We start from the raw sequence: 72,089 nt of genomic DNA, 5'->3' as shown, positions 1-72,089 counted from the left end.
CCAATACCGCATGCACACATATGCACACACTTGGTTTCCGGCACATGGATTTATACATTAATGCGCGAACACACTATACATGCTTATATCCATGGTTGGTTACGTAATCTCAACTCCACATTTCAATCATTGAAACATTCTTCTATAATGTTATAATAGTCGTTAGACAAAAAGAATCGACTATCGTCATCAAAGCTATTTTCAAGATTGAAACGTCATCATGACTTTCGTCACGGGTAAAGATGAAAATGGTTAAATCAAAAGCTTACCAACACTTATTTCGAGAAAAAGATAGGCGAGTAAACTCGGCTCGAAATAACAAATTTGTATGTATGAAAACTATCATACTTTTACGACTTTTGTCTCAAGAGTAGGAGATAGAGTAGATAGACTTTTGAGTGACAAATGAGTTCAAGTATCCACATACCTTTTGGTCGGATGAAGTTCCACTGGTTCCTTGAGTAGTTCTTCGTCTTGGTAAGATAATCGCCATGGAGTCTGGAGCTCAACTATATCTAACTATCCTAGACTGAGACTTTGTCATAAGTAAACTAGAAATCAGGACATATAGTTTTGATCACTAACATTGACAAACATGCTTGAGATAGCAACGCATGCGAGTTCGACCGAGCAATGCTCTAACACAAAGGATTAGGGAAATTTGGGATTCAATTGGTTGATTTGGAGTATTTCATTTTAGTTTTGTTCAACTTAAATTTACTTCATCATATTTATGCTTTACTGTCAAGGTAAATAATCATGATTTTAGTTATAAGTTTTGTTGATTAAGTGATAATATTCATCTTCTAATCTGGGTTTCTTTTGTTTTTGATTTGAAGTATATGTATTTATGCTTTTGTGGTGCTGATTGTCTGTTTGTTTTATTGTTACGATGAATTTATAGTGGACTGGATGTTTATTCCTGCCGCTTCTCCATCAAATTTTATTTTTTTAGTGGGTTTCAATCATTTTTTTACTTGGAAGGAATTATTAGTGTTTACAAAGATGGTTATATTAGTCATGAATTTTGGTACTTCGTATGCACCTAATGAGAATGATGTATATATTTTGGCACTTTCGTTAGCCTCCTGTTGCTGAAGGGTGAATTCGATTTTGGTTCTCCCCGTCCTAGCTACACCAAGTGACCTCAGCTTTTCTAGGAATAGTAAGAGAGAGAGTTGTCTTTCCATTGTACCTTGTCCTTCCTTATATAGACTTTCCCCAAAGTCCCTCCTTTTATGACATCATGACACATGTCTTAAACCTCCTTAATTACTTCTAATGCCATTCCTTAATATAATCCTTCTCTTATCCCTTAATTCCTCCTTTGTCCTTCTTGTCTCATGAGTATTTACTCTTTGGACTTGGGCCTACTCCCCAAGTCCCCATACTTCATGTTGGGATTACCACCCCCCTTAGGGGCATCCCAGGCCCGTTATGGGGTATTATTTTTCATGTATCAATACCTGTAAATAGTAGGAATACAATATACAATGAAACATGGTTCATGACTTGTTCTCAGTGGGTTTATGAGCTTTTTCAAGTAGTGTGAAGGCATTTTCAATGATGATTGAAGGAGCATCTTTCCTATAGAAAGTGTATCTTTTGCTAAGTTTGTGTATCTATCATCTTATATTTACTTTCATGATAAACTTGGGAGAACCATTGGGAGGGATTTTTGTGATAAATGTCTGTGTGATGGAGAGTGTTGTTTGAAATTTTAAGTGCTTATATCATAGGTTGTGTTAATTTCTATCAAATGTTTAACTATAAGTCATTGTCTCCTCCACTCTGTATCTTTCTCTCTCTCCCTCCTTCGCTTTTCTTTATCTTTCTCCTTGATAGCAGACTAAAGACTCAATGTTTGTTTTCCTTTATTTTTTATTAGCAATAACTTTGCAGCATCTCTAAGATGTGAATCTGTTCTTCGATTAATATATTTTGGTTTAGTTTTATAGATTTGATTGATCATTATTTGTAATTTAATTTAGCCAATGAAATTTAAATAAAATAAAACCCAACCGAGTCAGACCGATTCTGGCCGAGATTTCCAGAATAATCTCGTTGTGGAAAATTGTGAGATTCGTCTCGCTCCAAGAGCAAGGCTTAGAATCTCGCCGAGATCTCGGCTGGGACATTCGAAATCGAATTCATTGGGCGTAACTTGATTATGTTTCTCTAGGAAACCTAGGTTTATGGAAGACGACTCTTTGCAGCGACGAAGATGCACAATGTACAAGGATTAAGAATCATGTTGGAGAAAGTTCTCTATAATGATGATTGTGGCTAGGTTGTTAAAATTTGAAGCATCGTTACTTGCTTCCCCAAGTAAGTTCGTGAACTAGTTGTGGTATCACAAATTACTTTGGTCCCAGGTAATCTCAATACTGCTCATGATAGCTTTTATTTTGGTCTCAAATAAACTTATTTCCACAATTAAACTTTTCCACAGTAGAGTAATTTTTTTGATGGAAGCTGCAAGAATTGTTAATCAGGTACTTTCCAGAGAAAGATATTTATGAAGTTAATTCTACTCAATTAGGAAAATAATTAATTTACTCGTAGTGCGGACCATGCACTATAATTCGTGATTTAACCAACATAGTTTGCAAACATCAAGCAAGTTTATGAGTTCAGAAACCTCCAAATTTGACATGGTTCATGAACTGATAATAACGGTCGCGAACTGAAATATGTATTTTGGTTTATACAAAAATACTCAAAATTGACATGTTCCGGAACTTGCAAAATATGCTTCACGAAATCAATTTATGTTGGAGTTAACAGAAACACCAAAGATTTACAAGGTTCGCGAACTAAATTACAATTTGGAGTTTACAAACGTCTAAGTTTTGCATAATTCGCAGACATGCAATTTCAGTTTGTGAACTTAATATGCAACTTAGAGTTTTAGGAACTTCTTGCGAAACATAGCTTGTGAACAATTGTAAGGGTTCACAACCTCAAATGCGATAGGTCTTTTGAACTTTTCTTGCTTAATTAATCATAGTTTCAAAAACTGTCAAGAACAAGTTTGAACTTGAAACTTCACATGATAATTGGACAAAGCTATATATGTGATAAGATTCTTCTTTGTGTGTCAACAATTACTAAATCCAACGATATAGGTAGAAAATAGGAAGTCGCTTTTCACTTACCTTACCTTTGTTGATAAAGTTTGTGTTGATATCTCCGTATGATTTTCAATGTTCAATCTTCAAAGGTATTTGATGAATTTTGAGACTCAACTACCTAATACTAGCTGAAACTGACTTTAGTGTACTTAAATCAAGAGTGATGGTTATCTAACATTAACAATAATCTTAACATACCAACACATATTGGTTCAACCGAGCAGTGCTCTAACAATATATTATGTTCATCTCAAAGAAGCAATGGAGAGACAAACTCTTTATTGGCAGGAAAATATTTTTTACATCAGACAAAAATTGACAAACTCCATGACATGCCATTAACTAATAACAATTTATGAAAAACTCGAGTAATGCATATAATAGTTATAATAGACTAGTGCTACTAGTTGATGTCCTTTACAAGCCTAGTAGTTGCTCCACGGTCCTTCACAAAGACTAGTGTTACTCTGCCTCCACTATGCCACTTACTTGATTTCCTTTCAGATATTATAAAAAAGGTAAGGAAAATATTTTTCCTCAATAATTCGGGTTTACACGTTTTATGACATAATTGATTCTAACTCACAAGATATGCTATAACCTTAGATCAAGATATACTATAACCTTAGATCATAATCTTGTGGAACTAACAAGGTCTGAAAGGAAGAACTCCTTGTAGTTTCTTTCAACTTACTCCTAAAGTTCCAGTTCTAGAATGACCTTAGAATAGTACGATGATTAAGATTATATACCATATTCAAAGATCTATCAGGTAAAATTTAGTTTGACCGATGCTTCACAAATCCCAAGTAAAGTCTTAAAGTCATAACCTAATTATGTTTCTCGAGGAAATCTAGGTTTATGGGAAAATATGCACAATATGCAGGGTTAAGAATCTCTGGTGCAGAAACCCCCATATTTATATTGATGAATATGGTTAAGTTGTTAAGATTCAAGCATCATTGTCTGCATTTCTAAGTAAGTTCTTGAACTAGTTTCCATGTCACAAATTAATTTGGTCCCAAGTAATCTCAATACTGCTTATAATAGCTTTTATTTTGGCCCAAAATAAACTTTTTTCCATAATTAGAAATTTTTGGCAGTAGAGTTTTTTCCTTTGATAGAAGCTTTAGTAGTTGTTAATCAAATATTTTCCAACGAAAGATACTTATAAAGTTAGTTTCTACTCGGGAAAAGAATTAACTTACTCGCAATAGCAAGGAATCAAGAATGGAAACCGTAAACATGCAAGAAGTTTTCCTTGTAATACAAAGAATGAAGTGCACACGTGTTTATCAATAATTATCGTGCACTATAGTTTGCTATCTAACCAATACGGCTTGTGAACATCAAGCAACTTGATCCAGAAACCTCTAATTTTGATCTGGTTCACGAACTCGATGTCTTTTGGTTTATACGAAAAAACTCAAAGTTAACATGGTTCAAGAACTCACAAAAAAATATGGTTAGCGAACTCAATCTATTTTGGAGTTAATAGAAACACCAAAGAATTGCACAATTCGCGAACTAAATCACAGTTTGAAGTTTGAAAACATTTAAGTTTTGCATAATTCACAGACTTACAATTTCAGTTCATGAACTCAATATGAAACTTAGAGTTTTAGGAACTTCTTACGCAAACATAGTTTGTGAACAATTAGATTTGTTCGCAATCTCAAATGTGATAGGTTCTTTGAACTTCTCTCTCGTTTAATCAGTCATAGTTTCGAAAACTGTCAAGAACAAGTTTGAACTCGAAACGTCCCATGATAATATCACAAAGATAAATCTATGATAGGATACTTATTTGTATGTTATCAATTACTAAATCCAACGACATTGTCTCGAAAAAAATATAGGTAGAAAACAATGAGTCAAATGGGAAGTCACTCTTCACTTACCTTTTTTGATGAAATTCGTGTTGGTGTCTTTGTATGATTTTCAGTCTTCAATCTTCGAGGATATTTGATGAAGTTAACTACCTATTTTAATCCTAGTCATCTAACATTTGAACACAAGCTTGACATGCCAACATTTGTGGGTTCAACCGAGCAGTGCTCTAATCTCAGATAAGCTATAGAGGGATAAACTCTTTATTGGTAGGAAAACATATTTACATCAGACAGGAATTGACAGACTTCATGACACGTCATTAACTAATAACAAACTATGATAATCTCAAGAGACCGTAATAGTAGTTGCAACAGACTTATTTGGCACTATCACACTTGTCATTACCCCTAGTTGACGTCCCTTACAATCCTAGTAGTTGCTCGAAGGTCCGAATAAGATAAGGCAGAAGAATCACGCCAGACTAAAAACACAAACATATTCTTTTCTTAATGAGTCAGATCCCGATGAGTTGGGTAATTTGAGTCAGATTGAGGGAAAAAATTTAGGTTCGTATTCACCTTATCAATAGTTGTAAGAATTTTGGAAGTCAATAAACGAAATTCAAAGCAACGTATTACAATATGTTCAAAATTTTTACAGTTTCATGGTAAAAGGTCAGCTAATATTTTTCATGATGAACATTGGACAGATGGCCTTTTAAGTTCTAACAACATATTTTTCTTGAACTCCTAGGAGATAATTCCTTTAGCCATTAATGAGTTGAGAAGATATGTTCATCTACCATCTAATCATCTCCATCTTCAACTATTGTAAACAAATCAATGTACAACTTTCATTTCTCAAATGCTTATTTTTTTATTTTATTTTCTTTGAAGCAAATGCTTCGCTATTGGTTAGTCTTTCTGCTTCAATTTTCATTTTCTTTTTATCAAAATTAATTAGATCGAGCACCTTCACTTCTCTATGAATACCATAACAGATTACCTTCCTTTTCCAGTTTCCAATATGAAAAGGTTATAGCTAGTATACATCCTTGCATAGCAATGATTTCCAAGGACGCATCTCGATTTGATTTGGGGACTAATTATTTCCCTTCAACAACATGATAATGTATGGAAAAATAACATAATCGTAGAATTAATCAATATTGCAGGGTTAATTCAAATAACATAATCGTAGAATTAATCAACACTGCAAGGTTAATTCAAATTCCAGACAGTGAGTTTGCAGTTGCAATCTTGCAATATGAATTTGGAAATACCTGATTTCATGGGGAAAAATTCCATTATGAGTTGAAGAAAGGAATATTGTTGTACGAAGACTGCACCGATATATGGCCCTCAAGGCCACTTAGACACCGGTGACGTGACTACGGTAAATTTTTTACATTCTCTTTAGCTAGTCAAATATATTTATAATATATGAGATCCACGGTAACCAATATGGACCGAGACAACAAGGTCTAAGTATAAAAACTAAAATACAAAAAAATATAAAAGATATTAACAAAATAATATCAAACTTTAGACCGACCTCAATTATAATTTCATCACTCTTGTTAGTTCCAATAATTTTTAAAGGAATTCCAGATTTCTTTTTTACTATGATTAAAAAATAATATATTAATTTTAATACTCAACAACTAAAATGGTTTCACGATAACTACTTATATATATATATATATCAAAACCTTATCACTTATCAATAGTGTATTTTAAAACCTTATAATTGAAAATAGGTATTCAAGATCCGAGGAGGAAGAAGATAATGTGTTTCTTATTCCATATTGTAATTAACTGGGGTATTTTCATATTAAGTGGACTAAATTTCCGGTTTAATTAATCAGGATGAATTTTGGGTGGAACATAATTAATACGTACGATTCACAGACACAAACCAAACCAAACCCTAAACCCTTCATTACCTCGAAGAAGATATGTCACTCGTATCTCTCTATTATTATTTTTTACCTTGTCTTATTTACATCAAAGATCATTATTACCCACCAACGCCTAAGACTGCTAACAATAATATCAGTATACTAACAATGATGATAATAGTGATCAGGTATGCTTCTTTCTGTCTGTGTTGGGATACAAACACCAGTTATAATTAGGATTTTAGCTAGTTCAGTAACTTTATAATTCTACTTATCTTACGAGTTTTAGTTTCAGAGGATTTAATTTATATTCCAGTATTTTTTTATGAATATGATTTTATATGGTGTCCTATAAATACGCTTCTGTTAATGCATTTTTATTCGTTCAATTATTCCAATTAAGCTTTGCTTATTTGAGGTGATTGATCCTCAATCAATATTATTTACTTATAGTTTTAGGAACTGTCCAAATTGATCATATCAGCCTGTCTTAGTGTTGTTAGTATAGTTCAGGGTTTAGTAGAGTTTATTATGTTTTAGAGGTTTATTAACGGTGGAATACTAAATATATTTTTCATGTTTAGATTTTTCTTCACAAGATGAAAGTAATTTTATACCACTTCCAGATGTTATGTGAATTGTAATTAATTACTTTACATGTAGTTGGTTTTATTATGTTATGTTTGTTTTAATAGACCTGTTTACTTAAAAACATTTTTATAAGAAATATATTGAGATGTCTTCAAACAAGAGGCTCAAACTTAAAGTGAGAGGGCCGAAATTTCCTCCAATAATAAGTGAATCAAAAACCGTTGGTGCAGATGATGCAATGAGAAACAGATGCATTAATTTGCTTTATACTCCAAAAGTAGAAGACAATCTTCCCCCAGGGTTGGCTAAAGCGATGTACGCTGATGCAGTGTGGCGCAAAATGATGAAGGATTCCATATGTATGCAACCCTAAGTTTTATAATTTCTCTGTAATTTATTATGATCTTTAAAAAGCATAAGAATTCTCTGAATTCAGCATGGCAATTATTAATTTATTATGCTTTTTTAGGAGATTATAATGAATTACAATGAAATAATAAAACTCAGGGCTACACATATATGGATTCCTAAAGTTTACCGTTCTATGACACAAAGCATCAAAATTTACCGTTTTATCCATCCTTGGAGAAAGATCGTCTCCTTCTTTAGAGTATAAAACAAATTACCATGTATGTTTCTCACTGCATAAGTTGCACATGTAATTTTTGACTTGCTTACTATTTGGGGAAATTTAGGCTCTCCCACTCTACCAGTAAAAGTAGTAGCTAGTGCAATATTAACGTATAGATCCGAGAATCAAGTACAGGCGAAGAAGATATGTGTCATATAGCCTGTCAAATCTAAAAATTGACTTTACTTTACAATTGAGAAAAGATGATCTTGATCACAAAAATATTTAAGAAAACCAATTTCATAAAATTATATCCTACAAAAATACTAACATATATATCATATACATATAGATGCATTATTAAATTCATTATCCAAACTAATAAAAATATATTAATCTCCCAAATTACTTTTACCATTATTATTACAAATCAAGGAAGTGAGAGCAAGATTAATGTACCAGTAAATTAAGCTAAATCATTATCATAATCAATCCTCTACCGGAACAAAGCTAACAAAGTCTACACCTTCGTAATCGCAAGAGCCAAACAAATTCTACTATGCGGTATGGTTATTATTGGATAATAACTAGTGCATATAAATTATTTGCACACATCCGAAATCTAAATTCTTTTCCAGTAGCAAGTACCGGGTCGACTAGAGAATATCTTCTAAGAGTAGAACATGGGTTTTACACCGGTCTGTCCGGACCTCGCACAACTTGTATTACGATAAGCAAAAAATATATTCCATCCATGTAAAACACGTTAGCAACTTAGCATAGAAGCACTTAATCATGTGACGATGTAAGACGACCAATAGTAAAGTAATCTTAAGGAAATCAACACGTGATAGACTAAATAAAATGGTTTTAAAATTTCAATTGCACATCAAATGAAAATTTGGTTGATAAGCTATATAAGGAAACGACACAAACCTGTTTTCGTCTGCAGCGATAGAAATATTACTTAGATTGACAGGGAAGAACTAGCAAAGCCTCGCAATCCAAATGTCGTAATCCCACCAAAACACCAACTTATGAACGCTTAATTGGGGACCCTGAAAAATAATTTGGGGCCCCTAGCTACATGATAAAAAAAGGTCATGAAATAGTAATTGGGGGTTATCCCTTATCTCCATTTTTTAAATGGCTAAATTACCCCTAATAATTAGTGGTAATTAGTAATTAAGTTAAGTTAATTAATTGGTAATTAATTTAGTTCGATTAAAATCAGTTTTAAGGATTAAATTTTGATAATAGAAATTTTGTGTTTTTGTGTTGGAGAGAGGAAGAAAGTGAGTGGGGGAAAATTTAGGGTTATTTGAAATGGGTGATTCTAGTGGAGGAAATGATGTAGGTGAAGATTCAAACAACATACATGATTGTGTTGATGGTGAGATTGTCTCAACTAATCCTATGGGTTGGATGTTTGATGAAGAGATGTTAATAGAGGAAGCCTTGAATAATGGTGGAAATGAAGATCTCATTGGTCAAAATGAAGGAACTAATTCTCCATATGAAGAACCCGGAGCTCAAAACAATCAGGTAAACTTCCTATACTCTTCAAATCGCATGAATGGTGCTCCAAGTGGTCGATTTATGGTCAATATGCAACAGCTCAGTAAGAGGGTCGTTAGGTCGAGAGTATAATTAACTAACGACTTTGTTGAGTCGTCAGTGACTTAGCACCCAAATAAACGACTCCAATGTGCAGGTTATAAAAAATCGTCAACCAAGTTTGAAACAATTGACGACTCCAATCTTCAGTTATGAAAAATCGTTAATCTAGTTTGAAAAAGATGACGACTCCATCTTTTAGGTCATCTAGAGTCATTAACTCAATATATCTAGAACCCAACGACTAAAAAACCTTTTACTCTCTGTAACTATCACTCTAAGTGTCGTTAGTTTAGCATTACTATAAACGGACGACACTTTCATATTAACTGAGAGTCGTTGTTCCGTATGTCTGAAAAAATTGACGACTCAAACTTTTTTTCTTTTTTTTTATAATTTCTGATTTCATAGCAACATTTCATTGAATCCTAAAAGTCATACATGTTTCATAGGGTTGAATACAATACATGATAACGATGCACTTACACACTCAATCATAAAGCATGTAATTATACATGGTTCCATTGAAGATAAAGTAGCAATCGTGTAACTCAAAATTTTTCCCACGAAGCAGCTCGTAGTATCCATACGCCTTCTTCATCTGAAAACGCAAACGCAAACATACTTAGTTAGTATCGATCAAAGCTTTGGATAAGTTTTACCTCTTGTTTAAATACTTACTCTTAAAGCACTCATCATATCCGGAAAGGCTTCCCTTACGGCCGTAAATTCTCTTTTCAAAACATCACACTCGAATTTTATCTCTTTGAAGCGTTCCTTGACTTGTTTCAAAGACCTTGAGTTGCGATTTCCGTCCAACGCCACAAAAATGATGAATACGCGGTTCCACCAAGCATCCGATGTTTCATCAATGTCTTTGTCTAGACATTGAAAGTGGTTTGTGACTGTGAACCAAGCTCTCGTAATGGCACAATTATCTTCAGGAGTGTAGGGAGTCATGGTATTTCTCTTTTTTTCCTCTTGGATGATGAATAAATGAGAAGGATAAGAGAAGGTTGATAATTATGGTGTTGTCAAGGAAGAGGTGAGATATTGGTCTGTATTTATAGAATTGAACGAGCCAACAGCCTCAACCACATTTGGTAGAGTTCAATTCCCCAATAAATTCTAGTAGTATCTTGAGTCGTTAATAAGTTACATTTACAACTAAACGACTCTTAGAGTCTGTATTTTTCGTCGTCAGGTGGGACATATAGAACCGAACGACTTTAGAAGAAAACTTAGCAGAATGGTGTATATATGTTAGTCCGGAGTCGTTAGTTTATGTTGAGAGTCGTCAAGTAATCTTAAGTGTCGGCAATTATCATTTTAACAGATTGACGACACTTGTGTAATGCTCATAATGTTGTCATAAAAGTCGTTAATCTGCAAAAGATTGGTTGAAGATTCTAGATGGTGTCGTCAGTATGCAAAATATTGGTTGACGACTCTTAGGGTCGAAAACCAAATTTGTGTGGAGTCGTCAGTTTTTATTTATGTCCATGAAGACCCTTTTTTGGAATATTTATGATTGAACTAGTATTATTGAATTGAAAAAAACATACATGTACTATGAAATAAAATATAAGGAAAAGACATAAAATAGTTGAATACATTGCGCTAGAAAATGTATACGAGATTAATTATATTGGGCGAATTGTCATTCAACTTCCTCCAAGATACTGTAGCAGTCCTCGTGCAAAAACTCATGGTCGTACCTTAATTCATATTGGGTCCGACCCAAAGAACACTGGAAAAACAATTATTTTAATAAGTTAGTGTTGTTGAATAATCATAACCAAATAAATAATTTTTGATGAACAACCTCTTGATTCACAAACTTACTCTACTCATGCGGTCTTCGTTTGGCATAGCGTCCTTACGAGCTTTCAATTCGTTTCTCAACAATAAGCATTCATTGTATAAATAAACGTACCTTTCCCTTATCTGCGGGAGCGTCCTCCTATAACGATTTTCATTTAGTGCTTTAAAAACCTTAAACACACGTTTCCACCAAGCATTGGTGTTTTGATCATGCCCAAGGTAAGGCCCTCTTGTTGGGTCTTCGTTACTGGTCACCCATTGCGCTTCCTCAACGGAGTGCTCTGTGAGAGTGGTGTGTGCTCTAATAATAGCAACATCTTCTAGATTATTGAACGGAGTTGGAGCCATTTTTAGTGTTTGAAAGTGATGGGTGACTAATTTAGGATGATTGAAAGTGATGGGTGAGTAAGTTTGGAAGAGATAGGTCTCTATTTATAGCAAAAATGTACTCAACGGCTACTTTTTTTTGAATAAAAACGTTACTGCTCCTAGGAATCAAACATATCTTTGATTTTGAAATTCTGCATTAACTGCATGTAGAGTCGGCATTGTTTATATATATAACCTAACGACCCCTTAGTATGTTTAGTAACTGCTCGTCAAAGTCAAACTTATTGTTAATGTGTTAAGAGTCGTTAATATAATTTTTGAAGAGTCGTCATTTGGCCATATAAGACTGGACGACCCTCTGATGATGGTTTTGTGTTTTGTTTTTTAGTTGGTAGTACGACAAAGCTCCCAGCCAGAACCCGTATCTATATTGGGTCCGGATACCTCCCAACACTATATGACTGATTTGGTACGTTTACCTAGCCAAATCGATATATTTATATATTCAAATAATTCTATTAGTGATCTCATGGTTGTCTAATTTGATTGTTTTCTCAATGTAGACATGGGAAACCAAGGATGACATCAAGGAATGGCTTATCCCCAAGACAAAAGAGAAGATGTGTGTGGTTGTTCAAAGTAGACACGTCGATTGTAACAAGATGGAAATGGTATGCGAGAGAGCGGGTAAGAAGGGTGAAAGTCACAAAGGCAAGAATTACAAGTATGAGAAGAAAACGACTAGAGTGTACAGAACAAAATCGAAGAAGTGTGAATGCCCGTTCAGGATTGTTTTCAAAAGACGTCATGAAACCGATCTATTCCGATTGTATAGTATTCTGAACGGTTGTCACAACCATGATCCAACCACAAGTTTATATGGACACACTGCATATTCCCGGTTGAAACCACATCATATGGATAGAGTTATGCAGATGAAGGGATTTAGACCACTTAAGATCCTAAATGCAATAAGGGCGGAAGATAAGGATAACTTTTCCACCATTTCCACAATCAACGCCGCTAAAGCAACGATTAAAAGAACCGAATGGAATGGTAGGTTGATTATGCAACGATCAGAGTGGTTAGCGAAAACACTTAACTACGCCATGCAAACTAAGGTGGGTCCGGATGAGAAAGTGACTCATATTTTTCTTGCACATCCAAGGATGGTGGATTTGGCTCAGTGTTTTTACCAGGTTCTCTTCATAGATTGCACCTATAATACAAACAAGTATAACATGCCGATGTTGAACGTGGTAAGCCATACTTCGGATAAAAATTCATTCAATGTTGCATGGTGCTTTATGGAAAAAGAAGAAATAGAGGACTATGTTTGGGCGTTGGAACAAGTGAGGTTGATTTACCATGGAGAAGAGACGCTGCAGTTTATATTTACGGATAGAGATTTTGCAATTATGAGTGCCGTTCATCAAGTCTTTCCACTTGCTCAATAATTTCTTTGTACGTGGCACATCCAAACCAATCTTTATTCTAATTGGAAGAATCAAATCGAAAAGATCCATACTAAGAAGGGTAATCAACGTTCTAAGGAGGAAGATGAGTGTTTAAGTAAACTTTCCAAAAAAGAGCTAACGAAAGAGAAAAACAAAAGAAAAGGAAAAATATGATGAAGAGGGGATCTATGGAAAGTTTTTTGTGAAGATTGGGACTATTTGTCTCATTTGAAAACAGAGGTTAAGTATTATGCTAACTTGCAGAAGTTTATTGATGTTTGGAGCACGGATCATAAGAAGGTTGTTGAGTATTGCCTGAATACATGGTTGAATCCTTGGAAGGAGAAGTTTGTTTATGCATGGACAAACAAATACAAGCACTTCAAAAATGAGTCTACAAGTATTGCAGAGGCGTCTCACGGGCGTTTGAAAAAAATTTTGGATCAAAATAGGTGTGGGGTAGTTACGATACAAGAAGCTATTCACGAGCACGTAGAGGATGACCTAAGGAAAATAGTGGAGCAGATGGAGAAAAGTAAAGACCGTTTTCTGATGCAACACATAAGGGACAAAGCTATGTTACGGTTGGAAGCACACCAAGTATCATGGTGGGCAATTAACTATATGATGGATGAGCTTACAGATTTTAGAGCTAAAGCGAAGGCCGGAAAGGTGATGAAGTGTAATTGTACAACCGATGTTTGGCTCGGCCTCCCTTGTAAACATAAACTTGGTGGGTACAAAGATTACATTCCTCTTGAAGATATCGATCTATTCTGGCAGCAAGTTTTATTCATCCCAAAGCCCACGGGTTTAGCCGATGAAGAATTTGGAGACTTGGAGATTGGAAAGTACATCAACGAAAATATCGAAAAATGAGTTGTGCAGGAAGACACATTTTGGTTGCTAACTTGTGGTCGGCCGCCCGTAAGAGCTTGGGGTTTGAAGGAGAGCCAATCAAACAAAAACCACCCGGAAGACCAACAACTAAAATGTCATTTAGAGAAACTGTTAACAATGACAAGGGTTGCGATAGAGACCTATCACGTCATGAGCATGTCCGGGCGGAATATGAGGAGTACGAAAAGTCTTTCATTCCTAAGAAACGAGGTCGGTCAAAAGAGAAAGAAAATGAAGATATGGATATTGTTGAGCATGTGGTCGATACCCAGCAAATACCAACTCACCTCATCCAAGGGATCCAAAAATTGAAGAAGGTTGACGCTGACTCTGTTTCCTTTGCTATCGGGAAATATAACCGAAACAAGGACATACAACAAGTATGCGGCTGCTATCGCACGAACTTCAAAATCAGAGAGTAGTTCATTGTATCTATCTTTCTCAAGTGACCCCGCATACATCTTTCTAATCTCAATAAGTTTAAACTCTTTCCTTGGGTACTTATTTCCCATCACAAAGAGGCCATACGTCTTCTTTTCATCCCATCCAAACAACTTCTCCGTCAATTCATAAATTTTCTTCCAATCTAGGTTCTTCTTGAACTTGTCTTCCATGGATTTACCCTCAACCTGCAATCCTAGAATCTGTTTTGCGTCTTCGGGAATCAATGTCATCTCGCCAAAAGGGAATTGGAATGCATCGACTTCGCCATAAAACCTCTCAGTCAAACATGATACTGCAGCCTTGTCATATGCAATCACAGAGTTTTGAACGACAGCATACAAACCTGAGTTTTCAACAATGGCTCTCACTCTTGGACATTCACCTTCGAGGGGCCATTTTTTCATTTTTGCATAAGAAGATTGGTGTCTAAATAGACGTGTGGCATTCTTATGATCCTACGAAAGACAAACAAATAGAATTAAAACATAAGAAATTAAATATCAAAAAATCATATGAAAAGCAAAGGTGAGATTATTACAATTGTCTCATTGATGGTACGGGCCCACGAGCTATCATGTCCGAATAGAACTTTGTCGCCATCTTTAGGTTCACCTCTGGCTTTCCCACCGGGTAGACGAGTAAGCTGCAAACGCATGGGTGGAACGTGTCGCGCGCTTGGTTTAATTGGGACTTTTTCCTTCGGCTTAGGCTGTTGTTGTTGCTGTTGCTGTGGTTGCGCAGCATCCTCCTCATCCTCCTGAATCTCCTCCTCCTCATCATCATCATCATCATCATAACCTCCACTACCACCATTTCTTTCCTTACCATTTCCATCATTACTATCATCCTCATCATCCTCTTCATCACTTCTACCACCACCATTTCCATCCTCATCCTCATCATTACCTTGATCCCCCTCTTCCTCAATCTCTGCCACCTCATTACCACCATTCAATCCATCACCACCAATGCCACCATTCCCTCCATTACCACCATTACCTTGATCACCATCCTCCTCATCATCATAAGCATCATATTCACCTACTTCTAATTTTTCATGTCCCGCAACTTCTAATTCTTCATCGCTTGGGGTTGTAGATACAACAACAGATGATAAAGACGACGATACAGAGGAATCAGCACATGGTTCTCTAGGTTCGCGGATAATTAAGGCTACCCCACTCGGTATTTTTCCTCGTAATAGACCCGCATTTAGGTATTTTTGGTTGCGGGGAGGTCTGGATGGAGGAGTTACCAAGACATTATTATCCTTTTTATTCTTGTTACTGAAAGGCCAACAATCAATATATTTAAGAGTCGTCAGAAAAAAATCATAAAACAAACGACTCTTACGAAAACAAACGACTCCATGTATATCATCAACGATTCTCATTTGTCGTCTTAATGATTCAAGCATTTTTTCTTAACGATTCTTCCTATTTTTTAGGCAGAAGACCAAATATGTGTGGTGCAGAGTCGTTTACTTTTAAAATTGGTCGTCCATAAAAGTCGTTAGCTTATTCCAATTATGTGGACGACTTTTTCATTATTTGGGACAGAATGGTGGTTTGGAAAATCATAGAGTCGTTGATTAATAAAAACGGTCGTCAGAAAAAACCACACAGGGTCGTTTTCACCTAAACAATTGGCTAACGATTCCAGATTATTTTAACATGCATGTCAAAAATCGTTAAGAAAACAAAACTGGTAAACGATTCTAACCTAAAAAAAACAAATTACTACAACATGAATCGTTTTCTCCTAAACCCTAATGGTTGACGATTTCTACGAAGCACAACATGCATATGAAAAATCGTTAGACATTCAAACTTCGTGATTAACGACTCGCATTCTGAGAAATCAATTTCTCGGATTCAAACCCTAATTTTCAGCAGAACATCAAATTAAACCCAAGTTAGAGTAGGGGGTTTTAAAGGACATATCATCTAATTGGAGCCATTTTTTTGTCTGGAGGTTTTGATTTCTTGCTTGTTCTCGAACACTCCTTCGCCGCTTTAACAGTATCAACGAGATTGATAATTTCATTGGCTAGTCTCGCAGTCTGCTTAGTACGTGCCATGTTTGTAGAAGAAGTTAATCGTCGATTAAAGTTTTCGCATCGACGATGAATCGGATGGAAAATAATTTCTCCACGGTCGTTAATGGAGAAGATGAAACAGTTTTGTGAGAGGGAGGGGGAGAGGAGAAGATGAAACAGTTTTGTGATGGAATGAAATGGGGGCCTTACTTAAGTCTTAATAGGATTTTAGGATTATTTTTGTGAGAAGGGTAAAACGGTACTTTCACCATCATTTTGGAAGCCCCTTAACTTTTCTGGTGTGGGTATAAATTTGTTGAGGCACCCAATTATTTTTCAGGGCCCCCAATTAAGCCTTGCAACTTATCACTCCCCTATTACGTTTCTTAGCTCACAAATTTTCTCAAGATTTTTCTCACCGATTTTCCTCTACAAATTTTTCCCACAAACACAAATTTAGCTCTTTATTTATAGTATTTCTCTTCAAATAGGACCCTAGGATTAAATGATTTTGATCCAACGATTCGTGTTAAAAACCTAAATTCGATAACCAAATAAGTCATTATTATTTTCCATTAAACAAATATTCTAAAAACGGATATGTCATTTAATCTAAGATTCTAACTAACAAGGAAAAACTTGCGAGCAAATTAAACACCTTGAAATGATGACGACACTTCCATTTTAAATGGACGGTTAACATGGATTTATGAAATTATGAAATGGACTTGTTATGAACCTAGTCATACTTGCGACCGAGTTAAATCTACTTGAACTAGGTATATCTGGCGACCCTTTTAAGTGCTACGAACTTGTGCTAGGTAAAATTTGGTGATCCTATTATAGCACGTTTGGATACAAAAAAAATTTTGACTTCTGCTTTTTCAGAAGTAGAAGTCAGAAGCGAAATTATTTTGTTTCACACAAAGCATTTCTATTTCCAGAAGTCATCCTGAAATATTATTGCAAAACTGACTTCTGACTTTTTGACTTCTAAAAGTCGAAAAACAATTTTTGAGTGTGCATCTAAACGCGCTATTAGTAAAATGCTACGAGTATAGTTTTACGACGATTCTACGCTGATTAGGAATTTCTGGGAGAAATCCCGTAAGACACGGACTCGAAGACCCCACCACATAGAATTATAGGGGTGTTGTTTACGCCCTTGAGGCCCATCGAGACTGTGTTTTATCAGATTTTTTCTGGGATTATAGCCCAGTATATTAATCATTTTCGTATAGTTTAGCATGGATAAACTTATGCTGGACCTAACTTTCGGAGAGTGATCAGATTGCTCATTAGATAAAAGGATATTTATATTTCAGGGTGTAAGATCTAACAACATCTGAAATCTAATTTGTTGTTAAACATCAATTTTAAGAAAACAAAATATCACCATTTCAAGGGGTAATTGATTACGATCTTTGTCATCCATCTCTTTGAGAGATTGCCACGAAAACGCTAGCAGATGACTTTATCAAAAAAGCCGAAAAAATGCACCTCGAACTTATCTCATGAGTCTAATTTTTTTTTTTAAGCATCTTATGAATCTAATTTTAGCTCAGTCTTACGGTTTTTTTTTTTTTTTTTTTGAAGCATGTCTTACGGTCTGAATGTTGCTGGACCAAATTTTTATGTAGAAATTGATGTTTAATCCCAAATATGTTGGGCTTTATACGGGTTGGTCCTCCACTCTTAAGTATAGTACTAGGAGATCCAAATACACAAAATTTGGGGAGAGTTAGTCCGTTTACGAAGATTCGGTCCAAAATGTTTTTTTCCCATGACAAAAATACCCATCGTAATCAATCTGTAAGGTATGAAGTTCATGGTTCATTCAGTTTTGTTTTTCTACATTTCCATTGTCGAAACAGCTCACAGAAGAAGAAAAATCCTATAACCTAATCTTCTCGACGACAACGGTATAAAAATTCAATGTTCAAACATAAATCTGAGAACCTTTTCAATTCGATTCCACTTAAATAACCTAAATCGTCATCATCCGTACCTTTCCTTGAAGATTAATTTGAGGGGAAAAGTTTATGAGATGCAAATTAATTCGAAGATTTCGTCAATCAAAGCGACGTGAAAGATAAGTTCAGTCTATTCTTGTTATTTAATTTGATGAAAATGTTAATTTATTAATATAGAAATTGATTTAAGAAAAAAATTATGGTTTCAAAAAACAAATTACTTGGGTTTCAGTTAGAACTTCGGATCCGATATATCATTAAAGGTTAGATCTATAATCAGCTCATTCTAATTGTTGTTTTGGGATAAAATTTTGATAAATTTTGACAACAATTTAACAAAATTTATTGGAACTCATCTCCAAAAACTTGACCTAGCTGCCAGTCTTTGATTATGATCTAAATTGGACTTCAGATTCGAGATCGATGCATCTTAGTCTCTATTACCCATCAAACAAATTTGAATTTTATCTACTTTCAAATTTGATGTCATCTGAATATATATCTCTCTATGGAATGTCAGAGTGAAATGGATTTTTCAGCAAGCACCGAGTGAAATGGATTTGTGAGCAAGTACCGAGTGAAATGGATTTATGAGTGGTTTTTAATCTCCATTTTGATTGAATACTAACAGAAATTTTCTTCTTTGCAGGTGAACTTATTGGTGCAAAATATTCAAGCTGATGGGAGACATGCACTTGACAACTGGTATGTCTTTCGATGTACGGGTTATATCTTTTATTTCTAGGAAAAGCAAGTGGTTCATGCACTTGACTCTGGCTTGGTACTTTAGAGGTATCCTAGCTAGTGTATTAACTAAGCAATCGTCAGTTGATCAGCTAAACATATGTACCTTCTATTAACGTTAAAAGTAGACAGTTTAATGAAAATAATAGCTTTTTCTATTGATCTACTTATTATCCACCATGTTCCCTCATTTCTGCGAGCTATTAAGACCCACCTGGGGAGGTAAAAACTTCTTGTTTTATGTTCATTGTTTGTAAATCCTTAATTTTGACTGTGTTTACAAATGGTAATTGTGTTATGCAGAAAGAGGAACGGCAAGAAGACTCGCAGACCAGCCGCCAAAAGCATTGCCTTCAGCCAGGTTCATGGTTAAGATGTTGCAGGTATTGGGGTGATGGTGTTCATAACTATTATATTAGGTTATTTTGCAGTTGTTCCACGCTACTCTTATAGTGTAGAAGTTGATGCCTTGGTTTCTTTTCTCTCATTCTTTTGGACGACGATGTGATTGCATGTCAGTGCTTTTCACTGACCATGCCACTCATTCCCGATTGCATTTGCACACTGCCTTCATGAGAATGGTGAGAAGAAATACCATGATTAAGAAGTAATTTTAATATGCATACACCATATATTACCTTGAATCAAATGACAGGTTCGGAATACATGCAAAGACGTAGTAGAGGCATTACATCATTGAGCTTATATAAGCCATTCTTCTTGCTAGATTCGCAGAGCAGCTACTTTTTTATTTCTTTATTTGGTGTTGTTGTCGCCAAAACCAAGTGTCAAACTGTTGTTATTAACGTATTGCTCAGTCCTTTGGTGGCATGATCTGTGCCCTTGTTTACTGCACTTCTGGTATCTGGTAACTTTCATGCTAGTTCATTTGATGTATTCCCGTCTTTTCTTACGACATAAATTAGATGTGTACATATTTGTACACCTATGATATAAGTGTACATTGTTGTACACATGTGACATAAATTGCATGTGTGCATAATAGTCCACACTAGCACTCTTAATCAAATTTTACTAAACAATCTTTTTTCATTTCTTAGATGTCGAATCAGTGATGCTATGAGCCACTGATTGTTATGACAGAAACCACATGTGTACATATTAGTACGCTTACGATATAAGTGACATTGTTGTACACATGTGATAGAAATTACATGTGTACATAATAGCGCACATGTAATACAAGTGTACATTGTTGTGCACTTTTTAATATGGGTGTACATTGTTGTGCACATGTGACAAAAATCACAAGATGGTGGACATATATCGCATAAGCTTATTGATGTGTTAGTTTCTAGTTAGTATTAGGGTTTTATGGAGGTAAATAATGTGTGTACTTTAGAAGTTTGTTAAATGTGAAATATTTTGAACAAGATAGATTCATTTGTGAGGTGTTCCGGACAAGACTAGTTATTAAAGTTTTGTTGTTCTCTTCTACTAGTTACAGGAAATTACTGCTATTGATGATACAGATCTTCCTCCAAGATATGTGAATAACACAGGTCTTTCTGCAAGAATTGGAAGGCTTAATCTGGACGCGGTCGATCTTGATCAGTCATCTGAATGAGGCTTTCATCGTGCAACGGCTCTTGCTGGTAGTAAATTTTTAGAGGTTAGATTTTTTGTGTCAGCTCTGTATATGAATATTTGTGACTTTAGTTTCCACTTCTACTGAAAATATGTTGTCAGCAACCAAAGTGTTGTGAGGCAGAAAAGGAGAGTTTTACTTGATAAACTTACCCGAAATACAAGCGCACAAATTGGTGCACCTGTAATACAAGTGTTCATATTGGTACACCTGTAACAAGATGAGTGCAGGTGGATTTCACTGCCGTTTCATCCTAGAAACAAGCATTTTGTAGGAATTGGGACGGTGGATTTCACTGTCATTCTCATCCTAGGAACAAGCCTATTTTATTTTTCTTTGACCAAACTCAAAATAAGCATACCTATCAATTTTAGTAAACTCTAAATAGCATCATTTTTAGTGAACTCTAAATGAAAAATATGCCTATCTTTGTTAAACAAATGAGTGCCTAGTTCTATAAGAACAGGTTTGAGTTTCTTTGAATTTGTTTGTTCTGGACACTAATCTGACACTGGATGCAGATATGTTTCCTACAACTGATGATTTCTGCATGAATAAGGATGAGCCTGATTGGGATATACCAACGGGTGAAGTCGCTTCCGCCGGTGATGCAATTGAAGATATTCGTTAAGGCAAGGTTCGTTCTTTCTTAGCTCTGATCACTTACTCTTCTTACCCAAAATTACTAGTGAAACCGTGAAAGTGATGATACCCACATCTCTTTTTCTTTTCTTTTTTGAGCAGACAATTGCACCCATAACTCGGAACTGGATTTGATCTGGCATGATCGAGCTGTCCATGATTTAATTCAAATTTTCTTTTGGGTATATCTTGCAGATGGTCATTATTGTTGATGACGACGATAGAGAAAATAAAGAAGATCTAATAATGGCAGCAAAGTAATAATGGCAGCAAAGTTGGATTTTCTAGATTTTTGTAGATGTGTACATGTTTGTAAAATGAGAATTAAGATTTAAAAAAGAAATGGGAATTATATAGTCATATGGGTACTCTTTTTGTAGCTTTCGGAAAGAGTTTTCCGAATACATAAAATTTGCGATTTTTGGACAAACGGTTTAAAAGATAAATTGATTTTATTTTATTTTTTATATTATTTAAAACTGTTGATATCATCATGAGTCGCTTTGGACTAAACTTCAAATATTTGGACTAAATTGTAAACCGGAAAGGTTATTTATGTACTTTTCATAAAAAAAGACTAATTTGTACCTAGTTGAATGGGTCAGGATTAACTAGTATATTTGGATGGAATTCTGTACCAAAGCGTATTTTTCCCAATTTTTATCGGGAAAAGTCTTGGTTTCTTGTGGTGTTTCCAACCGGCAATACCTAATACACAAGGGAAAGTATGGTTTGGGTACACATCAAGAGAGTTGTTGTAAGTGCACCGTGACGAGTGACTGAAAACACATTCCCACACCGTCACCTCTTACGTCTTTATTCCCCGTCCAACATGACGCCATGACGGTTGTTGTTTCAGTAATCTTTTTAATTTCAATTGGGGGCTTACTGTAGGGTAGACTGCAGAGTAACAGTACTTTTCAACCACTTGGACTTGGTGCCTTACGTTCTGCCAACAAAATTTAATATGCTACCCTTACCAATCAACCGAGATTTGTTCCTGTTATAATTTGATTTCCCCTGGACGGTGCTTGGTGTACCGCACTACGCCGCGATGATTATTGACCAAGTACTCCTAACTCTCAATGTTGTTTTTGCAACTCTGTGGAGGAAGATCTGAATAATTGTTGTTGCGTTGCATTTTTTCGAAGGGTCTGGGATTATTTCACATCAAAAATGAATCCAACATGGGCACATAAGCCACAGATTAACATCCACTCCGAGTCATGGCCTAGCACCAAGGGGAAGAAGATTGGAAGCAGAGTACTGCCATTTGCAATTGTTTGGGCTCTCTGAACTGAAAGGAGCAGCAGGTTAATGGCGAAGAGGAGGAGAGGAGATCATGAAATAATAATCAAGGAAACCAACAGGCTACTATACCAATGGGGATCTCTGCATAATTGGTTTAAAATTTGTTCTTTTGGGTCAATGCTTTAAAATTTGTCACTATCAGGGATTTAATCACATAAAAAGAGATAAATTATTGGTCAAGTACGTGCAGGATGAACCCAGCATACATCAAATATCTATACTCGTACTCAGTATTTAGTATGTCAAAAATACTTCTTGTATTCTGCAATACTTGGCCTAGACGAAAAACACCACCAGATTTAGCAGTGTTCATTATAGATAGGCATCAGGTCTTAACTTGCTCAGCAAAAGCACATAAGAATATAGGAAAGACTGGCATCCAGCCTTTGACATTGCAAGCATCATCTATTAAAGTATTAAACTTACATCACAAAGAAAATTTGTTCACCATAAGCATCAGTTTATTAGCATCTCAAGCATTATATATAAAACAAGCATCAACACAAGAATTTGCTAGACTAATATTATAAAATCATATGGCAGATGAATCGAGGAAGAACTGTAAAAAGCAGACATCTAATAACAAATTTAGAATCAACAAACATCAGCCGAAAAACTAGATCTAATCAAGGAACTCCGTAGACTAGGATTAACAGAATTTTCCTTCATCTGTACCGTCAGGAATGAGAGGGATTTACTCATTTACACATATTTCCTGCCTTGAAAGAACAATCAAGCGCGCCAGTGCTAGTACACACTACTTTCAAGCATTTGGCTAGGATAAGCTAAAATCGACATACTGCCATGAAAGAGAACTAGGAATACTGCTGTTACACACTAAGTTCGGGCAAGTGGGGAAACCTACATATTCTTGTAGCTTTACAAGTATGGATATAAATATCAACACTAGTTGTGGTAACAACAGTAGAAGGTACACCAGATCGAAGAATATACGATAACAATGATTGTATATTAGAAGAAATATCAGATCAAGTTTATCACCACACACGCAATATACAGTGGCTAATTGAAGATAAGCATCAAGCTGAAATGAGTTAACCACTAAATCTCCCCTCGGATGCAAATGAGGATTGTTTCTATTCTCTGGAAATATTTACAACTTAAGCCACAAATATGAATATCTATCTATCTATCTATATATATATGTATATGTGCTAAATAAATTCATAAAAAGAGCGTCTATACAAACTCTGCTTTCAAAAAATGAAGTCATCTTTTACAGATTAGCCTTGTTAATTCAGAGCAACAAATCTTCTAAAGAGGATGAAGCAATTTCACGCAGACCTATAAGCCAAAAGAGTAGGAGAACACATCTGAGAGGTTCACTATTTTGGAATGACCCTTGGTCACTCCACAGATTTACATGATAATGATGTTTAGGATTCTTCTCATATGGAGATTGCCAAGAGCTAAAATTCTAAATGAACTACAATGAGCTTACTGATGATGCCGCATAACTGAAGGATGAAATACCTGGGAGGATTCATACTTTTGTAATGAAACTTGGTCAACGGATTCACATGACGATCTAGTTTTCCACTCCTTATTTACAGATTGTCAACGGCTAAAATTACAAAAGAGCTACTTGAAAGCTCCATCTGCACAATACACTGTGACCTACAACAGTCCTACTGCTTTTCTACAATAACTAATAAGACTCTCTGCAGCTGGTAAAACAGTCACGTGCACTTCAAAAATGAAAATCAATGAGGTTACGAGCACACTGCACAGTGACATACAAGACAATCAATCATATTAACCCAAATCGGAGCAGCACAAACAACACGATGGTAAAAACAAGCAGAACTTTAGGCTATCCAACATGGCTAACTCTTAGTGTATGAAATTACTGAACAGTGCACTGGCAGAGAACAGTGTATTTAGACTTTCGACATGTAATGCCATTTTTGCTGATGTTGCTTAGTGAATGTTTAAGGGAGACTGCTTCCCGTGTCTAATGCATCCTAAAATTTAGTTGATCCAAATCAAAGCCTCCTCGGTCAGCCTGGATTCATCCCAGCACCATATAAGTTAGCCTAATTCAACTCGTAACCCCACAATTTTTAACACTTAGATGAAAAAACATACCAATATGATACAACCATCTACAGCTAGTGCGAATCGAAGTTTCCTATCTCATCATCTCTCAAAATTCTCATCCACCTCATGACCTCATTGCTACAACTCATCACTCCACATTTTTAACTTACGTTGTTAAGCATCCTACCATATCTGTAGCGATTAGTGATACCCCCAAAACGCAAGCGACTAAACATCACATGCTTTATGTGCATCTTATCTTCCCTCTCTCCTGCTATCCTATTGACACTCCCAAAGTTCCGCTTCCACCATCCTCTGTCACTAGCATATTCAATGTGTCCACCATATGGTAAAAGGGAAGTAGAAATGTATACTCCCGTGTAACCTAAAAGTCTGAAATTAGGAGCCAGCGCTCAAGATATTGAAAAGACCATATCTACAAACGTACTTCAATCAGCGAATTCCTAATCGAGACCAAAGACCATTTCACTAAGCAAACTGCATCAAAGTGGACTACAGTATGTAGTTACACACAACTTTGGCAGAACAGTAGGCTTCCAAAAGTAATCAATATGCTAAACAGGAAAAAAGAAAACTGCAATGAAAGATTTCTGCGTCAGTAATTGTGTTTTCTCAAGAGACTGCTCAAGTAAGCCTTTGACGAAACTACTCTGGGATTCACCTTCTGATCAGATTTCAATCTCACTCAAAATCAATCACGATAGGCCAATTTATCAACATAAACCCTTCATAATTTACATATAGAATACAAACAATCACACAGAATGCCGAAATTAAACATTCAAAAACAAGTAAAAATAACATACTAAAATTTTCATTTTTCTCTAAATTTTACACTAGCATTAAACATCTTCAACATTTCATTAAAAGGAAACATAAACTTAAGTTCAAGAGATGCATGATCCAACAGTCAGAAGACCTTATTTGAGAAAACAACCATTATCAACATAAAATTTTTCATGCCCAAAACTTAGGTCAATCTCAACACCTCAGCAGGAAGAAATAAAAAAAGACAACAAGAAATGGGTAAACCCTAAGATTAATTACCCATATCATAAGATCATTCAGAATCTTCAGCCGTAAGAGGGATCTGCTGGTTTTCAAGACGTTTTAGGGCTTCTTTGTGCGCCCAGGTTTCGATTGTAAGATCAGGTTTAGCATTAAGACCAACACCAAGAATTACCACAGTGAGAAAACCAGTTATGTAATAAGGAAGTTCCCAATCTTCCCACTTTCTTGACTGACCTGATTCAAGAGGAGCTTCATTAAAGAGATAACCATTTGGTCGTTCTTGGTGACCAGGAGTTGACCATCGACTCGGTCCTTCACCACCACCTCTTGTTCTAAGTGATGCTTTGATACGATTCCTGAGCATTCCAGCTCCGGTGGCAATGGATTTTGGCAATGACATTTCTGGTGGTCGAAGTTGCAGAGAGAGGGAGAGGAAATAAGGTTAGAGTTAGACTGTATGTAAATTTACGATTTGTTTTGAGAGAAATGGGTACTTATGTCATTTAAGGTTGGTTCTGGTTTCTGCACTGCCGCTATGAAGTGAACACATTTCTATATTGATATTAATTCGAGAGCATCCACTCACACTTCTATTTTCACACTATCTCACATTTTAATGTATTTTTTCTCAAAAATCATAAACGACATCGAATTTGACTGATATTTTCGGGATAGATTACTCGTGTATAGATTTACGTTCATATTAAAAATGAGCACATTCCGAAACGTAGAACACCAACATCTGCTACTTTAAAAATTAACCGTCGAAATTAACGGATTTTCAACCGTTAAAATTAAGATCGATAAATTGCGAGATTTGATATTTCAAAAATATGTTCATTTTTTATAGGGATGTGGTGCTTTGCAAGAATATTAGGATTTTTTAGGAAAAAAACGGACAAAATGTGAGTGATAGAATAACAAATTGATAAAGTGGTTTTTTTTAAGTGTTTTTGATAAAAGAAACAGATACAGTAGAGGAGAGTATTTATACAGAAATAATACAGACAGTATAACAGAAATAAACAGATTTTGTTATGACAGACAATATACTCTCTCTGACATAGACACGTATGACTCACACAGGCTCTGTCTCACACACTTTTACAGACTCTGTCTCACAGTCACCCTCAAGCTTATATTGTTGCAAACATACAAGCTTGTTGGCCAAAGATAGAAAAATAGGAAGAGACAGACCTTTAGTGAATATGTCAGCTACCTATGCTGCAGAAACAACATAGTTAATATTGATGAAACCAGAGCTCGCCAATTCTCTTATAAAGTGGTAGTCAATCTTCACATGTTTAGTTCTTGCATGAAAGACAGGTTGCAAGCTAAACTCTTTGCTGAAGTATTGTCACATTACAACTTACAAGGCTCATGTATTGAAATACTCAGTTCATCCAGCAAGAAAGAAATCCATACAACTTTAGCAGCTGCAACAGCCATTGATTTGTATTATGCTTTAGCTGATGACTTTGGAATTGTAAATTGTTTCTTTGAAGACCAAGAAACAATAGAAGACCCTAAAAAGTTGCAGAACCCTGAAGTATACCTTTTGGTGTCAGGACATCCTGCCCAGTCAGAGTCTGAGTAAGCAATGACTGAAGAAACATCACATGCAATAAATGTAATGATGAGCCAATAGTGCTCTTTCATTATCTTAAAATCCTCTTTGCTAACAAGAGATGTTCTAAAACGGGAGCATGCACGAATTGTGACACATAATTGATTGTAAAGAAAATATTTGGCCTTGTCATAGTCAAGTATTGCAATCCACCCACCATACTTTTATAACTTCTTGCATCAGTTAGTGGAACACCTGTTGAAACGGACAGTCCCGGACCATGAAGAACTGGAATGTTTGTTGTGTTACAGTGAACCTTATCAAACTTTATCAACATATCAATTGTATACTTTTTATGTGATAAAAGTACTTTCTTTGAGTCGTTTAGAAAGGTTGCTTCAATACGCTCCCAAATCTTTCATAGGATATATTTTTTGAAGAAAGGCAATTACCTGAGAAGTCAAATCAGTTGAGGAACCAACCAATATGATGTTATCAACATATAACAGGAGAATAGTCATTGAGTTGTCATGTTGATAAACAAACATGGAATGATCATAAGAGGATCTAAAAAATCCAAATTGAAATAATGTGTCACAAAATCTCTCAAACCATCCCTTGGTGCCTGTTTGAGTACATATAAGCTTTTATTCAATTTACAAACATAGTCTGGCTTGTCTGGATCTATAAATCCTTTTGGCTGCTCCATATACACATCTTCAGTAAGGAAGCCATGCAAAACAACATTGCTTACATCTAGTTGTCAGATACACCACCTCCTATAAAGGGCAATAATGAGCACGATTCTTATTGTAGTTGCTTTAACCACATGACTAAAAGTTTCCGAATAATTAATCCCATCTTTTTGAATATACTCTTTAGCCACAAGACTGGGTTTATACCTCTCTACTGTCCCATCAGCATTTAATTTGATCTTATATATATATATATTACTACCTAAGACATTATAAGGTGGATCTGGTTTAACCAAAGTCCATGTACCATTTTCCTTAAGAGTGGTATGCTCATTTTGCATAGCCTCTACAAATTTTGGATCTTTTTAAGTTGTCTTATAAGTCATAGGTTCTGAAATAGAAGTTACTAAAGTAGTATAAGCTGAGTATAGAGGATACTTGAACTGCTATGAGCAACAAAATCCTTATCCAATTGTTTTGGTTTTGAAACTCTAACCATTGATCTTGATCATAATTGTTGAATCTGTATTATTTTCAAAAACACTTGGAGCCGGTTTAGAAGAATCATTGACACAGAACTAGTGATTTGCACAACATTGTGAACGTGAGAAGTATCAGAAATATTTGGAGAAGTAGTTAAATTTTCTTTGAAAGGAAATATATTCTCATCAAAGTTGACATGGACTGATATATAAGTCTTATTTGTTATTAAGTAAAAACACTTATACCCTTTGTGAATGGGACTGTAACCCAAAAACACACACTTTGTGGATTTTGGACTTAATTTGTCTTTCCTATAAGGTTCCAGATGAGTAAAACAACAACACCCAAACTCTTTCATGAAAGCATAATATGGTAATGAATTGAATAACATTTCATAGTGAGACTTGAAATGTATAACCTTATACGGTAATCTATTAATGATATAGGTTGCATTTAAGAATGAATAATACCTGAAGGACTTAAGAAAATTTTCTTGAAATGATAGTGTGTTTCCCATTTTTGTAAGATTAACTATGTTACATCAGGATTGACTATGTTGTTTCTGCAGAGCAGGTAGCCGACATATTCACTAAAGGTCCGTCTCTCCTATTTTTCTACCTTTGGTTAACAAGCTTGTATGTTGCAGCAATATAAGCTTGAGGGGGACTGTAAGACAAAGTCGGTAAAAGTGTGTGAGACAGAGTCTGTGTGAGTCATACGTGTCTATGTCAGAGAAAGTGTATTGTATGTCAGACCAGATGTTAGAGCACTGCTTGGTCGATCTCGCAAGTGTTGCGATCTCAAGCTTTTTTGTCAAGTTTAGGTGATCAAAATTATAAGTCTTGATTTCTAGTCTACTTATAGCTATGTCTCGGATTAGGATATGATGTGTAGTTGAGATTTAGACTTCACGACATTCATCGATTGAAGACGAAGATCTACTAAGGAGAGTTTGGAAGAACTTCATCAACAAAAGGTATGTGGAGACTAAAACTTATCTATCACTCAGAAGTCTATTCTATTCTATCTCCTATTGAGACTAAGTCGTATAACTATATAGACTTTTATATTATACATATTTGATATTTCGAGCCGAGTTTATCTCGCACATCTATTTCTCGAAATATGTATTGGAAGCTTTTTGCTTTTGCTACTTTCATAATTATTCTTGACGAGTTTAGTTGGAAACAATTTATTTGTTTGAAACTAAATAATGAGTCAAAAGATGATCATGTGAAAATTTCCTTGAAACATCTTACATGATTTGTATGAGACAGTCATTTGATGTCGACTCGGAATGTTTCGTATTGATCATTCGATCACTTAAAAATTACTTATAATCTAATAGTTTGTGTGAGATAGCTATTGTCGTCTTCTAAGGATGTTTCAATGATTGAAATGGGAGTTTAGAACAATTAAACATTGTCTGGATATAGCACAGTACGCATACCAGTATGCAAACTGTTGTCGTATGATTCAGGTCCGGAAACCAAGTTTGCATACCAGTATGCAAACGGTTTTAACTGTTAAAGTCCGGGAACCAAGTATGCATACCAGTATGCGAACGGTTCTACCTGAATTAGGTCCGGAATGACAGTACGCATACCGGTTTGCGAACTGTCGGACATGACCAAAGTCCGAAACTTAGGTTTGCGTACCCACTTGCAAACTGAGTTGGTTTAAGTTCTAAAATCGGATAAGTATGATTTCATACTCATGAACAAATACATTTATATATTAAGGAATGCAATCTTTGCAAATCGTGGCTAAATGTTCATGAATTGATTCTCTTGAATCAAATCTGATTTTGCTTCAATTGTGTCTTGTATACTTTTATAAGAATATAAACAATTGAACAACTCTATGAGTAACAAAATTAGATTCATTTGATTATCATTTGATATAGAAGTGTTAGATGAATGTGGTTAATACAAAAGTGTTCATATGGCTAACTTCGGTTAATTATTGTTGAGCCAACTCAATATACACGTTTAGGTACGGTTACCTATATCTAAATGAAGATATATTTCATTTGTGTGTAACAAGCTAAGACCATCTAATGGTGGAGAAATATTGCTTTGGTTTTAAGCAAGCTTAGCTTAAATCTTAAATCAGGTTTTCATCTAACGGTGAATATTGATTGCTTTGTTTTAAAGCTACCAAACCCTGATTTGAAGACTATATAAGGGATAACTCTAGCAACTGGGAAACCTAATCCCCGCACCTCATGTGTGATGCTAGTTGCGACTAGAGTCGATTCTCCTTTAACCCGGGTTTTTCCTAAAACCATTATAGGTTAACGACTTAAAGACTTCATTGGGATTCTGAATCCAGACCCAACTATTTTCTATGCAGTTGCATGTTGTGATCTTACTTGTTCTATCATATTGAGTACTATCTTCTTTAAGATTGGCTCGAGATTTATCTCTGATAGGTAAGATATAAAAAGTAATCACAAAGCTCTTCGTCTCATTCTTTGTGATTCCATAATAACTTGTTCTACTACCATATGGTTAAGTTATTGTGAGGTGATTGATATTTCTAGGATGTTCTTCGGGTATATAAGACCAGATTATCAATTGGTTCCTGTTCACCTTGATTTATCAAAAGACGGAACAAAAATTCGCAGGTATTTCTGTGGGAGACAAATTTATCTATCAGAATAGACTTTTCTCTGGGAAACATATTTGTTTATAAAGTCTTCGACTTTGGATCGTATCAACTTTTAGTTGTGGGTGAGATCATCTAAGGGAATCAAGTGCGTAGAGTCCTATTAGGATTCAGAGGCATAAGGAACGCGATTGTACCTTAATCGGTGTGAGACTTGGTTAGGGCTCAACTACATTCCATTCTGAAGTATGGTGTTCAAATCTGGACTAGATCCCGGGGTTTTTTTGCATTTGCGGTTTCCTTGTTAACAAAACTTCTGGTGTGTGTGTGTTATTTCTTTTCCGCATTATATTTGTTTATATAATTGAAATATCACAGGTTGTGCGTAGTTCAACCAATTGGTAAATCCAACCGTTGGTTGTTGATTGAAATTGATTGACACTTGAAAATTGGTCTTTGGTACCGTTCAAGTTATTTCTCACATCAATCAGGCTCACAGATCTCTATCTGTTTGATTGCAGATTGTATTGAGAAATTGAGATATAACTATTAGATATATTTCCTTGATTGAGTCTTACTGTCTAGTTGATTATCTTGGAATTATATTGGAGTTAGGCCATACAGATTGTTGAACGAAATATTGGGTGTGGTTGTTAGACCCCCGCTTTTTCAATTTGTATCAGAGCAGGCAAACACGTTAAAGACCTCATAAGTCTGTGTTTGTATCAATCTGACTCTATGGAAGAAGCGTTATCTCTATAAACGTACCGCCAGTCTTCGATGGCTCGAATTACTTATGGTGGAAAATTGTTATGCGTGCCTTTCTTCAAACATGTGATTTTAAATCATGGGTTTATGTTGTTAATGGCTATAATCCTCCACTGGTTACAGTAAACGGTGTAACAGTTGCAAAGGATATTGGTAAGTATGAGCCTAACGAGATTTTCGCTGCAAAGCAAAATTATGACGGCTTAAATGCATCATACATGCCATTGCCCCAGATCTTCAGCACCATGTGTCTACTTGTTCTCGGTTTAAAAATGCTTGGGATATCTTAAAAATCGTATTTGAAGGGAATACCTCTGAAAAGGAAGCTAGGCTTCAAAACCTAAATTCTGATTGGGAAAACCTTCGTATGGCTGATGAAGATTCATTTGATGGGTTTAATCACAAAGTGTCTGAAATTGTCAGATATGGTTTTATCTTTTGCATTAGGTAAGACTATTCTTGAACAGGACGTTGTGATGGAAATTCTCAGATCGTTACCAGCTAAATACGATTCTAAGAAACATGTCATCGTTGAAGGAAATAACCTTGAAACACTTTCCAGAAACTCACTCATCTAAGAGTTCTTGATCGTGATCAGAACATAGTGAGAACTTTCGCGTTCAATGTTGTGAACAACACAAGTAATTCTCCTCACTTGTCTTGGCTGATGAATGTTGTCCAAATCATATTAATCCTGACAGGTCATTGATTTTACAAAAGATCAAGGATATTGTGAGAAGAATCAAAAGATCTGAGGAACATCTCTCTCTCTCTCTGATGCTTCAGATGATCCAATATAAGAAAAATCATATCAGTTGGTCAATTCGCGTACTTCCGAAGTTTGCACAGAAATTTCTGCTCTCACAACAAAAACTTCTACTAACTCAAATTATGATTCAGAATGCGAGTCTGACACTGAGGTTTTTGAATTCTTGGACAAAAATGAAGAAATTCACCAAGAAAATCTTCAACTGAAGATGACGTTGGAGAAACTTGAATCATCATTCCAGGTGAAAAATCTTGAGATTGACTGTCTTAACGATAAATTAACCAGAACCCTGTCTCTAAAATAAAAAGAGATTAATACTCTTAAGGGTGACCTGCAAAGGTTATCTGGAAGCTCTGACAAGATTTCAGCAATGTTATTTAGTCAGAAGTCTTTTGGAAACACAAATGGTTTAGGGTTCAAAAGCAAGAATGTGAGCACAAACAACTCTTTTGTTCCGGCCGGTTCTGGAATAATGGATGCTAAAGTTGTGATAAATAGGAGTCAAATCAGCAAAACGAAAATTCGTCCTTGAATTGTTTGTTTTGTGGAAATGCGAATCATGTTCAAAATAAGTGTTGGAAATTCAAGAAGAACAACAAACGGATTGCCAAACTTCAGAATGACATGCAAAGGATGAATTTGGCTTTGGGTAACCAACAGGGAACTCCTGAAGACAAAAAGGAGTCTAAGAGAACCAGAGTCATACGAGGTAAGAAGTGTGTTTATACAACAAACCTTGATAAGTCACCATGTGACACAAGATGTGAGCATTCTGCTCACTCAATCACTGTCTAATTATAGTGATGTATGCATCCTCATTATTAACTTGAGAATATGAGGATTGCATCAAGTTTGCTCAAGTCTTGTATAATTTTTAATTACTTATCCTCGATTGTTTAAGTTTATATAAGTTAAGATTTTCAATTGAATATTTTTTTATCAAAAATAGTTAATGGATCGTGAACCGTGAAGACCTTTTCAAAGTTCTTTAGGGTTTACTTATCTGGTGATCTATTTATATTCATTTGTGATCAAAATGCTATTCACTCTTTTTCTTTGAAATATACAGTATCATGGCTCCTGTAACTAGAGGTACCACAAAATGGGATGCAGTAAAAGCAGTTAATGTGTATCTTTGTGAAGAAATCCAATCCTCAATGAAGAAAAAGAAGATGTCTACAAATGATGAAAAAGGTTCCTCCTCTAATTTTTTTTTATCTATTTGTCAAAATGATAATAAATTTAGGGCTATGGTAAAGGATTTCATCAGCAAAAGAAACGATTTAAAATCTCAAATCATGTTTTCTTTGGAAAAAGATAGCTCACTATGAACAAATGTTATCTCTGACAAAGAACACCTTGTGTGAACTGAAAAGAGAACTTAGTGAGTTAACTGATATTTCTGTAGATCTGGAGGAATTAAATGATCCCATAATCAATGGGTTCTTCGATAATGAGAAGGAATTCTCAGTAGATGCTCTGAGAAAGCTCTGCAATGTCTAGGAAACTTCTTATGAGAATTTATTCTTGTGTTTTAAGAAGGATAACTAGGATTTGGAATATCAAATATTGTGATTACACATAGCTATTTCCAACGATTTTCATCTTACAATGTTTTAGATTTATTTATTTAAATTCTAAGTTATTTGGAAGATGATTTTGTAGTATTAATCTTTATGGTTTTATATATTGTAAAAATATTATGGGATATGTGTGTTTACGTCCGTGAATTATGATTATCTCATATGTCAAAAGTTAAGTATATTATGTCTTTATGAAAATATTGATAAAAAATAAAATGAACTTTTGAGTATTCCGCAGTATTGATCTTTCCCTAATCCACTTCTATGTGAAAGTACTGTATGGCTCCGTAAGTTTTCTTATGTTGAGCATTTCCGATTAAATTAATCATTAAGATTCTCTTGTGGTTAATTTATTCGAGTTTTCTGGATACAAATTCATGTTTCATGCGATTTGTTAATGTCCAAAGAAATCCTTCTTTTCTCGTAAAAGTAATTAAGGTCGCTCATTTTGTTCTTTCGGGAATGACATTTTATGGGGGGAAGTTCTTAACTGAACTTGTGCTTAATTGTCATATATTTGTGGGGAGTGCGGCTGTGAAATATTGAAGGAGTTATCTTGTATCTTTATAAACTCTTTGATGAATACACTAAGTTTTGATTATGTGAAATCATCGAAACAAAGTTGATATGTTCTCTTTTAGTCATGAATAATCTCTTTGAGAATTTCATTATGATCCCGCTAGTTTTTGTACTTTTGCCAATTTATATTGACAAAAAGGGGGAGAATTATTTTGTAGTTCGCACTACATATGGTTTACGGATCATTATGTAAGGGGGAGTGGTTTTCATTGTGAGACGAAGTATTGACTAAGGGGGAGTGATACATATCACCATAGTATAATTGTCAAAGTTGTGATACAAGTGAACTTTGATGCTTTGTAATAATACTATGACACTATATAACAATAATTGAACGTTTGTTTTCTTATTCTTATGGCTACGGATCTTCAAGAACATTGATGCTGAGTTGAACACGTTCTGAATCACTGGAGTACTTGGAGTGACGAAGAATTCATGGAATGTTGAAGAACCAAGGAAATCAAGCATGATGGATGAGAAGCTAAAAAGTTTATTTTATTTTGTAATCCATATGTATTGATAGTTTTGTCACTAAAATTGACAAAGAGGGAGATTATTAGAGCACTGCTCGGTCGAACTCGCAAGCGTTGCTATCTCAAGCTTGTTATTCAAGTTTAGGTGATCAAAACTATCAGTCCTGATTTTTAGTCTACTTATAGCTACGTCTCGGATTAGGATAGAATGTGTAATTGAGATTTAGACTTCACGGCGTTCATCGATTGAAGATGAAAATCTACTAAGGAGAGCTTGGAGGAACTTCATCAATAAAAGGTATGTGGAGACTAAAACTTATCTATCACTCAGAAGTCTATTGTATTCTATCTTCTATTGATACTAAGTCGTATAGCTATATAGACTTTTACATTATACACATTAGATATTTCGAGCCGAGTTTATCTCACATATCTATTCGACATCAATAAGAAATATGTGTTGGAAGATTTTTGCTTTAGATACGTTCATCATTATTCTTGACGAGTTTAGTTGGAAACAATTTATTTATTGGAAACTAAATAATGAGTCAAAAGATGATCATGTGATAATTGCTTTCCTTGAAACATCTTACATGATTTGTGTGACATAGTCATTTGATGTCGATCAGAATGTTTCGTATTGATCATTCTATCACTTGAAAATTATTTATAATCTAATAGTTTGTGTGAGACAACTATTGTCGTCTTCTAAGGATGTTTCAATGATTGATATGGGAGTTTAGAACAATTAACCATTGTCTGGATATATCACAATATGCATACCAGTATGCAAACTATTGTAGTATGATTCAGGTCCGGACACCAAGTTTGCATACAAGTATATGCAAACGGTTTTAACTTTTAAAGTCCGGGAACCAAGTATGCATACCATTATGCGAACGGTTCTACTTGAATTAGGTCCGGAATGACAGTATGCATACCGGTTTGCGAACTGTCGGACATGACCAAAGTCCAGAACTTAGGTTTGCGTACCCGCTTGCAAACTGAGTTGGTTTAAGTTCTAAAATCGGTTATTTATGATTTCATACTCATGAACAAATACATTTATATATTAAGGAATGCAATCTTTGCAAACCGTGGCTGAATATTCATGAATTGATTCTCTTAAATCAAATCCGATTTTGCTTCAATTGTGTCTTGTATACTTCTATGAGAATATAAACAATTGAACAACTATATGAGTAACACAATTATATTCATTTGATTATCATTTGATATAGAAGTGTTAGATTAATGTGGTTAATACAAAAGTGTTCATATGGCTAACTTCGGTTAACTATTGTTGAGCCAACTCAATATACACGTTTAGGTACGGTTACCCATATCTAAATGAAGGTATATTTCATTTGTGTGTAACAAGCTAAGACCATCTAACGGTGGAGAGATATTTCTTTGGTTATAAGCAAATTTAGCTTGAATCTTAAATCAGGTTTTCATCTAACGATGAATATTGATTGCTTTATTTTAAAGCTGTCAAACCCCTATTTGAAGACTATATAAGGGAGAACTCTAGCAAGTGGAAAACCTAATCCCCACACCTCCTGGGTGATATTAGTTGCGACTAGAGTCGATTCTCCTTTAACCTAGGTTTTTCCTAAAACCATTATAGGTTAACGACTTAAAGACTTTATTGAGATTCTGAAGTCAGACCCAACTATTTTCTATGTTGTTGTGTGTTCTGATCTTACTTGTTTTATCGTATTGAGTACTATCTAGTCTAAGATTGGCTCGAGATTTATCTCCGATAGGTAAGATATAAAAAGTAATCACAAAGCTCTTCGTCTCATTCTTTGTGATTTCACAATAACTTGTTCTACTACCATATAGTTAAGTTATTGTGAGGTGATTGATATTTCTAGGCTGTTCTTCGGGAATATAAGACTGTATTATCAACTGGTTCATGTTCACCTTGATTTATCAAAAGACGGAACAGAAACTTCGTAGGTATTTCTGTGGGAGACAGATTTATCTATCAGAATAGACTATTATGTGGGAGACAGATTTTTTTATAAAGTCTTCGACTTTGGGTCGTAGCAACTTGAAAAGACGAGGGTACCCAAATATACCTCAATCTAAAACTTTTCCACCTATACGTCCTTTCTCCGAAAGTGATTGTATATGGACTGAGTCGAGACAATACAACTAATCGGTTCACACTTCGTTTGATCGTCTATGGATACAAGATCGAGACAGTACGACAACAAGATAACTTGTGTGATTGACTATGGATACAAGATCGAGACAATACAACAACGAAGTATGTTTAATTGATAATAGGTTCGAACTTAACCAAACACAACAGGATTGCTATCAAGTAAATAGGAATTAACGTTTGTGTATTTTACTTCTAATTATAATAAAAACAATTATAATTGCGGAAATAGAAAAGTAAAACACACAGCAAGATTTTGTTAACGAGGAAACCACAAATGCAGAAAAATCCCGGGACCTTGTACAGAATTGAATACTCTCAGGATTAAGCCTCTATACAAAATCTAAACCAACTTCGTATAGTTGGACCAAGCAACTAAACCTATAGTTCACCTAGTTCCGTCTGTATCCCTGCGCCTCCAACTTGTAATAAGTCACGCACTTGGAACAATTCTTTTGGTTCGTATTCCAAATAGTAAAGGACAACAAATCTGTTTGGTAACAACTCTTTTCAAACAAGTAATATGAGTTTGACAAAAGGCTCTTCCGTTTATCCCAATAAACTCCTTTGTCAGGTTCTTAGATCTATCTTTTCAACAACTACCAAAGTAATTGTTAAGATTATGCAATCAATAGTTTTAATCACCAGGAAACGTATTGATGCTGATCTACTCAACAAACATAAACCGATTATAGTTGGATCCTCAGCCGATCAAGTTTTGTGCACACCAAATATTATGAACCCAAATCAGAAATCTTATTCGTCTTCAAATATTTTTAGATCTTCAATAAACACCTGCACACAATCAACTTGAATCTCTTGTGATCAATCACACACAGAACGGAGTCTGTTAACAATGGATTGTCACAAGACGTCTTTAGATCTATAAACAGTCTAAAGATCCCCGTCGAAACTTCGATCTAGTTTGAGTGAATCTTATATCAGAAGAGAATATTCTCAAGCATAAAAAAACTAGGTGCAATCAAAGTTCTACAACCCTTAGTCAATCAAATCAATCGAAAACTAATAATAAACTGAAATTATCTAGTTTCCCACCAACGGTACTCGTAAAGCTTCCCAATCCCAAAGAAGTCTTTAAAACGAGCGGTCATAAGAGATTTCGCCTAATTAGGGTACTTTCTTCTCCGAATAGACGGCTCCACCAGTAACAACATAACAAGGTAGTTTTGCTGGCTCTGAGGATTAGTTTGCTTGAAATGTAAACTTCAATATTTATAGACCAAGGAAGTTTGGACACCAAGGAATTTCCAAAACTGAAAATATTCTCAAGATATGCAATATATTACCAAATTCGGTTTCCATAATTCCTGGAAATGCTTTGTCCAAATATTGATCAAAATCTTATTAGAAAATCTCCAACTAGTAAATGCACATTACTAATTTTTATTTTCTAAATATATGCATTTTATTTGCTAGAAATTAAAAGCATATAAAACTAAAAACCTTAATTAAAAGATTCTCAATTTATTTCGATCCGAGATTCTCCTTTAGCTATTAAGGAATATCTTTGAACAATAAAAGATAAGAGTTACTGCACATGTTCAAAGTATACCGACATCTTTACTTAGTAAATCCTCTTTCATATTTACTATCTTGGAACCGATTTGGCACACTTCCAAAACGAGTTTAGAATTGGTTCATCTGACTTCCAAGAACTATGTGATTGATTATCCTATCAAATCACCAAACATAGGTTTCACGGTTCTATCAAAACAAGTTTCGGTTCTACCTCCTTGTGGGAACTAGAATTAGTCACGCTAGTTACCAAAACTTGGTTGACTAGGTACTAGGATCGGTTCCCACATATGTATGGTATCTAACTTGTATTTGATGCACATGTCCATATGATCGTTCCCAATAACTAAAAACGTGTTGCACATGTTCATAGGATCGGTTCCCAATATCTAGAAACTTGTTGCACCTCTTACAAGGATCGATTCCTCTTTTGTGATCGGTTGCACCTCTTACTAGGATCGGTTCCCCAATGTCTAGAGTTGGTCATACCAAATACACTAAATCGATCATACCATCTCAGGTGATTACTTAAGATCGGTTTCACTAATAAAAGTCATACCAATACAAAAGTCAGGCATTGTGAATAGTTTTACCAAGATACATAAACAAGTTATGAGCGTTATACTAAACACACATATTGGTAATCCAAAGATATGCAATGAATAACAATACCAATAAGCCTAACGATTTCCCTTTCCATTCACAAAACAAGTTCATGAATGTACTTCCTTTAAACGAATGTAAAACATTGTTTCCTAGGATGAAATCTTCACCTCATACCTATACATAATCACAATAGCATTCAAACGATTATGTCGATGTCTTATATGCGAAGTTCAAAAGATAGACGTTATACTTCGTATTGCAATTCCTTAATACTATGTCTAACTAGAGTATAATCATTCATAGCTTCGCAGTTATGTTTTTAATATGCACGACTTGAAAGATACGTTAGGAATGAAACAGTTCAAGTCAAATATTACTAACCTCAAGAGGAAGGATGATGTCGTCGTTGTAGCTCTTTACTTCTTCATATTCTTCAAGTCTTCACGTAATACTTGTAAGTCTCATATCCTAGTAACTTTCTAGCTAACCTATACGAAGTTGACTCTAGTAAATAATCAAGCGACTCTTTAAATGAGTTTTGGTTCACTAAAATATGACCACCAAACTTGACATACCAACGCTTGGTGGGTTTAACCGAGCTATGTTGTAACACAACTCTTAGTTGTGGGTGAGATCAGATAAGAGAATCAAGTGCGTCGAGTCATGCTGGGATTCAGATGCATAAGGTAGGGTTGCCCATGGATCGGTTTTCTACCCGAACCGAACTGGTCCAAACCGACAAAAGAAACCAGAAAACCAGAGGCTGAAAAATCCAAAAACCAAGAAATCCCAAAACCGAAAAAACCTATCCTAGGTGGTTGGTTTTGGTTTGATGTCACAAAAGAACCAAAAACCCAAAGAAACCAAACAAAAAAAAACGAGAGTTAGAACCAAAAAAACCGACAAAAAACATAATAATCTATAGTGAACTTTCCATCATAGTATAATATATATACATTTCAACGAGTATATCCATAAATAAAGAAATTATAATTAAAAATATATCTAATATTAAATTATATATGTATAGTATATATGATTTTAATGGCTATACCCATAAATAAAGAGATTATACGTCAAAATATATTTAACTTTGAGATTTGCTTTATAATTTTGATTTACGAGTTAAAAATGAAAAGTCTATTAAAAAAACCAAAAAATCCAGAAAACCAAAAAAAATCGATAGAACGATTCTGGTTTCTAATATTCAGAACCGAGCATGGTTTGGTTTGGTTTTTGGTTTCTTATGAGAGATATTTGTTTGGTCCTTGGATTTGGCAGAAAACCAAACCAAACCGAACCATGGGCAGCCCTAGCGTAAGGAACGCGACTGTACCTTAATCGGTGTGAGACTTGGTTATGACTCAACTATATTCCAGTCTGAAGTTAACTTGTAGTAGGCTAGTGACTGTAGCGGCTTAATACAGTGTGGTGTTCAAATCTGGACTAGGTCCCGCGGTTTTTCTGCATTGCGGTTTCCTCGTTAATAAAACTTCTGGTGTCTGTGTTATTTATTTTCCGCATTATATTTGTTTATATAACTGAAATATCACTGGTTGTGCGTAGTTCAATCAATTGGTAAATCCAAACTTTGGTTGTTGATTGAAATTGATTGACACTTGAACATTGGTCTTTGGTGCCGTTCAAGTTATTTCTCATATCAATCAGGCTCACAGATCTCTATCTATTCGATTGCAAATTGTATTGAGAAATTGAGATATAACTCTTGGACATATTTCCTTGATTGAGTTTGACTGTCTAGTTGATTCTCTTGGAATTATATTGGAGTTAGTCCATACAGATTGCCGAACGAAATATTGGGTGTGGTTGTTAGACCCCCGCTTTTTCACCAGAATATGTCCAATTTTGTTATGTTGTATGTATTATTTCTGTATAAATACTCTCTGCTATTATATTTATTTATTTAATCAAAAACACTTAATAAAAGATCACTTTATCAAGGAATAACAAATATATTTCAATTATATAAACAAATATAATGCGGAAAAGAAATAACACAGACATCAGAAATTTTGTTAACGAGGAAACCACAAATGCAGAAAAACCCCGGGACCTAGTCCATATTTGAACATCACACTGTATCGAGCCGCTACAGATACTAGCCTACTCCAAGTTAACTTTGGTCTGGAATGTAGTTGAGCCCTAACCAATCTCACACTGATCAAGGTACAGTCGCGTTCCTTACGCCTCTAGAACCACGCCAGATTCTGCGCACTTGATTCCCTTAGCTGATCTCACTCACAACTAAGAGTTTCTACGACCCAAAGTCGAAGACTTGATAAACCAATTTGTCTCACACAGAAAAGTCTATTGAATAGATAAATCTATCTCCCACAGATATACCTATGAGTTTTGTTCTGTCTTTTGATAAATCAAGGTGAACAGGAACCAATTGATACACCGGACTTATATTCCCGAAGAACAACCTAGTAATATCAATCACCTCACAATAATCTTAATCGTATGGTACCGTAACAAGATATTGTGGAATCACAAACGATGAGACGAAGATGTTTGTGACTACTTTTTATCTTGCCTATCGGAGATTAAATCTCGAGAAAATTGATAGGTGTCCTAAACACCTTAATATTTATCTATTGTTTATGCTTTCTTTGCTACTTTTCTTGTAAATTATGTATCTTATGTTTGCTTTTGAGCATCATAGGTATTTTGGAGTCATTAAGAGCAAAAGAAGGAGAAATCATTCATTTAAAGCGAAAGTAGCAAGAAGGCCAGTTCACATGCGATATTTGGAGCGAGCTAGGTTGTGCAAGAAAAGCCATGCTCAGAAAAGTAGGCTGTCGGTTATCTGAAACCGACAGGCCAAACAATTTAAGGTGGCCCCTATCCAGTAATATGTGGTGCCAATATAAATGTTCAATACTACCTTAATCCTGAAATTGAGAGTTTCTCTCAATCATTTGCTTGAAATTCAGAGAGGAAAGGGTGCGGCTGTTGTCTGAGACAGGGGCAGTGGTGAGCATCTGATGTTAAAATTCAGAGACGAGAGTGGAGATCGATTGGGTTCAATGGAAGAATTCGTGAAGATTCAGATGGAGAAATTTAGGGTTCGAATGAGTTGAAATGAAGGGGGTTTTGAGCTGATAGTTGCAGCTGATGAAGATGATGGTTTTGTGATCGATTCATAAAGTTTCTGGATATGGCAGAGGTTCAGTTAGGGTTGGATGGTCGATTGAGAGATATTGAGGTGGTTTCTGCTGATTAATTTCATCGGAAGTGAAGAACAGTTGAGATGATACTGAGTTAGGGTTTGCTGCTAAGGAGAGGGATGTGATGAAGCAAAAAATGAATATACAAAGATGGGTTTGTGTTGGTGTTCTTGCAGATGAAGATTACAAGGGTTGCTGTTCATTTCATGGATGGAGGAGATGTTGGTGATTTTGAGGATCGATGGATGGAAGAGAAGATCTCTTTGTCAGTTTAATGAGTTTGAGAGATGTTCACAGTTCAGGAACATGAAGAATTAGGGTTTGAACTTGGAGGAAATCGATGGTGCTGTTGAACCGAGAAGTGGAATTGAAGCTGTGATGAACTGAGATGAATTCAGTGGATTAATGGGTTTGTTGGTTGTGATAAATTAATGGGTTCGGATCGATTTGATGGTATTTTGTGGCAGAGATGAGATGAATCTGTGTGGCTTCGTATCAGACGAGGTTTAAACATCAACGAGATTACATGGAAGCTGTGAAGGTCGGGTTTGAGTCGAATTTGAGAAGCTAACAGGGAACTGTGGATGATTTTATGGGAATAGGCTGGAGTTTGATGTTGATGCTGTGTGTGTTTGTCTGGCTAAGATGGAAGAGATGAGCAATTAAGTTGCAGGCTGAGGGTATGTTGGTGGTGGTTATGAACTGGAGCTGATACTCTATAGTAGTAATAATAGAGGATGGAGGAATTGATCCTGGTGGTGCTGTTGGTTGGATGAAGAGGAATGGAGAGCAACATCGAAGATGAGATGAAGAGTTGCAGGTGTGAATTGCAGTGGTAGTGATGCTGTGTCTAGAAAGCTGAATAATGGGTAAATCTGTAAAGAGAATGGTCAGGGATTGCTGCTGAAGTTGCAGTTAGCCTGCAATGGGTTCTTGGTAGTAGCTGAGATGTACTGTGATTGTTGTGCTGGCAAGAAACTACAGCTGCAGGTGTTGAGTCTGTTAATGTTGGTTTGCAGTGGAGCAAGAAGCTGCAGGGATGGGTTACAGACTGGTGGTGGCATTGAGATGCTGCTGATAAGAGAATGGAAGCTGAGAAGGGATGGCAGAGTGTTGTGTTGGCTGGTATTGCTGGATCGGATTGCAGAACAGGGAGCTGATGCTGGTTGAATTGCAGGTGGTGTATGAGGATTTTGGATTGTGGCCTGAACTATGAACTGGAATGGGATTGAGTATGAGATACAGGTGCAAGACAAGATTGAGCTGCAGTTCAAGTGGTTGCAGTTGATGATATTGAATTACAAACAGTGGCTCGTGTTGGATATGGAGACTTTAAAGTGATGTTGCTGGTGAGGTTTTGAACTGAGCAAGGATTACAGTCAAGAGCTAAATGTGTTGTGTTTTGTTGGTGGAACAGATGCAGTTACAGAGCCTGAGGTGCAGCTGTTGAGAACTTGAATGGTGCATTGGCTAGGAGATGGTACTGCAGCTGAACAACAAGAATTGGCATGAATTGTCAATACAATGAAGTATGGCCTGAGCTGTGAAATAAGAATGCAGATACGCTGCGGAAACGCGGCAAGAATGGCAAGCCGGTGAGCATAGGCCGGGATGTCGGATTTCGGAAGTTAAAGTATGAATCATAATGTTTCAGTGAACCGTGAAGGGGGTATGAGTCGGATGCAAGAATCGGCAGCGGGACATATGAGCTACGAGTCACGCTTTTTGGCACGTTTTCGCAAGAACAAGGAATCACCTTAAGTGGTTCTTTAGTAAATGTGTGGACTGCAGAGAAGCAGAATTGAGCTACTGGAAGTGTAGAATTACCTGATGATAGTTTCTGATCACTCAGGTGGCCAGAGTCAGTTTCCCGGTGACCGGATTTCAGCAATGATAACCGGAAACCGGCGATGACGTTAGCAATCCGACGAACCAGTTTTGGACCCAGAAATTCCAGAGAAGATGTTCTCACACATGGGCTTGGTGGACCAATTGGAGATGGGTTTTCGAGAAGACCTAAATTATAAAAGAGTGTCCTTTTGGAATGGGAGAAGCATATAAATAGAAAAGTTTTTCTATAAACCTAGATATCTCCAGATCTCCATTGAGGAGGCTTCTACTTTTGTTTCTAGGGTTTCACATGATAGTTCTTCTTTGCTTTCTATGAGGATTTCCATAAACACAAGTAGTTGATTTTGTCATTGGTTAAAGATGTAGTTGGATTTTGCAACCAAGTTATGATTTTTATGAATTAGTTTTCTCTCAATAGTATCGTTTGATTTCTACTGCGTATAATAATTGCATGATTGATGTATTGCAATATGATTGAATGTTTGTTTGGTTAAGTCTAGAATTGATTGAACTCACATCCATATCTATAGCTAATTTAGGGTTCATCATCGAGCGATAACCTTGAATACGAGTAGCATGATATGATTACAGTTTGTAGTGATACACTCTTGTAATCACATGTAGAAATTGACCTTTGTTTGCGCATGACAATTGCATTGATTAGCCTATTTCTTAAACTTAATGCTCCTAGGAATTGAACTTAATTAGCGCAAGGCGTTAGGTTATTCTTTAGGTAAAATTCACATTCGCAGCTCTAATGTGTTTGTTGATGAACTTAGGAAATTGACGGAGTATTCTTGAAAAATAAGGTGTTCTAGGGCTTTTGATGATAGCGAGATTAAATACGAATTTTATTCATACATTCAAAAACTTGTTTACAGTTGAAGATGAAACCTTTACCCAATATTTCACATCCTTGATTTGCGTGTTTACTTTTTATTGTTTTGCTTTAATCTTATTTTAGTTTATAAAAATCAGAAAATCCCCCCATTGTTTTATATAGGGAACCGAAACATATTGACAACCTAAGTTCTCTCTGTGGGAACGATCCTTTCTTGCCCTTGCTATATTTTATATTTTGAGTAGTGAGAAAGTAATTTATTTTTGACGCATACGACAGCGATCAAAAATCTTAAAGAATATAGTACTCAATCACGATAGAAAACAGAAAGATTAGAACACGCAACTACAGAAAAAATAGTTGGGTCTGGCTTCACAATCCCAATGAAGTCTTTTAGTCGTTAACCTACAGGGTTTTGGAGAAAACCTAAGGTTAAAGAATAATCGACTCTAGTCGCAACTAGTATCACACAGGAGGTGTGGGGATTAGGTTTCCCAGTTGCTAGAGTTCTCCCTTATATAGTCTTCAAATCAGGATTTGCAATCAATGTTACCTTGATAACAAAGCATTCAATATTCACCGTTAGATGAAAACCTGATTAGACTCAAGCTAATATCTTTCAACCGTTAGATCGAACTTAGCTTGTTACACACAAATGAAAAGTGACTTCATTTAGATATGAGTAACCGTAACTAAACGTGTACACCTAGTTGGATCAATAATAGTTAACCGAAGTTAGTCATATGAACACTTTCATATCAACCTTGTTCATCTTAACCATAACTAGTTCAAATGATTCAAATGTAACTAGTTCTAGAGTTGTTCAATTGTTTATATTCTCATAAAAGTATATAAGACACAATTGAAGCAAAATCGATTTTGATTCACTCGAATCAATTCATGAACATTACAACCACGGTTTGCAAAAGATTGCATTCCTTATTATATAAATGTATTAGTTCATGAACAAACCGATTTTAGAACATAACCTACTCAAGTATGCATATGGGTACACATACCTAAGTGTCCGGACTAAGTTTGGGTTCACCAGTATGCGAACGGGTACGCATACCTGCCAAACTCGGTTGAATTTCCCGGAACTGAACTTACGCCAGTACGCATACGGGTATGCATACTAAGTTCCTGGACTTTCACTAAACCAACCAGTACGCATGCGCGCATGCATACTATGGTTCACGAACTTGGAATAACTTGCAACAGTTAGCATACAAGCACGCATACTGTGTTATATCCAATCATGGTTAATTATTATAAACTCCCATTTCAACCATTTAAACATTCTTGGAAGACGGGAATAGCCGTCTCACACAAACTATTAGCTTCAAAGCAATTTTCAAGTGATCAAATGATCAATACGAAACATTCTGAGTCTACATCAAATGACTGTCTCACACAAATCATGTAAGATGTTACCACGCGATTTTCACATGATCATCTTTTGACTTTCTTCAAGAATATAAGATGAACTTGGTTAAAGCGAAAGCTTACCAACACATATTTCAAGAAATATGTAAGCGAATTAAACTCAGCTCGAAATATCAAATGTGTATAATCGAAGTCTATATAGCTATACGACTTTTGTCTCAAATAGGAGATAGAGTAGATAGACTTTTGAGTGATAGATGAGTTCAAGTATCCACATACCTTTTGTTGATGAAGTTCCACAAGCTCCCCTTAGTAGTTCTTCGTCTTCAATCAATGAACACCGTGAAGTCTAAAGCTCAACTACACTTTCTATCCTAATCCGAGACTTAGCTATAAGTAGACTAGAAATCAAGACTTATAGTTTTGGCAACTAAACTTGACAAAAAAGCTTGAGATAACAATGCTTGCGAGTTCGACCGAGTAGTGCTCTAACAAAGAGAGCTTGCAACTGGTGCTGGTCCCCAAATATCTGAATACACCAAATAAAGAGGTGAAGTAATATTTATCTTGGACAAGCTGAATGGAAGTCTTTGATTCTTTCCCATTTGACATGCCTCACAAAGACAAGAAGCATTCACTGAACTTAACTATATAGAAGAGGTAGAAGCAATCTTGTTCAATGTCATATCAGAGGAATGTCCTAGTCTCTTATGTCAAAGAGTATTGTCTGATGTTGTTGTTGAGGCAGCAAAATCAAATGAAGTAATACCATGCATTCGTCACAAGTTATTCTGAATTTTTCCTTCAACCAACACAATTTTAGTTTTTGCACAATTAATCTCATATCCCCATTCAAGAAACTCAGCTGAAACCTTATTATCTTTAGTGAACTTAGCAATAGACAACAAATTCTCTTTAATTGTTGGAACATACAAAACATCATCCAAATGGAACTGAGAGTTATTTGTATCAAGAATAATATTGCCAGATCTCTCAATAGGAAGCATTGTCCCATCATCAACCATAACCTTATAAGATCCATCATATATTGCAGACTCAACTAACAAATCATTTTTTTAGTCATATGACTTGTTGCAGCAGAATCCGGCAACTAACAAATGCAACATTGGGACCAGAAGTAGTTCTAACTGAATTTTCTTGTATTACAGCAAATGCTTGTTGAAGAGAATTTAAAGCACCATCAACATTATATGTAGAAGCATTACTAGACGTATTCTTATTAGGGATATACCTAAAATGGCATCTATTTGCAGTATGGCCATTCTTTTTACAGATTTGACAGCATATCTGACTAAAATCTGTGATCCGAGTCTTGTTCTTTGATTGGGAACTAGACTTAGATGAAGGATTATTAGATGAGTTCTTAGTATAAAAGGCTGAACTCTGAGTGTCAGGAACATAATTATTTTCAAGATCCCCTGCCTTGAGCTATTGTTCATGGTGCAATAGTCTAGAAAGAACCTCACTAAGAGAGTATTATGTTTCTCTATTTTGTGCAGAGATAACAAACTGCCTATATTCTTTTCCTAGACCCATGAGAGGATACATGAAAATATCAGCTTCATCCACACGTTCACCAATAGCTTGTAAAGAATCAATGATAGACTTTAACTCATCAAAATATAAAGAAATTGATTTGTTACCTCTCTTAATTGAATGAAGCTGACTTCTAAGAAGAAATTTCCTAGCTGCAAATTGTTGCAGAAATTTCTTCTCCAAGTAGGACCAAATCTTCCTTAATGTTGTAAAACTAATAATTCCACTTGAAATAACATCATCAAAAGTTGCATTGAGGCATGACATCACAAATCAGTTTTTCTTGTGCCATTAACTGAACAACGGATTCAAAACTCGCTCATAATCAAGAGTCATAAATTCTACAGGATATGCACCTGTTCCATCAACTAAATCTTACAGATCTATAGTGATTAAAGTTGATAATATATAGAAATAGTAGTGAATAAGAAGATGACATTGTGAATATAAAATCAAGAGATCTCGATCTGTAAAGAAATATATCTAAAAAATTGAGCTCAAAAAATTATCAATATGTAACCGATAACAAGAAATGACAAGAAAAATAAGATTTGAAGCACAAAATTACTGACAGATCAAGAAATCCAGGAAAAGATATTTGAAGAGATGATAAACTGAATGAATAGTAGAGATTGTAAGAAATAATATGAATTGTAGTAAAAGTATTTAGGAGTAGCAGTTCTGGCAACAGAAAAAATATTTAGGAGATTTTAGGATCGAAAGATAGAAGAATCATAATCTTCCTTGAGTATCTGATACCATGATAGGATAACATATTGATAAAGTGATCTTTTATTAAGTGTTTTTGATAAAAGAAACAGATACAATAGAGGAGAGTATTAATACAGAACTAATACAGACAATATAACAGAATTGGACATATTCTATTCTGAAAGACAATATACTCTATCTAACACAGACACGTATGACTCACGTAGACTCTGTCTCACACACTTTTACAGACTCTGTCTCCCAGTGAGATATTGTGGAAATGGAAGTGTGAGTGGATCCTTCCTCATTAATTCGTGCCGCGCAAAAAGTTCTCTTGGGTCGTCAATTATTTACGCTCGTCACTCGCACTACGTCCAATGTAAACAAATATACTCAAATCAATGTAGTCAATATCAGATTTCGGCAGACTCCGGTACAACTTTGTGTTGGGAAGATAATAGTTGAAATGTCAGTAAAATTTTGGTTCCAAATTATATATACAATTATTATATCAAGCTAGCGCTTTTTATATATGACACCTATTAAGATATAAAACTAGTACTCGTTTTTCTAAAATACTACCAAACAAACTAAGAATATCACCAGAAACTCGATATTTGTACAAAGCAGATAAAATCCACGTACAAAATCAGATTTGCAAAGCTTAAACATAACAGGGTTGTTGATTTTGATATAAATTTATAGAATCGGAAAGCGAATTGTTATCATATTATCGATTATTTAACATGAAAAAATAAGACATGAAATTGAGATGAAACCCATGAAACATGAGCAACAATTGGAAACTCCAGAAAAAAAAATATTAATTATTTTTTAGTTTTTTTTAGCCCCCCACCCTAATATTGTCCATCTCGCCAACTCGTCTCGATCCATCTCGACCGAAATTATCGGACAAATACTGTATCGGCGATATAGCATGTCTCGTCTCGGGTGAGTGTTGAAAGTTGTATTATCGGTGATATCTTGGCCATCTCGACCGAAATTGACTACACTGATTCAGATGTGTCTCCGTATTTGAATACGAAAATACCATGCAACACCATGCAATATCTCAATTTGATCTGAAAAGAATTCATATCATAACCTTTCTTCGGATGCCGGATAATATCCAACCTAAAATTTATTTCTATGAAAAGAAAGTTTACTTCATTCTTTCCTGGGAAAAAAGAACATGATAACCCTAATTTTTTTATACTAAAATAGTTCATTTCGAGGCATACAAACTGTTCAACAAAATGGAATATTTTAGTGGACTGCTAGACAAATTTGATGCTAAACTTGCCACTTGGAAATCCAAATTCCTAAATTCAACAGGTAAAGTTACTCTTATCCGGGTTCCATAGTAATTCATCAAATGGAAGTCTTCCCAAAGCTAAAAGTTAAGACTGATAGGGTGGACTTCATTTAAAAGGAAATTTTGGTGAAATAAGGACTCTCAAGCTAGTACTATGTACTGTTCTTGTACAAATTAAAGAAGAATTCAACGGAAAACAGGACGAAAATTGATCGGAATTAGTAACTTTGTCGTAGCAGCCTCTTAATACTTCATTAAAATATACTTAATTAACTTCCAAAATAGGTTTTCTTACAGCTTAAATATCTGGCCAATGGAAAAGGGAACCCTAAACTAAAAGATTAATCAGTGAAGGACATTTGTCCACTGATTACTAGGTCTTAATTAGCCAATGATTTGTCGGCAGATCACCTTATTTAGGCAGACATAAGAAAGATAAGGGCGCCCCAAGTAAACACCAGACTAACTGAGAAAGGCACATGACAATGCCCTCCCCATCAGCACATCCTTGTCCTCAAGGATGAAATTTAGGAAAATGTATCTTCCCAGGTAGCATCTTCAGGAGCTGCATTGGTCCACCGAATAAGCCATTGAGGGATAGAAATTCCATTGTGCAAAATAGTTCTTGAATCCAAGACAGCTGCTCGAATGACAAGGATTTTTCCATCAGTATCCAACACAGGCAGGGAAGGAGAGGGGAGATGGGTGACTCCAATGTGCTTCTTCAACTGAGAGACATGGAATACATGATGGATCCGTGCTTCTGCTGGCAATTTGAGTTTATAAGCAGCTGCTCCTATCTTCTGTTCAACAGGAAATGGCCCATAATATTTGACAGCAAGTTTTAGGTTTCTTCTCAAAGCCACAGTAGCTTGTCTATAAGGCTGCAACTTCAGATAAACCTTGTCACCCACCTCAAAGACTCTGTCAGTTCTTGTCTGATCATCAAAGAATTTCATTCTCTCCTGGGACTTGTGCAGTGTATTCTTTATTAGCTCAATCACATCATCTCTTTGCTTCAAATAAGCTTCAACATCAGCAACAGAGGTGGTAGCATTAGAAGGAAAAGCCAGATGTGGAGGTAGGTACCCATAGAATGCTTGAAATGGGCTCATTTTAAGTCTAGTATGAAAGTTGGTGTTGTACCACCACTCTGCAAGAGGAAGCCACACATGCCATTTTTTGGGCTGGTGGCCACACATACATCTTAAGTATCTCTCCAGACACGAGTTCACCCTCTCAGTCTGACCATCAATTTGTGGATGATAGGCTGTGCTCAAATTCAGTTGAGTACCCGATGCCTTGAACAGGTCCTGCCAGAAGTGACTAGTGAATATCTTGTCTCTGTCAGAGACAATTGAAGCAGGCAAACCATGAAGCTTAAAAACATGAGAGATAAACCCCCAAGGAACAGAGGAAGCAGTGTAAGGATGGTGCAAGCCAATGAAATGGTTGTACTTTGTAAGTCTGTCCGCTACCACTAGGATAACTGACTTCCTTTCACTCATAGGCAATCCCTCAATGAAATCCATTGAAATGTGCTGCCAAGCATGGTCTGGAATAGGTAATGGTTGAAGCAACCCAGCATGAAAGGTGTGCTCCCCTTTGTTTCTTTGGCATACATCACAAGTGGAGACAAGAAAGAGAATGTCCTTCTTCATGGCGGGCTAAAAGAAGTAGGACTTGGCCCTAACATATGTTGCTTGCATGCCAGAATGGCCACCCACAGCTGAAGAGTGGATGGAATCCAAAATTTGCCCTTGGTTTTAGCTGAACTTCGCACATAGAGCCTGCCTTTGTACCTCAAAATGCCATGCAAGTAGGTATACTTTGTAGCTGAGTGTGGAGTGATGGTAAGTTGGGCTATAATACTGAGAGCATGAGTGTCATTTTCATAGCTATCAATAAGCTCTTGAGTCCAAGAAGGTTGAGAGAGAGAAGTATCAAGACAGCCAGCAGTTGAATGAGGTCTTCTGGAGAGAGCATAAGCCACCTTATTTTCTGAACCCTTTTTGTATTGAATTTCATAATCATATCCCAGGAGTTTCATATGCCATTTCTGCTGCAGAATAGTGGAGATTTTATGTTCTAAAAAGTAATTTATACTTTGATGATTTGTCTTGATTATGAAATGAGTGCCCTGTAAATACTGCTTCCATTTATGCACTGCTTAAACAATGCTAATAATTCCTTCTCATAAGTGGACAGTGCAACAACTCTAGGCCCAAGTGGTTTGTTGTAGAAAGAAATGGCTCTGTTGTCTTGCATAAGAACAACCCCAAGACCCACATCACAAACATCAGTCTCAGGAAAAAATGGTTTGGTGAATTCAGGTAATGCCAGCACGGGGGTAGTTGTCATTGTTGTTTTAAGCTTATTGAAAGCTTCAGTAGCCGGAGACCAAGAGAAGGCATCCTTATTTAATAATTCAGTTAATGGTTTACTAATGAGACCATAATCTCTGAAAAATTTCCTATAGTAACCAGTGAGGCCCAAGAAACCTCTAAGGCCCTTTATAGTTGTAGCAAGAGGCCACTCAACCATTGCAGAAATCTTCTCAGGGTCAGCCTCAACACCATTGTGGGTTATGATGTGTCGCAAGTATTCCAGTTCAGACTGGCCAAAAGAGCATTTAGAGAAATTGAAAAAAAGCTGATGTGTTCTGAGTAGCTCAAGAACTGTTTGCAAGTGAAGTATATGAGTGTCTAAAGATGGGCTGTAAATTAGGATATCATCAAAAAATACCAGAACAAACTTCCTAAGATGTTCTTGAAAAACATTGTTCATGGGAGCTTGAAAAGTGGCAGGAGCATTGGTGAGGCCAAAAAGCATTACCTTGAACTCAAAGTGGCCATGATGTGTCCTGAAAGCAGTTTTATGGATGTCAGAGGGAAAGATTCTGATTTGATGATATCCTGACTTCAAATCAATCTTGGAGAAAAATTTTGAGCCATGTAATTCATCCAATAATTCATCTATGACAGGTATGGGGAACTTATCCTTTATAGTGATGATGTTTAATCTCCTGTAATCAACACAGAACCTCCAAGAGTTGTCCTTCTTTTTGACCAACAGGATTGGAGGTGCAAATGGACTGTTGCTTGGTTGGATGATGCCAGATTGGAGCATTTTCTGCACTAAAGTTTCAACAACTGTTTTTTAGATGAAAGGACATCTATATGGTCTGAGATTGGCCGGGGCTGCATTGGGAATGAGAGGAATTTTGTGATCCAAGTCCCTGGGAGGGGGAAGACTTTTTGGTTCATAGAACACCTCAAGGAATTGGTTTATGACATTAGTGATTTATGGAGGTGGTGGGGTGGGCTGAATAGTGTTGGCTGAGATGGAAAAAAGTTGATCCCATGAGATGTTTTTTAAAGAATCTTGTAACTGCCTCTCCACTCATCATGCTTAATGAGGATTTTTTGTGTACACCAGTCAAGGTGATTTTCTTGCCCTTATGCCTGAAGGTGATGCACAACTTAGATAAGTTGAATAATACATCTCCCAGGTTTCTTAACCAATCTGCACCAAGTACTATGTCACAACCTCCCAGTGGAAGAAGTTTGAGATTCCCAGTGAACTTATGGCCTTGCATAGTCCATTCCAGTTGAGAGCACACTCCTGAACTTACAGTTTTGTCCCCATTGGCTACAGTGACCAACAAATTGGCAGTGTGTTCAATTGGGCATTGTAATGTTTTTTCCAGGGTAGAGTCAATAAAACTGTGGGTACTGCCTATGTCTATAAGAATGGAAATTATTTTTTTCTTGAGGAATCCAGGGATTCTGATAGTGTCACCTGAGATATTGCTTGTCAAAGCATGTAGTGAAATCTCCATGTCACTCTCAATAGGAGAGACTGGCTCTGTGTCCTGCTCAGGTTTCATATTCTCCTCAGATATTTCTTCAGCTTCTTCACCAATCAGTACACATAGGTACTGTTTTTTTACAAATGTGTCCCCTCATGTAGTAGTCATCACAGTTAAAACATAACCCCTTGGCCTTCCTAGCTTGAACTTGTTCTGGAGTGAGTTTTTTGAGTGGCAATATGGGACTGGGTTTGGGATGTGAAGTTTGTGAAACTGGTTGAGAGGGGACAGTTATAGGTTTTTGAGGGGGGGTGTTGGGTTGGAATGGCCTGGTAGTAAAAAAAGAGTTAGGAAAAGGCCTATGAGTAGGTTTAGTTGTCTTTTGTTGGATTAAAAGAGTTCTCTTTTGCATTCTGGCAAGTGAAAAGGCATGAAGTAAAGTTGTTGGGTTGAACATGAGTACTGAACCTCTGAGTTCTTCTTTTAACCCTCCAATAAAGCTAGATATGAAGTATGATTCAGGGAAATCCTTGTGAACACTCAACAATAAAGCTTTCAAATATTCAAATTCTTCAAAGTACTCATCCACGGTGGTTAATTGAGCCAATTTGTTAAATAAGCAAACAATATTATCATGAGCAGGATTCTCAAATCTGAGACAAACATTCTCACAGAAGTATTTCCAAGAAATATGGTGCTGAGTAAGACAAAAATTATCATACCATTTAGTTGTTTTTCCATCTAGATGTATAGCCGCCATCCTTGTCTTGTGGGTGTCTTGGATGTTGTTCATCTGAAAATAATATTCACATTTTTGTAGCCAGTTCTTTGGGTTATCACCATCAAATCGAGAAAAGTCAAGCTTTGTCATCCGGTGTTGTTGAAAGCTATCTCGACCACCAAACTGACTGTTAAAGGGAGATCCACCAGCTTGATTTGAGAATCCACCATTAGAGCTTTGAGCTCCATTTGTAGATCTCGATTAGAAAAAAAATCTAACTGAGATTGCAACCCATTCTAGAATTCCGTCTTCAATAACTACAAATATTCTTTAGTAGAGGTGGTACTGAGTTGCAGAGCAAGATTGTTGACCTTTTGATGCAAAGAATCGAGCTCCGTTTGCTGCCGATTGTTAGTATCTTGTAACTCCTTGCAGGTTGGAACAACCATGATGAGTGGTAGGAAACAACGGCTCTGATGCCAATTATACTGTTCTTGTACAAATTAAAGAAGAATTCAACGGAAACAGGACGGAAATTGATCGGAATTAGTAACTCCGCCGTAGCAGCCTCTTAATACTTCATTAAAACATACTTAACTTCCAAAATAAGTTTTCTTACAGCTTAAATATCTGGCCAATGGAAAAGGAAATCCTAAACTAAAAGATTAATCAGTGAAGGACATCTGTCCACTGAACACTAGGCCTTAATTAGCCAATGATTTGTCGGCAAATCACCTTATTTAGGCAGACAGAAGAAAGATAAGGGCGCCCCAAGTAAACACCAGACTAACTGAGATAGGCACATGACATACTCGTATCTTAAATCTTGAGACACTATTGTTGTCTCTAAAATCCATGGTGTTCTGAACATTAGAAAGGCATTTACCTTCGATGTAGTTTTGTTACCTAAGCTGGCGTGGAGGATGTTTGAGAACCCTGAAGCTTTGTGGGTCTAAGTGCTTAAGGACTAAGTACTTTCCTAGTTACATTCCTATAAGAGGTGAGCCAAATTCTTCATGCTCCTGGGTGGGCAAAGGAATTTGTCAGGGTCTGCATTTTGTTAGGATGAATTACTATTGGAAAGTAGGTTTAAGGAAACATATTAGTATTTGCAAGGACATGTGGTGCCTGATTATGATGGTTACCTACCATCTCAGTTTGCCTGATTGATCCTTATACAAAATTGTGGAATTTTAATATTCTAAATGCCATGTTTGATAGTGAAACTGTTTCAAAAAACTGTTGTATTATAATTCCCTCGAGGGTAAGGATGAGCTCAAATGGAAAGGTAGTGGAAATAAAATGTTCGTTGTGAAGTCAAGTTATACCTTTATTTTAAACAGTGAGCAATTAGGTAGCATCACTTACAACGCTAGCTTTTCCTGGAAAAAACTTTGGAGCTTAAACTATAACCTAATGTGCTTAGGTTTCTTTGGAAATGTTTACATAATTGTCTCTCTATAAGAAACATAATTGAAAATATCTTGTCCTCTTTGTAAGTCTCTTCTAATGAAAGTATCTAGCACTTGTTTTCGGATTGCCCAATAACTTTACGAATTTGGTTTGTTCTAGATGGTAACACTTTACTGATGCGATTAATGGCCCTTTTGATCAACACTAATCGTCAAATTTCCCTAAGATTTCTCTGCTTATTCTTATGGGTCGTATATATGGAGGAAAAAAATGATGGGTTGTGTTTGACAAAGTGAAGGTAAATCTATCAGGGATGGTTAGAAGGGCTAAACATGAAATATCTGAATGAGAAAGTTTCACTAGGAAACATGATGTTAATTTGAACCAAACTTCTCTTATCAGAAAAGTACGGAGTTAGCCAGATTCTCATTATGATAAGATAAACGTTGATGCATCTTATGAAAAACTAACAATATTTATGGGTATTGGGCTAATACAAAGAAACTGTAGCATATGAAGAACAGGTGGAAGCTGCAGTAGTGCTGTTTAAAAGATGGAAGTAGTCCATGTGAGAAAAAGTGAACGAAAGGAGTAATAAGAGGTGAAAAAGGACAGAGACACTTCCCACTAGGAACCTTGGAGTAGACTAGAGAGTAACCCGGGAAGTGATTATCCGTTGGAATCACTGACTTCCCGTTTCACTCCCTTTCAAATCAAATACAATAATACAAATCACATTGATCTTAGGGTCTACATTGACAAATCAAATAATACTAGCATAACTTATCGGTTGCGTCTAAAGGTCAGGCACTAAGGTTAGTGTTTTCTTAAGCATTAAATCATTGCCTACTTATGGAAGGAAATGTGCAGTTCCACCAGAAGAACCTCTCAAATAAAAGAAGGTTTTGGTGAACAGTCTTCTTGCAACCAATTAAAAATAAATCAGAGTGCTCATTTTCCCTTCATTTTCTCTTTTCAACGTGATTCATCATATATTCACAAACAGCATACGAAGATTATGGCTATCATACTTCCTTTTTATCTATCTAAGTTCTAATTACCCCAGAAAGCATAGCAGGGTTTTCCCTAAGATGTGTCACAGGTTCGATTCAATACGTGAAAGTACTTTCTCTATAACATATGGCCTTAAACTGGAGTATACAAGGAACCATCCCAAGTCTCCGATCAACCACAAGTCTCCATCATTTCTACCTTGTATTGCACTCCGCACTCACAATGAACTGTGTGTGTAATGCCCTGTACAAAAGCAGTCATGGTTAAGAAATTATAGCATTTAGAATTGAAAAAACAAAGGCAGTTAGGACTTTCCGACTCCAGGAACATGTAACCCTTGCTGTACTAGGACAACTACCACAGTGTAAAATAAAATCTAGAAGTGGGAAAAATTGATCCAAGTCTTCCGGTAACAAGTACAAATACTGTATTTTAATATCATAATTGGTATACAATTTTGAGATGTACCAGGATGTAAGGTGTTTGAAAATATTAGCATGTGAACTGTCAATGTATCATCATACTCTATGAATACTTGAACTAGGATATAGATTTGATATACAATACGGAGGGCCTAGCATTTTCAAGTCGTAGCTTCCTGAAACGGTGTAGTATTATAGATATATAATTCACGCAAAACAGTTTGAAAGTTTTATTTTGAAACCACTGTAGCCTTAAACTTGTTATATTGTTTAAAATAAAGAAGTCTTTTGTTATAAATATCAATTATTCCAAGACATTGTTACCTTCAGTTTTAAAATCTGGTGCTGCAGAGACTGCAAGTACTCACTTTCTCCAGCTTTATCCGATAACAGAGCTTTGTGTTCCTCTTCCAAGCCATTGATGTCCATTGCCCCTAATTCTGGCTATTACCACCACCCCCAGATTAAAATTCAACCATAACAAGTAACAAGAAAGAGAGTAGGAAGCACTTCTACGTATCACAAGTACTGATATATATTTAGGTGAATAAGTCATCAAGATCCTTACAAGTTAACCATGTAGAATGGAGGACAAAAATTCTCGCAAAGACTAATTGATCCACTATCCAAGGGTCCGGACAAAAGGAATTTCACAAACATTTGACTTGTGCTGCTTATAATGAATATTGAATAGTGACTCATTTTTAATTGATGTAGCTTTACTGCGGCGTTCTAAATGCATCCTACCAGAAATGTTTAACACAAAGTAATTTTCAGTTGCAAAGAGGAATTTACACACCGGATAGCCATCAACTCTACCCTTCAATTGCTGATAAAAATCATAAGTGTGAGATTTGCGTAGAATCTAAACATGCTAAGAAATCATTCAGGAAGAATGTCCAGAGAAACACTAAACCCTTAGAATTGATTCATTCGGACGTAGTTGACATGAAGTCAGTTCAAACTAGAGGTGGTAAGAAATGGTTTGTCACTTTTATAGATGATTGTACGAGGTACTGTCAGGTTTATTTGCTTAGAGGGAAGGACGATGCCTTAGAAGCCTTTAAGATATATAAACGTGAAGTTGAAAACCAATTGAATGCTACCATTAAAACTTTTATGTCTGACCGTGGTGGTGAGTATCTAATTCCTATTGGAGATTTCTGTGAAGAACATGGCATAATACATAAGAAATATAATCAGTTTGACTGCAAACCTGTTTGCACTCCATATGATTCTTCTTGCAAACTCATGAAGAATAAGGGTGTAGGTGTTAACCAACTTGAATACTCGAGAGTCATAGGAAGTCTGATGTATTTGATGAATTGTACGAGACCAGACATTGCTTATGCTGTGAGTAGGTTAAGCAGGTATACTTGTAATCCAGGGCAGAAACATTGGGATGCACTTAATAGAGTGCTAAAGTACTTGAAGTACACAATGACCTTTTGTTTGAATTACGAAGGGTATCCGGCCGTCCTTGAGGGATTTTGCGATGCGAACTGGATAGCAGACTCATAGGAGTCTAAGTATACGAGTGGATATGTATTCATTCTAGCAGGTGCGTCTGTATCTTGGAAGAGTTCCAAACAGACATGTATAGCTCGCTCAACTATGGAGTCGGAGTTTATTGTGTTAGATAAAGCAGGAGAGGAGGCCGAATGGCTAAGAAACTTTTTAGAAGATATTCCTCTATGGCATAGGCCTGTGCCAGCTATATCTATACATTGTGACAACAAATCTGCAATAGGTAGAGCTAAGAATAGCTTCTACAATGGAAATTCTATACATATGCGTAGAAGACATGATTCTTTGAAATTACTAATCTCCACAGGCGTTATTTCCATAGATTGGACAAGGTCCAAGGAGAATATCGCGGACCCTTTGACGAAAGGTTTTCCCAAGGAGATAGTTAGTAAAGCATCAAAGGGGATGGGGCTTAGGCTCAAATAATTAAACTTCCCATGAAGGATACTCAACCTTGCTGACTGGAGATTCCAATAACAAGGTTTCGAATGAGACAGCTAATTTATGGTGGGTAAAGGCAAACACTATCAGAGAATTTCATTCTCTGTCCCTTCCCTATGGTGTTGATGTGATAGTGTGACTGCATGTGGAGGATGACTTTTAATTAAGTCTTAATGAGTTCTATAGTTTCAATTTAAGATTGAAGTGGGGTGTAGCAGTAAACACTCTTGATGGGACTCACCTATCTGAATGAGGAAGTGGGTCGCTTCCAATGAGAATGAAGCCGATTCTCTAAAGCATTTTGAGAAACAGGATATGTCCAGGGACAAAATGGACAAAACGACACGAACTTAGCAACACTTGGAGGATATCATGCATGGATGTTATTAGAATTATACCAAACGCTAGCAGTTCAAGACATAGTTCACTGTCTAGCTAGTAGTTCCGGTAACTTCTCACTAAGCAAGGTTCAAGACCTCATGGACACCTTTGCCTAAATGGTATTTTCCGTACTCTGATTTTTCGTTTTTTACCGAGATTTCATTCATGTGGGGGATTGTTGGAGAAAATGAGTTATTTAATAAATGATTTTTTGGTCTTGGTGTGGTTTGATCACATGACCTAAGGGTCTAAGGATACTCACTCATTTTTGAGTGAATAAAATGGAACCTTTAGTCCCACATTGTGGAAAACTAAAGAGGTGCTCCACTATATTACCATGTTCTCATGGATATGTTGTAAAACAATGTGGGTGGAGCGGGTGGGGAGAAAAAATACATGTTTCGACCCATGCCCATGCGCGTGTACCAAGCACCAAGTCCGTGTCTACTTGAAATTATTTTTTGCAAGTTTTTAACTTGATAAATAATTTATTTAAGAGTTTTATTTATGGAAAAAACCTAAACCTAACTTGATTTGCAAGTTAATTTTCCTATAAATACAACTCGAAAATCTCTTTTCAAAACACACAAGCAGCGACCATCTCTAGGTCTACTTTTCTTCATCTTCTTGCTTTTATTTTCGTGCGGCGTTTTACTTCCATCCCCGTTGCTGAGTTTAAGAGTGGGTAACTTATATTGTGCTAATACAAGTTATATCGGGCAGTCTTATCCTGAACACATCTTCGCACGTTGGGGTTTAGCATTACTTTAGAGTATACCCGCGAACTAATGTGTTAAGGACAGCTTGTTGAACCTGTGATTCTGCCCTCATCAATTTGTTCGTGGTAGAGTTGTTTGATACGGTTCTTTATATTTATTGTTTGATACATCTGACGTTTCTTCTATTGTTGCAAGACTCCAACAATATTAACACGTTACTATTCCTTGTAACAGTGGGAAAGAACGACGTTGAAAGACCACATAAGTTTAATGGAAAGGATTTCAAGAGATGGCAATCCAAGATGTTGTTTTATCTAAGCCATCATGAACTAGATTATGTACTTGTTACACATGATGGATTGATGAATGCTGAAGCTTTAACTGAGGAGATGATCGAGTATAACAAGCGGTGTAATTTTCTGGCGAAAAATCATATCATGAATGGTTTGGAAGATAAGATGTATGATTTTTACAATGCTAAAGAAAATTTCAGTGCTTATGATTTGTGGACTGCGTTAGAAGCAAAGTATCAAGCGGAGACTGCAGGGAGCAAGAAATTTCTGGTGGCGAAGTTTATGGACTTCAAGATGACGAATGTTGTTGATCAATTCTTCTAATTTCAACAGATTATTAATGAGATTCTTGCTGAAGGTATGGTCATTGATGAGACGTTTCAAGTATCTGCGGTAATTGAGAAGTTACCATCTTCTGGTCTGAGTACAAGAAAAAGCTAAGACATGAAACTGGCGAGATCAACATGGTTGAATTAGGAAGAGATTCAAGTGGAAGAGTTGATGCTCCAAGATAAGAACGTGTCTTCTGCAAGGGACATGAGTAATAAAGCTCATATGACTGAACATAGATCTTCCAAAGCTGGAAAAGGTGAGAGTAACAATCGTAACTCTAAGCGTGGTCCTCCCAAGAAAGGTATGTTTCGAAAACCAGAGTCTAGCATTACTAAAATTAAGGGTGCTTGTTATGCGTGTGGAGTTACTGGCCATATGGCAGTTCACTGTAGACATCGTAAGGACAAGAAGGATAATGCTAACTTGGTTGAAAAGAACAAGGATGAGTTTTCTGCTATAGTGTCTGAAGTTAATTTGGTGACCAATGTGATGGACTGGTGGGTAGACTCTGGAGCTACCAAGCATGTTTGTGGGAACAGAGACCTGTTCACCTCCTACCAGAGGGTAGGGGAAGGCGAGAAACTCTATATGGGTAACTCATCTGCATCAGAGGTTGCAGGAAAAGGAAAGGTCGGTCTGAAGCTCACATCTGGCAAGACTCTCACATTGAATGAAGTTCTTCATGTTCCAGACATCTGCAAAAATCTTTTTCTTGTTCTGTTTTAGATGATAAGGGTTTTAAAGTTTCAATTGAGTCTGGAAAACTTATAGTAACTAAGGGCAATGATTATGTGGGTAAGGGTTATAAGACTGGGGTCTTTACAAACTTAATGTAACCTGTCCTGAAGTGAAATTGAATGATTCTTCTGCTTACATGTGTGTGTCATCGAATGTTTGGCATGGTAGACTTGGTCATGTAAATTACAAATCAATGCATAAACTGGCTAGCGTAGGCTGCATACCCAAATTCACTTTAGATAAAAGTCATAAGTGTGAGATTTGCGTAGAATCTAAGCATGCTAAGAAATCATTCAGGAAGAATGTCCAGAGAAACACTAAACCCTTAGAATTGATTCATTCAGACGTAGTTGACATGAAGTCAGTTCAAACTAGAGGTGGTAAGAAATGGTTTGTCACTTTTATAGATGATTGTACGAGGTACTGTCAGGTTTATTTGCTTAGAGGGAAGGACGATGCCTTAGAAGCCTTTAAGATATATAAACGTGAAGTTGAAAACCAATTGAATGCTACCATTAAAACTTTTAGGTCTGACCGTGGTGGTGAGTATCTAATTCCTATTGGAGATTTCTGTGAAGAACATGGCATAATACATGAAACTACAGCCCCTTATTCACCTCAATCCAATGGTGTAGCTGAACGTAAGAACCGTACCCTTAAGGATATGATGAATGCCATGTGATTAGTTCAGGATTACCTTCGAATTTGTGGGGGGAGGCTATCCTCTCAGCCAATTACATCCTGAACAGAGTACCCTTTAAAGGATCAGATAAAACTCCATATGAGTTATGGAAAGGTAAACAACCATCTTATGATTACTTCAAAGTGTGGGGGTGCTTGGCAAAGGTGGCCATCCCTCCTCCTAAGACAAATAAGATAGGACCCAAAACCGTTGATTGTGTTTTTATAGGTATCCTGAGCATTCTAGTGCTCATAGGTTTATGGTTGTGAGTTCTGAAATTTCTGACATAGGGTTGAATACTATCATGGAGTCTAGGGATGCTGAGTTCTTTGAGAATGTTTTTCCTATGAAACGTGATTCTCGAAAGAGATGTTTAGATGATCCCCTAGAATTTCCATCATCCAGTCAGTCATTACCTTTAGAGGAAGATGAACCAGAAATAGAACCTAGAAGAGGTAAAAGGGTTAAAACTAAGAAAACCTATCCTGGTTGCATTACATACCTAGCCGAGTCTGATCCTCAGACTTATAAAGAAGCCATGACTTGTCCTGAAGCTCCGTGGTGGAAAGAAGCTTCAATTAGTGAAATGGATTCCATTCGAGAAAACGGTACTTTTGAACTTGTAGATTTACCTCCAGGGTCTAAGGCCATAGGTTGTAAATGGATTTTCAAGAGAAAACGTAATATAAATGGAACTATTGAAAAATACAAGGCTAGGTTGGTAGCGAAAGGCTATAAACAGATAGAAGGTATAGACTTCTTTGATACATATTCACCAGTAAGTAGAATTAGCTCCATTAGGATGTTAATTGCTATAGCTTCTGTCCATAACCTACAGATACATCAAATGGATGTAAAGACAGCGTTTTTGAATGGTGAATTAGATGAAGAAATTTATATGGAACAACCCGAAGGATTTGTAGTTAAAGGTTGTGAGAAGAAGGTTTGTAAACTGAAGAAATCTTTGTATGGATTGAAACAAGCACCTAAACAGTGGCATGAGAAATTTGATCATGTGATGATTTCTAGTGGTTTTAGAATTAATGAATCTGATAAGTGTGTTTATACTAAACTTGTCAAGGATGCCTGTGTGATTGTATGCTTGTATGTTGATGATATGCTTATACTAGGTACAAACATGGATGTTATTAATACCACTAAGAAAATGTTGAATGAGAACTTTGACATGAAAGACTTAGGCCCCGCTGATGTCATATTAGGGATGAAGATTAGAAAAACTTCTAATGGCTATAGTCTGAGTCAGTCTCATTATGTTGAATCCATACTTAAGAAATATAATCAGTTTGACTGTAAACCTGTTTGCACTCCATATGATTCTTCTTGCAAACTCATGAAGAATAAGGGTGTAGGTGTTAACCAACTTGAATACTCAGAGTCATAGGAAGTCTGATGTATTTGATGAATTGTACGAGACCAGACATTGCTTATGCTGTGAGTAGGTTAAGCAGGTATACTTGTAATCCAGGGCAGAAACATTGGGATGCACTTAATAGAGTGCTAAAGTACTTGAAGTACACAATGACCTTTTGTTTGAATTACGAAGGGTATCCGGCCGTCCTTGAGGGATTTTGCGATGCGAACTGGATAGCAGACTCAGAGGAGTCTAAGTCTACGAGTGGATATGTATTCACTCTAGCAGGTGCGTCTGTATCTTGGAAGAGTTCCAAACAGACATGTATAGCTCGCTCAACTATGGAGTCGGAGTTTATTGCGTAGATAAAGCAGGAGAGGAGGACGAATGGCTAGAAACTTTTTAGAAGATATTCCTCTCTGGCATAGGCCTGTGCCAGCTATATCTATACATTGTGACAGCAAATCTGCAATAGGTAGAGCTAAAATAGCTTCTACAATGGAAAGTCTATACATATGCGTAGAAGACATGATTCTTTGAAATTACTAATCTCAACAGGCGTTATTTCCATAGATTGGACAAGGTCCAAGGAGAATATCGCGGACCCTTTGACGAAAGGCTTGTCCAAGGAGATAGTTAGTAAAGCATCGAAGGGGATGGGGCTTAGGCTCAAATAATTAAACTTGCCATGAAGGATACTCAACCTTGCTGACTGGAGATTCCAAGATCAAGGTTTCGAATGAGACAACTAATTTGGTGGGTTAAAGGTAAACACTATCAGATAATTTTATTGTCCCTTCCCTATGGTGTTGATGTGATAGTGTGACTGCATGTGGAGGATGACTTTTAATTAAGTCTTAATGAGTTCTATAGTTTCAATTTAAGATTGAAGTGGGGTGTAGCAGTAAGCACTCTTGATGGAACTCACCTATCTGAATGAGGAAGTGGGTCGCTTCCTATGAGAATGGAGCCAATTCTTTAGAGCATTCTGAGAAACAGGATATGTCCAGGGCCAAAATGGACAAAACGGCACGAACTTAGCAACACTTGGAGGATATCATGCGTGGATATTATTTGAACTACACCAAACGCTAGCAGTTCAAGACATCGCGTTCACTGTTTAGCTAGTAGTTCCGGTAACTTCTCACTAAGCAAGGTTCAAGACCTCATGGACACCTTTGCCTAAATGGTATTTTCCTTACTCTGATTTTTTCGTTTTCCGATATTTCATTCATGTGGGGGATTGTTGGAGAAAATGAGTTTTAATAAAGATTTTTGGTCTTGGTATGGTTTGATCTAATGACCTAAGGGTCTAAGGATACTCACTCATTTTTGGTGAATGAAGTGGAACCTTTAGTCCCACATTGTGGAAAACTAAAGAGGAGCTCCACTATATACATTTCTTGATATTGTAAAACGTGGGTGGAGCGGGTGGGCAAAAATACATATTTTGACCCATGCGATATACGCGTATACCATGCACCAAGTCCCTTTCCTTCCTTGATTTATTTTTTGGAGAATTTTTTAAATTTAATAAATTATTTTTTAAGAGTTTTATTTGTGGGAAATTCCTTTTACGAGTTTTACTTGTTTTAAGAAAAAAACAAAAAAAAACCTAACCTAACTTGATTTGCAAGTATCTTCCTATAAATATGACTCGAAATTCTGTTTTTAAAAAACACACAAGCAGCGACTATCTCTAGGTCTACTTTTCTTCTTCTTTTATTTTGTGCGGCGTTTTGCTTCCATCCCTGTTGCTGAGTTCAAGAGTGGGTAACTTGTTTGTGCTAACTCAAGTTATATCGGGCAGTCTTATCCTGGACACATCTTCGCACGTTGGGGTTTAGCATTACTTCAGAGTATACCCGCGAACTAATGTGTTAAGGACAGCTTGTTGAACCTGTGATTCTGCCCTCATCAATTTGTTCGTGGTAGAGTTGTTTGATACTGTTCTTTATATTATTGTTTGATACATCTGACGTTTCTTCAATTGTTGCAAGATTCCAACAATCTTAACACATTATATTCCTTGTAACAATGGGAAAGAACGATGTTGAAAGACCACAGAAGTTTAACGGAAAGGATTTCAAGAGATGGCAATCCAAGATGCTTTTTATCTAAGCCATCATGAACTGGATTATGTACTTGTTCCACATTGAATTGATGAATGCTGAAGGTTTAACTGAGGAGGCGATCGAGTATAACAAGAGGTGTAATTTTCTGGCGAAAAATCATATCATGAATGGTTTGGAAGATGCGATGTATGATTTTTACAATGCTAAAGAAAATTTCAGTGCTTATGATTTGTGGACTGCGTTAGAAGCAAAGTATCAAGCGGAGACTGCAGGGAGCAAGAAATTTCTGGTGGCGAAGTTTATGGACTTCAAGATGACGAATGATAAATGTTGTTGATCAATTTCTCGAATTTCAACAGATCATTAATGAGATTCTTGCTGAAGGTATGGTCATTGATGAGACGTTTCAAGTATCTGCGGTAATTGAGAAGTTACCATCTTCTTGGTCTGAATACAAGAAAAAGCTAAGACATGAAACTGGCGAGATCAACATGGTTGAATTAGGAAAGAAAATTCAAGTGGAAGAGATGCTGTGCACCAAGGATAAGAACGTGTCTTCTGCAAGGGACATGAGTAACAAAGCTCATATGACTGAACACAGATCTTCCAAAGCTGGAAAAGGTGAGAGTAACAATCGTAACTCTAAGCGTGGTCCTCCCAAGAAAGGTATGTTTCGAAAACCAGAGTCTAGCATTACTAAAATTAAGGGTGCTTGTTATGCGTGTGGAGTTACTGGACATATGGCAGTTCACTGTAGACATCGTAAGGACAAAAAGGATAGTGCTAACTTGGTTGAAAAGAACAAGGACGAGTTTTCTGCAGTAGTGTCTGAAGTTAATTTGGTGACCAATGTGATGGACTGGTGGGTAGACTCTGGAGCTACCAAGCATGTTTGTGGGAACAGAGACCTGTTCACCTCCTACCAGAGGGTAGGGGAAGGCGAGAAACTCTATATGGGTAACTCATCTGCATCAGAGGTTGCAGGAAAAGGAAAGGTCGGTCTGAAGCTCACATCTGGCAAGACTCTCACATTGAATGAAGTTCTTCATGTTCCAGACATCTGCAAAAATCTTGTTTCTTGTTCTGTTTTAGATGATAAGGGTTTTAAAGTTTCAATTGAGTCTGGAAAACTTATAGTAACTAAGGGCAATGATTATGTGGGTAAGGGTTATAAGACTGGAGGTCTTTACAAACTTAATGTAACCTGTCCTGAAGTGAAATTGAATGATTCTTCTGCTTACATGTGTGTGTCATCGAATGTTTGGCATGGTAGACTTGGTCATGTAAATTACAAATCAATGCATAAACTGGCTAGCGTAGGCTGCATACCCAAATTCACTTTGGATAAAAGTTATAAGTGTGAGATTTGCGTAGAATCTAAGCATGCTAAGAAATCATTCAGGAAGAATGTCCAGAGAAACACTAAACCCTTAGAATTGATTCATTCAGACGTAGTTGACATGAAGTCAGTTCAAACTAGAGGTGGTAAGAAATGGTTTGTCACTTTTATAGATGATTGTACGAGGTACTGTCAGGTTTATTTGCTTAGAGGGAAGGACAATGCCTTAGAAGCCTTTAAGATATATAAACGTGAAGTTGAAAACCAATTGAATGCTACCATTAAAACTTTTAGGTCTGACCGTGGTGGTGAGTATCTAATTCCTATTGGAGATTTCTGTGAAGAACATGGGAATACATGAAACTACAGCCCCTTATTCACCTCAATCCAATGGTGTAGCTGAACGAAAGAACCGTACCCTTAAGGATATGATGAATGCCATGTTGATTAGTTCAGGATTACCTTCGAATTTGTGGGGGGAGGCTATCCTCTCAGCCAATTACATCCTGAACAGAGTACCCTTTAAAGGATCAGATAAAAGTCCATATGAGTTATGGAAAAGTAAACAACCATCTTATGATTACTTCAAAGTGTGGGGGTGCTTGGCAAAGGTGGCCATCCCTCCTCCTAAGACAAATAAGATAGGACCCAAAACCGTTGATTGTGTTTTTATAGGGTATCCTGAGCATTCTAGTGCTCATAGGTTTATGGTTGTGAGTTCTGAAATTTCTGACATAGGGTTGAATACTATCATGGAGTCTAGGGATGCTGAGTTCTTTGAGAATGTTTTTCCTATGAAACGTGATTCTCGAAAGAGATGTTTAGATGATCCCCTAGAATTTACATCATCCAGTCAGTCATTACCTTTAGAGGAAGATGAACCAGAAATAGAACCTAGAAGAGGTAAAAGGGTTAAAACTATGAAAACCTATCCTGGTTGCATTACATACCTAGCCGAGTCTGATCCTCAGACTTACAAAGCCATGACTTGTCCTGAAGCTCCGTGGTGGAAAGAAGCTTCAATTAGTGAAATGGATTCCATTCGAGAAAACGGTACTTTTGAACTTGTAGATTTACCTCCAGGGTCTAAGGCCATAGGTTGTAAATGGATTTTCAAGAGAAAACGTAATATAAATGGAACTATTGAAAAATACAAGGCTAGGTTGGTAGCGAAAGGCTATAAACAGATAGAAGGTATAGACTTCTTTGATACATATTCACCAGTAAGTAGAATTAGCTCCATTAGGATGTTAATTGCTATAGCTTCTGTCCATAACCTACAGATACATCAAATGGATGTAAAGACAGCGTTTTTGAATGGTGAATTAGATGAAGAAATTTATATGGAACAACCCGAAGGATTTGTAGTTAAAGGTTGTGAGAAGAAGGTTTGTAAACTGAAGAAATCTTTGTATGGATTGAAACAAGCACCTAAACAGTGGCATGAGAAATTTGATCATGTGATGATTTCTAGTGGTTTTAGAATTAATGAATCTGATAAGTGTGTTTATACTAAACTTGTCAAGGATGCCTGTGTGATTGTATGCTTGTATGTTGATGATATGCTTATACTAGGTACAAACATGGATGTTATTAATACCACTAAGAAAATGTTGAATGAGAACTTTGACATGAAAGACTTAGGCCCCGCTGATGTCATATTAGGGATGAAGATTAGAAAAACTTCTAATGGCTATAGTCTGAGTCAGTCTCATTATGTTGAATCCATACTTAAGAAATATAATCAGTTTGACTGTAAACCTGTTTGCACTCCATATGATTCTTCTTGCAAACTCATGAAGAATAAGGGTGTAGGTGTTAACCAACTTGAATACTCAAGAGTCATAGGAAGTCTGATGTATTTGATGAATTGTACGAGACCAGACATTGCTTATGCTGTGAGTAGGTTAAGCAGGTATACTTGTAATCCAGGGCAGAAACATTGGGATGCACTTAATAGAGTGCTAAAGTACTTGAAGTACACAATGACCTTTTGTTTGAATTACGAAGGGTATCCGGCCGTCCTTGAGGGATTTTGCGATGCGAACTGGATAGCAGACTCAGAGGAGTCTAAGTCTACGAGTGGATATGTATTCACTCTAGCAGGTGCGTCTGTATCTTGGAAGAGTTCCAAACAGACATGTATAGCTCGCTCAACTATGGAGTCGGAGTTTATTGCGTTAGATAAAGCAGGAGAGGAGGCCGAATGGCTAAGAAACTTTTTAGAAGATATTCCTCTCTGGCATAGGCCTGTGCCAGCTATATCTATACATTGTGACAGCAAATCTGCAATAGGTAGAGCTAAAATAGCTTCTACAATGGAAAGTCTATACATATGCGTAGAAGACATGATTCTTTGAAATTACTAATCTCAACAGGCGTTATTTCCATAGATTGGACAAGGTCCAAGGAGAATATCGCGGACCCTTTGACGAAAGGCTTGTCCAAGGAGATAGTTAGTAAAGCATCGAAGGGGATGGGGCTTAGGCTCAAATAATTAAACTTGCCATGAAGGATACTCAACCTTGCTGACTGGAGATTCCAATCAAGGTTTCGAATGAGACAACTAATTTGTGGTAGTAAAGGTAAACACTATCAGATAATTTTATTCTGTCCCTTCCCTATGGTGTTGATGTGATAGTGTGACTGCATGTGGAGGATGACTTTTAATTAAGTCTTAATGAGTTCTATAGTTTCAATTTAAGATTGAAGTGGGGTGTAGCAGTAAGCACTCTTGATGGAACTCACCTATCTGAATGAGGAAGTGGGTCGCTTCCATGAGAATGGAGCCAATTCTTAGAGCATTTGAGAAACAGGATATGTCCAGGGCCAAAATGGACAAAACGGCACGAACTTAGCAACACTTGGAGGATATCATGCGTGGATATTATTTGAACTACACCAAACGCTAGCAGTTCAAGACATCGCGTTCACTGTTTAGCTAGTAGTTCCGGTAACTTCTCACTAAGCAAGGTTCAAGACCTCATGGACACCTTTGCCTAAATGGTATTTTCCTTACTCTGATTTTTCGTTTTCCGATATTTCATTCATGTGGGGGATTGTTGGAGAAAATGAGTTATTTAATAAAAGATTTTTGGTCTTGGTGTGGTTTGATCTATGACCTAAGGGTCTAAGGATACTCACTCATTTTTGGTGAATGAAGTGGAACCTTTAGTCCCACATTGTGGAAAACTAAAGAGGTGCTCCACTATATTACCATGTTCTCATGGATATGTTGTAAAACAATGTGGGTGGAGCGGGTGGGTAGAAAAAATACATGTTTCGACCCATGCCCATGCGCGTGTACCAAGCACCAAGTCCGTGTCTACTTGAAATTATTTTTTGCAAGTTTTTAACTTGATAAATAATTTATTTAAGAGTTTTATTTATGGAAAAAATTCCTTTTTTGTGTTTAATTGTTTTACAAGAAACAAAACTCGTTTTATAAGAAAAACCTAAACCTAACTTGATTTGCAAGTTAATTTTCCTATAAATACAACTTGAAAATCTCTTTTCAAAACACACAAGCAGCGACCATCTCTGGGTCTACTTTTCTTCATCTTCTTGCTTTTATTTTCGTGCGGCGTTTTACTTCCATCCCCGTTGCTGAGTTTAAGAGTGGGTAACTTGTATTGTGCTAATACAAGTTATATCTGACAGTCTTATCCTGGACACATCTTCGCACGTTGGGGTTTAGCATTACTTTAGAGTATACCCTCGAACTAATGTGTTAAGGACAGCTTGTTGAACCTGTGATTCTGACCTCATCAATTTGTTTGTGGTAGAGTTGTTTGATACGGTTCTTTATATTTATTGTTTGATACATCTGACGTTTCTTCTATTGTTGCAAGACTCCAACATCTGTTACCGCCGATTACATGAACAGAAAAAATAAATATATTGCCATGAAATTGAAAATGAAGATTACAAGATTTTCATCTTTACATATATATATAGAGAGACCGTTCATTTGAGAGCGTAAGGTTTTCACGTTGTGTAGATATTCCCCCATCTTTTTGTTTTTTGTCTTAAAATCTTAAAATGAGAGATTGATGTTAACAATTGAGAACAAGAAACTTGAATTTACAGTGTTTGATATGAAG

The 72,089-nt window shown here is 36.3% G+C and overlaps 1 protein-coding gene and 1 long non-coding RNA gene across 3 annotated transcripts; one reads left to right on the top strand and one right to left on the bottom strand.

The window, feature by feature from the left end:
• The first annotated feature begins 18,403 nt into the window (after positions 1–18,403).
• Positions 18,404–22,079, top strand: LOC113310632. Of its 2 annotated transcripts, XR_003341291.1 has the most exons (6): positions 18,404–18,735; positions 19,262–19,317; positions 19,660–19,739; positions 20,819–20,989; positions 21,487–21,602; positions 21,710–22,079. It is a non-coding gene; the product is annotated as an uncharacterized LOC113310632 (long non-coding RNA). The 2 variants fall into 2 exon arrangements; XR_003341290.1 differs by having other exon boundaries at positions 18,413–19,317.
• A 3,756-nt stretch (positions 22,080–25,835) lies between these two features.
• LOC113308664 lies at positions 25,836–26,488 on the bottom strand. Its single transcript, XM_026557127.1, has one exon. The coding sequence runs from the start codon at positions 26,409–26,411 to the stop codon at positions 26,061–26,063; it is 351 nt and encodes a 116-aa protein (XP_026412912.1). The 5' UTR covers positions 26,412–26,488; the 3' UTR covers positions 25,836–26,060.
• Positions 26,489–72,089: the final 45,601 nt, after the last annotated feature.

The sequence above is a fragment of the Papaver somniferum genome, chromosome 9, assembly GCF_003573695.1.
Source record: "Papaver somniferum cultivar HN1 chromosome 9, ASM357369v1, whole genome shotgun sequence".
Lineage (NCBI taxonomy): Eukaryota > Viridiplantae > Streptophyta > Magnoliopsida > Ranunculales > Papaveraceae > Papaver > Papaver somniferum.
The sequence above is the reverse complement of the archived record's forward strand: the minus strand, read 5'-3'. Positions and strand labels throughout refer to the sequence as shown.

Coding starts and splice junctions, on each gene's coding strand:
- LOC113308664 (XM_026557127.1), bottom strand. CDS start 26,411: ATGTCATTGCCAAAATCCATTGCCACCGGAGCTGGAATGCTCAGGAAT.